This window comes from Cottoperca gobio, chromosome 18 (genome assembly GCF_900634415.1).
Source record: "Cottoperca gobio chromosome 18, fCotGob3.1, whole genome shotgun sequence".
NCBI classification, from domain to species: domain Eukaryota; kingdom Metazoa; phylum Chordata; class Actinopteri; order Perciformes; family Bovichtidae; genus Cottoperca; species Cottoperca gobio.
In genome coordinates, this window is record NC_041372.1 from 9,415,580 (window position 1) to 9,486,602 (window position 71,023).

Below are 71,023 nucleotides of genomic sequence, written 5' to 3' on the forward strand. Positions count from 1 at the left end.
GTATTCTCGCATCTTCCTCCTCTCTACAATTTTTTCTTTCATAAATGTCTGGGGTTATATATATTTATAAGAATAGTGTGACTTTATTTTTAGGAAATATACTTATTCGCTTTCTTGCCATGAGTTAGATTAGAAGATACCACTCTCATGAAGCTACAGCCAGGAGATGGTTAGCTTAGCAAAGCTTAGCATAAATACTCCAAGGAGGAGAGAAACCGCTAGCCAACCGCCAACCGCTAACCGCTAACCACTAACCGCTCTCTCCAAAAGGTCAAATGAAATGATGCATTACATTTATTAGTGAGCTTTAGAGGTTCTGGTAGGTGGATTTTTGAACGTTGGAGTAGAGTAGGCCTACAGAGAGGAGGTGAAGATGCTGCACAGCTGGTGTCAGGAAAATAACCTCTCTGTTAACGTCAGCAAGACTAAAGAGATGATCGTGGACTACAGGAGACAGAAGGGGGGTGGACACCTCTCCATCCATGTCGGTGATGCTGAGGTGGAAAGCGTCAGCAGCTTTAAGTTCCTCGGTGTGCACATCACTGAGGAACTCTCCACACGGACACAGTGAGCAAGAAAGCTCGACAGCGGCTCTGTTTCCTGAGAAGACTGAGGAGGTTGGGCGTGAACACCAGCATCCTCACTAACTTCTACAGAGGAACCATCGAGAGCTTGCTGACGGGCTGTATCACAGTCTGGTACGGGATACAGGAGCCTGGCTGCACCACCAGACTCAGGGACAGGTTTTACCACCAAGCCATCAGGCTTCTCAACCTCCACACCCACAGACTCACTCACTCGCTGTCTGCACTGAATAAATATAAGCAAATATTATTATTTATTGTTCTGCACAACCCCCCTTTTTTTCTTCTTCATATATGTACATATGTTTGTTTTGTAATTATTACTGTTTAACTCAATTGTATATAGTACTTATTTTAAAATATTTCATATATATAATTTAATTTAGCTGAGCTGACATGCCGTCTCTCTCGCACACATTTCATTGTACTGTTGACCCTGTGTTCACCTACATATGACAAATAAAACTAATTGTTTTAATGTTTAAAGTTTATATTCTGGCAGATGTCACACGTTGAACCTTTAAGCCTTTCCGTCAGTCTGTCTTCAGTGCCAGTTCTATTCCTGTAATTCATTCAAACACGGATGCATTAAGAAAGTGCGTCATTACATTATCACAGTTGTTAATAATGGACAAGTTAATGAAGTGAAGGGTGGACATTTAACATTTGCTTTTAATTATTTGCTGGTTCCTTTTATGTCTTTGAAGCTTAGAGCAAAAATAAATAAAGAGAAACTTAAATGTCTTCATCTTAAAAACAGACTAAAGCATCAGTAAACATTCCCGAGGGAAGAGCAGCAGGAGATACACAGTGTGAACCCATCATTACTGTCACACAATTATGGGCCCATTGTTTAAAGACTACCACGCGTCGGAAGCTCAGTGCTGCTTTTATTTAAAACGTCAATTTATTCGAACTGCGCTTGCTTTTAAAAATGTAAGTCTCTCATCTTTTATCCATTTTCTTTTCACTTCACACAAGCGAGGACGAGTGGGAGTCGTCACAGCATGCCACCGCAAATAAACAGATTTGAATGATGGACCTACGCAACTAGACGCCACCTCTAACACTGTGTAATGCACGCTCATGAATAACAATATATATTTTGATGCAGGATTTTACAAAGGGATATTGACATGGAATGCTAATAGAGGATCATGGGTGTTCACATACAGTAGGCTGTGTGATAATAAAAGAGGACGCCAGAGAGAAACCACAGTCATATTCCACATCGATTAGCTTTCACTGCTCCACGAGAGATATAGTAAATATGTCTTATGAAATACAAATGTAATGACTCCAGATTGTTATTGATTATGGCACAGTGACTCCACAACTAATGCCATTTCTAAAGGGCATCTTAAGCCGCCCACACATGATCAGCAGACACACACACGCTCTGCAATGGCTCTGTGCCATTGTTAAAAAAGAAAAGGTCTTACTAGCTTTTGTTAACGTACACCTGCGCTTGGCTTTGCCTCTACACTGTGCCCTACCACAAGCTACAATCAAGAGGCTCGATCAGACTCAGATACTTTGATTATTTGGTTTGATCACACTCTCCGGGGAAATACCCCGAGCTATGAAAAGAGCCTCGTCGAAGAAATATAAAAAAAATAAAAAAAAAGAAGAGAGCAAATGAAAAGGCAAAATCATTATAAAGCAATTACCAGACACAGCAGTGTAATTAAGACAACGGGCTTCCGGACCACGCAAGTCACACACTGCTCTGGGATCAACAACCCCCGGCTCCCATATGTGTGTGTGTTTGTGCATGTGTCCATGAATGTATGTTTACGAGGGGGGGGGGCAGCGTTGATTATGTTGCTTGTGCGACTGCCACGAGGGAAAACACTGATACAGAGACGACCTTATTATAATTGCAAAGTTTGGTGGCTGTTCTCCAACCTGCTTATAAAATGAGAAATCAGATAACCACAGGCTTCCTGGCTGTCCCGATAGAGGCTTGATAATGGATTGAAAAAGGGGGACAGAATCGATACGGCTGTCCCCACTCTGGGCCGGGAAACCATCACCGGAGAGCAGACTGTACTTTCGGTTTTCTACAAGGGATGACCTGGGTTGTACGGGCCTCTCAGTAACCTTAAGACTGACGGATTCAATCTGTAGAACAGCAATAGATGGAGCCATTTGCAACAGGGCAGCAATTATTTCCCCATTTCTGCAAAATGTTGAGATCAGTAGATGTATCGGTGAGCTGCACTCCTTTGTAACCGGAGACAAAAGTCCTCGAATAGATCCCCCCCCCTCATTGTTCTATATTGTATCATCTATTGCAAGCATCGTTTTATATATTCATATACAAGAACATTTTAATTGCTTTTTATATATATATATATATATATATATACATATACATATATATATATATATATATATATATATATATATATATATATATATATATATATACACATATACATATATATACACATATACATATATATATATATATATATATATATATATATATACATATACATAAGTATGATGATTTTTACTTTCTGCATGAAAGTTTATCAAACATTAAAAACTAAACATATAATATATTGGAGTTCAGAAAGCAAAATTTTATGTGCAGATCAAAATAATTTTACACGGAAATATTTCAATATAAACTCTTCATTTCATTTAATTGTGAAGTCAGAGTTCAATGTGTCGCTGTTTATCTTTCCACAATACTCATCAGTGAATACCTTCTCAAGAGTACAAGTTGTTCCCACTTTCCCCTGACTTTATCTGAACTCTGCTTGTTCCAGTACAGAAACACATAACTATTAATAAATAGCTATTTCATAATTATTGTTGTCATTCTTTGAGCCACTCAAGGCAAAAAGTTCAGAAGTTAAGAGAACGAGATGCAGCAAATTAACATCAGCGTGTCCCATCAATGAATCATATTCAGTTTGATTTTCAGGGTTGTTTACATTTAGCTTACTGGGTTAAAGCAATTTAGCAAGTTTAGCAATATTTCCTCCACAAATTTAAGAGGGAAGCGTGTATGATTACTGCCATGCCTATGATAATGATTTGGTTTGAGATGTGGAGGAAGTAGTTTTAGGGTTCACAGTTCATCAAAAATGGAAGCACAAATTCCACACGTTGTAACTTTACTTCATACTTCAACAAACTCCTAAGTAAGGTGAGAGATCATAGTAAAAAAAGAAAGAAAGAAAAGTAGATTTTGAAGTGGGAAAAACCATCAAAGACTAATTATAAAAAAGCCTTTGAATAAATTAGCAGGACTTTCGTGCTCGACGATTCCCTTGTGCGCAGCTTACAAATGATGTAGTTTGCTTGTCCTTTGGGTAGCAGGAAGTGATAACTGTGAAACAGCAGGAGAGCTTTCAAGGTGACAATCAGCATGGCAGTTTGGAGGAGGAGCGTCCGGGGACAGGCGCAGATGCAACTCTTCAAAGAGTGACCTTCGACCCTCTTTTAGCCCAACCCATCTCTCAAGCGTCCTCGAGGCAAAACATAAAAGCAGCAAGACATCGGGGAAAACACAGACTTAGGTTTTGGCTTTGAAGGATTTGGTTATGCTTTGGGATTATTGATGCTGAACTATAGTTGTAAATACATCCGGCAAAAACATTTCATGTTTTGAATCTTTAGAGAAAGATAGAGGCGACGTCATACAAAGCCACCAAAGAGCAGATGGACACTTGTCCCTTCCGCAAGAGAGTAAGAAAAGCTTTTGACTGTTGATCCTCAGGCTTAGTGTTGTGACTTGAGCTTTGTTTAGACATGGTTTAGCACTTAAAGTCTGACTGTTGTTTGTACCAGGGAGGGTTGGAAAAAATTGTGAAGGGAAATAGCACATGAACTTCAATCTATAGCTCTCAGAGGCTGAAGCAGCTGCAAGAAAACAAACAAAGTTTGAGGTATTGGGAGTTTTACTGAGTTTGATAGGGGAGAGCTGCTTGATGTTTCTTGCATTTTTGCTATGTATAAAATAAATTGCCGGATCAAATTCCTCACCAATGTTTCCCTAAGAGCTATCTTAATAACTCATATCAGCAGGCAACTCAATAACATCTTTGCTGCTGGAGCTTTATCCAGTTTCAGGCTAATTATCGTAAACTATCAGTCACCTTTGTGCAATGAACCCCGCCCCTTATTTGTTCAGGTTAAAGTTATTTTTCTTAAGAGTTTTTTATTACATCAAATCCCGCACCGGATCAAAATCGCCTCGATATGCACATGGTTGCTCACAGAAAATGATGAGAGCTGTATTAGTATACTGCTAATCTTAACTGATCTTCCTACTGCAGCTGCGTCACACTAACAGCCACAGGAAACACAATGTTTTTGTCACAGATGTTGTTGCCGACAGCGATGGTTCATCAAAACTGTGTACAAGTCAACTGTCACTTTGGACATTTCTTACGCTGATAGCAGATCAGTTCTGCAGCGATGCGCACTTCCATCTCTTCCGCAAAGTAACCGACAACACTGCCTGCTCTCCCTTGCATCGAGCATACCATGAATAAAAAGTGTAACACTTACAGACCTCGGGTCTCTAGAGACCCTATATTGAAACAAGTCATACAAACTACTTCTTGACTACTATAACTCATCCGTTAAGCTGCAGTCACCACCAGGGCTCACGACGGTCGCCAACTCAACCACTGCTGAAACTACTATACTACTATTCAGCCACGAGACAGTAGGGTAACTGGTTTATCTTCTTCACATGAGCAGAAACAGCTAGCAGATGTTTTTTGAGGTAAGACATGATAGTAAATTATTTAGGAGTTTAGAAGTTGTGCCAGCGTAATGTTATGACAGTAGCGGTAGAGAGTAGAGAGTAACAAAAACACAAACCTTTGCAAGTCCAGGTGTGAAAAGGCCCTACATTAAGTCGTCTTTGTGTCATGTGCTTGAGTGCTTAAGTGTATGCATGTATTTAGGGAAACATTTCCATTGGGAAATTGAAACACGTCGGCCGAGGTTATGTACAGTAGAAATTCTGAATTCACTTTGAAGGAACATTAGCTGACATTTCAAGGAGTCAAGTAGCGATCTTGATTCTGAGCCTGGCCTTCCATGGCTTGACATTTATCCGGCACTTGATTGGTTGAAGGATAGGAAGTAATCTAACCTCTTATGCCCTCCCCTACCTATCCCTTGTTCTCCTTGTCTCTTTCAATTAAGGACTCTGCCCTTAGGGCTGCCTGGAAAAAAAGCTCTGAGGCTTTAAAGCCTCTTGGTGGTCTCACAAAGGGCACACATTTAGAATTCATGGCATTTCTGCCCACATGAAAGGGCTTAAACACGCAATTACATGACGTTTGGGCAAATCAAACAGAGACGTGGACTCGCACAATGTCGTGCGCAACAGAAAGATAATGCAAAGAGAATCTTCAAACTTTTCAGGCTCATCACTGTGATGTTTAGTTTTAATTAAGAGAGAGAGAGAAGATGATTCGGTGCACAATGTGCCCTATGATTCATAACATAATCAACTAATAATCAACTGAGTGTGCCAGGCCTGGGGCATGTGGAATACATTTGTTATCAAGGAGTTTTCACAACAAGATGGAGTGAAAACCTCAAATGCAGCATTATTACCTTTAATGCCAGATGTGCTTTTAATTCTCTACACTGTAGATGTATTTATATCCTGAATTCAGGATATATAATTGGTTTGGCACTGAAGGTAAATGATGCTTTATGTCAAATCTAAAACTGTGAAATATCAAACAGATCATTGCTCTTGGAAGTACTTTTTTAACAAGCATATTTCTGATAGTACAGTGTAGCCTTGAGGGGGATGATGTTCACAAACATGACAAATCGCTTCATTTTCACTGAACACATATGATGATAAATATACCCACATAATGCTCATGTGACTCTCAATTTCAATGAGGGAACTATCAAATGACTTTAAAATCTCTCTCTCTACATCAGAACTAACCCAACCCCCTCTGCGCCTCTGCCATCATCCACATGAACCTCCTGCCTGGAGGAGATAAAGGCGTGGATGAAGCACTTCCTCCAATTAAACAGCTCTAAAACCGAAGCCCTTCTAGTTGGCACCCCACATCAAGTCCAGTCCTCCTCCATAACCTGCATCACCTTCTCCGGTCAGAACATTCCACTCTCATTAACAGTCACCAATCTGGGTGTTAAAATGGATCCTCACCTGACCTTTGAGGCCCACATCAAGCAAACATGCAAGAACTCCTTCTACCACCTCAAAGATATTGCTAAACTCCGCCCCACACTCTCTCTGTCAGATGCTGAAAAGCTTGTCCATGCCTTTGTCTCCTCCAGACTTGACTACTGCAACACACTTCTCATCGGGATTCCTAGCAAAAACATCCAGAAGCTGCAATACATCCAGAACAGCACTGCTAGGATCCTGATGAGAGTGCGAAAGTACGAACACATCACACCCATCCTCAAATCACTGCACTGGCTCCCGGTCTCACTCAGGATTGAATATAAAATCTCCCTTTACACCCATCAGTGCATTCACGGAAATGCTCCATCCTACCTCAGAGAACTACTAACCCCACAAACCTCCGCAAATAACCTCAGTTCTGGAAAGGCTAACCTCCTCCTTCCCCCCAGGATCAAGCTCAAAATCCTTTTCGGCTTTGGGTAATGTATTTTAGAATAGATTTTTTGTTGAAATACTCTTTAACATCCGGACAGCAATCAATAAACCAAATGACCAAGAAAAAGAAAATACATCTGGTATCTGTGGCTGTCGCAGGACTGTAGTAAGTCAGACTACCTACCTGCCGATCTACTTGCCGATCTACTTGCCGATCTACTTGCCGATCTACCTGCCGATCTACCTGCCGATCTACCTGCCGATCTACCTGCGATCTACCTGCCGATCTACCTGCGATCTACCTGCCGATCTACCTGCGTCTTCCACAAGCTGCTCGCTTTATAGCTATGAGTTATAACAATGGCTCTTGCTGGCTTCTCCAATGTTACCTACCAAAGCTGTAAGGGTTGGAAGACACAAAAACACCATCTCAATATACACCCAAGATTTTCAGTGACGCAAAAGTGCAATTAAATTCTAATTTAGTTCAAGGCTGCTGCAAAAGGATCAGGCGCCAGGCAACTGGGGAAAAGATCTATTAACCTTTGCTTACTGAGTGTTTTATTGTTATCAGAATCAGCTATTGTTGCGAGCGGAATTCCATTTATGGAATGAATCTAAGGTCTTTCAGGAATGGCGATGGGGAGCATGTCCGCCCTCAAATGCGTTATCCTGCTCATTGAAGTGATTCAAGCAAGCGGCTTACCGCGAGTGAACAGATCGAGTTGTGGAGACATCAGAGGAACAGCAGTGATTCATTATTTCATTTCCACACAGTGTCAGACATTATTTGCATAGATACTCAGATGATTCACTGATGTGTGGCTATGCTGAGCCGCTCGCAGCTCAATGAACTGATAAGTACTGTTATAAAGCTGTCAGCCTTGTTTGCATTACTCTCTGTTCCTGCCCACAGTGAAAGAATAATATCAGGGTATGACACTGACCACCCCGCCCCAAAAACTTCAATTATTTTATGGAAATTATCTTGTTTCTACAATGAAATGTAACTGTCCCTACAATAAGTTACTCACATGCTTTGAAGAAGAGCATTTGATGCTTTAAAGCAGGGGTCTTCAACGTTGATGGAGAGATGGAGCAGGGACCCCCCTACTATATATATTGTATAAAATTGTGTTTTATAGTAAACTGGGCCTAGTGCCATGTATAAACATAGCTACCCTGTTGTTGTGCATTCAATACTAAGCTATTCCATTAATACTGAATGTGTGCATCGCTGACTGAAAGATAACGTCTTCTGCCTCCATTTATCCGTTCGCTACAATATGATGGATTCATGTTAATGTGTATTCAAAGACATTTAATATGTAGAAATACAAATATTTTTCAAATACAAACAAAAATGTTGCGACCCCCCCTGCAGTAACTCCGCGAACCTCCTGTTGAAGCCCTCATTGGCATTTCTGTACGGTTCTCTGGGTTGGAATTCTTCAAATCTAAATGTATTTTCTAAGAAAACTTTATGAATATGATATAGAATATATATATATAGAACCTTGAACCTTGAACTGTGAGCAAAGAGTCATTAACCATCTTTCTGAAATCCTGTTTTTTTTGCAGACACAGAGCGACTTGCGAACTGCTGACAAAACTCATCCTCTGAAGTGTGTAGCAGAGTATTTCAAGCCAGCACAGTCAGCCCGTTAACATCGAAGAGTGCATTAATATTAATCTGGATCAGTTATCTGCTGTGGGCTGAGGGACGGCCCAGTGTACTCTCAGCACGTCTTCATCTTTATAGTGGATCTGCACTGCCACAATCTACCTTTGGACCCAATTAATTATAATGTAAGATGTGTGATTGCAGACAGAGCGGGACAGCGCTAACGTTAGCCTACACTCTGTTAGCATCCAGGAACGGCTTATAGTTAATTGTGTGTTTCTTGACCTCGAGTAACGTTCGGTTACTACTGGAGGTGCTAGTATCCGCACGTGGTAATGATTTGTAGCAGACAAACACACTGATAAGTCAATTCCTTATACAATTTTGGTCTTGTAAAAAAAGGCTGTTTGGGGAAGGGTTTAGCGAATGGTAAATTATGCTTAAAAATGACATAATGACTATAATTAATTGAGAAAACTGCTGATTTCAATCTCAAATTAAAAGGAACATTTTGATTTGGTGCTCAAACGATTACATGTTTGTGTCCACACCTAACAACTAAATGTTGACATGCATCTCCACCGTTGTCACCACTACCACCCATTGCTGTTATTCCGATCTCTGATGGTATTCAATGAGGCTGAACTGCACTCGCGCCATCTCAATCCCATCTTTCTGCTTTGCTTCACTCGTAGATAATCTGAGGAGGATAATAATACGATCTGATTTTAGATCCCATTTCATGCCCCATGGCTTGAAATGATGAAGCGCTCTGATGACGCTGAAGCTGTTCGGTTGATGTTAAAGTCTGCGGGTCTAAATTCATAGTGCGGCAACATAAACCAACAACTGTCAGACTTTAATTCAAATGTTGCTAAATCCCGAGCGGAACTTTTTGTGAGCATTATACATTTCACATTATAAGTCATGTGATCCATTGTTAATATAAAAAGTACATTAATTAGTGACATTAATTGTCAATTGTTGTTGATGTTAGTGTCTTGAAACTAGGTAGTAATAATAAAGAAACTATGCTACACACATTAATGACAAAAAGTTGTAGATTTCTTTGCATAGAGCTAAATTGATTTGAGGTTTTATTAATAAGTGAAATGACTTGCAGGCTGGATTTTCTTTCATCCTGAAGTGAATCCACGTTGCAATTCTCTTTAATTATTCTTTCACAGAGGGAGCTATTCGAGGAGCACTTGTATCTTCGGCTCTGCTCCCATGCTGAGCACAGCTTAAGATGAGTGACACGAACGTTTCAGAAGGTCGCGACGCCAAAGCAGACGTGGCATATGATAAGTGTCCTAAGATTAATTTTTTTTTATAATAATAATCTGCTTGATCAATTATTCATCCAGTTCTGCTCATTATTTCTTAGGAACATAAAAAAAAGTAGATATGAAAGCATAAGCTCCTTACTTTAGTTTACAGTTGCTTACATGCTGCTGTGTATGTGTATAATATTTGACAAATATTAAGTGGAATGCAATGCTTTGTGTATATATATATATATATATATATATATATATATATATATATATATATATATATATATATATATATATATATATATATATATATACTGTTATCTTCTACAGCTGGTTAAATGACAAAGCTTAATTTATGGCCACAAAATATAAAGATTCTTTTTTTAGAGGCTCGAAATGATAAGTTAAAACATTTATAACAATGTTTTTTTTAATGACCTACAAACTTAAAGGACAAATTATCAGCAACAACCTGAAAATGTATTTACAGTCACGCCATATGGTTAAAAAGAAGGAGAAAAACTAACCTCTAAAGTCCATCGTGTGTTCAGTGACAGAATCTATTGATCGGCCATGACATGTTTATGGATGATGTCATGGTTACAGTAATGCACACCGCCAGTTAGGTGCAAGGACAACTTGGAGATACTGATCTTGGTTGTGAAACGCGATCGAAGACCTCTCTTCTTTGCTTTAACATTTCAATATAAAAGGTTATAAAAGTTTAAAAACATCATAAATATTTAATAGAAGATTCGGATCTACGCTCCAGGTTTACATTTACACTTGTGGGACATGGATCTTCTTTTACATTCAATTATGGTTTAGGTCATCTTGTATTACTATGATGTAATTATCTTAGTCTTTTGGAAACTGTTGATAGATTAAAATAGAGTTCAAACAATTACTCAATTAATTAATCATTTGATTGACAGCTAAAATCAACTTTAAGAGTTATCAATCTTAAGAGACTTTGTGACCGACATTGTTTTAAAGAGCTGCAGTTAAAGGGCACTGATAGGCTGGCACTTTCCCGTGTCAATGAAAGATTACACTACTAATGACAAGAGAACTGCTCTTTTTGGTCATGGAGCTCTGGCAGAATCCCATGACGGTAACTTAGGAGCTTGAAAGGGATCTCAATGAAGCGGAGAGCCACTTGAAATGCCTTGAAAATGTGCATTAGTTATGCGAGTGATCAGGCATTACAGTTCCAAAAGGTATTCTCTGCAATATTTCTGCTGCGTTTGGACCCTCAACTTAGTGAAGAGCTTTATCCTGCTCCCTTACATGACCTCTCCATTATTATTGATCATACAGTACCTGCTGTACTACATTTACCAAACCCTGTCAGCTGTAGCTGCTCACAATCTTCCCCGAGTCATTTCTTACTCACATACAACTCTTCCTAAAATATCAAACAGAACCCTTTCTCAGCACATTCTCAAGCAGCTGTTTGAAGTTTAAAGCACTGGTGTTACCACTAACAAGTACTTTGTTTTCAATTAATCTGCAGAAAATTTCATACGGGGGCAACTTTGCGTTTTCACGTGCATTAGGAGCCATTTTTGAGGTTGAATGGATCGAACCTCCAAATCCTCTCTACCAACTGATAGACAGGTTTTCAATACGTTAGTTTTATGTTAATCTGATTTAACAACCTTGTTTGTGAATAGCACCATGTAACCATGTAATAATGCAGGACTTGAATTGGTTTATATTGTGCGTTTAGTAGGTGCCCATATTGGAAGCAGAGTTCTGAGAATGATAACAAAAGGAAAATATTGATTCTATAGACCAGGGGTAGCCAACACGGTGCAAGTGCGAGCACTTGGTCGCTCGCAGGGACTAGGTGAGTCGCCCGCAGAGCATGTTCTAAAAATAGCACTAGTCACCATGGAGCTCCGTCTAAAATGTCTATTGAATTGTTTTGCTGTTTTATTTTTTTAATCAATAACACTTGCATTATTTTTTGTTTTAAAATGACAATATTGAATATAGAATTTTAAGAACAAAAATGTTTTATGTAAATGTGAACTCTGACCCTCAAGTTCCATTTCCCTGGAGACAAGCTAGCGGGAGCAGCTACGGTGGGGCGCGAGGTGCGTTGTTTACGCTGAACATGGCAGAAAAGCGAAAGAAAACTACTATTCACAATGATTGGGAGGAAGAATTATTTTTTATAACAGTGAAAGAAAAGTGTGTATGTCTCAATTGCGGGGCGACGGCAAAGCGGCATCATTGTGGAGACACTTCGGTACGTGTCACAAAGCTACCATGCTAACTAACTAACTAACTAACTAACTAACTAACTACCAGCTGCAGCACTGCGGGCAGAACAAGTTGAGAGTTAAAGGCACCAGGCCGGTGAACAAGTCACAGAAAGCAACAGAAGCTTCACTTAGAGCTGCACATTATTTAATTAAGAACAAGAAAGCCTTTTCGGACGGAGAGGTCTTGAAAGGTGCAATGATGTTATTGAAAACACTGTTCTAAGACGAGAGGAAAGGTTCCGATGTGATCTCCACTCTCTGATGCAAAGTTAGTGTTTGTACAAACAGGATATGATGTGAAGATGTGACAGTTAATAATGATTTCATATAAATGTTACAGAAGTGATATTTTGTACTAAAATATAATTGCTGGGATTTTGAACAAAATGCTACAAATGTCCTCATTCATACAAAACTGTCAATAAAGATATTTACAAAGATATCAGAGATGTGATGACTTTCAAATGTTGAAATAGATTGAGAACATAAATAAATAATGTTGCATGTTTAAATATATCTGTTTCCTACCATAAATCATTGTTAATAATCATTGTGAGGAATAATTAACATTAATATGTGATCAGACAGTCTCCTCACATATATGAATATGAATTATTATTATTATTAATATTTTTATTATTAATGATGTTATCATTAAAGGTGAACCGTGCAACTATGTTATTCAGGAAGTTTGTATCAAACAAGTAGCCCTTCGTATTATTCAGTACCCTTGAAGTAGCTCTGTTTCAAAAAGGTTGGTGACATCTGATCTAATCAGTCTACAAAACAACCATAAACTGTGAAACATTCCCATCATTATATCTAAAACAACACTTAACCTGTCCAAAATGCAATAATAACCAATTTACTAAAATGTAAGACCAAGAAAAGCAGAACATTCTCACATTCATTTGAATCTTACAAAATCACAAAGGTCCTAAACGATATGGATCAACCAACTCTACCAACTGGTAGACAGGTTTTCAATACGTTAGTTTTATGTTAATCTAATTTAACAACCTTGTTTGGGAATAGCACCATGTAACCATGTAATAATTGGTTTATATTGTGCGTTATTAGTGCAAAACCACTACAAAGCTTAAAATGAATTAAATCAACAAAAAAACAATTGACACGCAGTGAACCTAAAGTGACTTGGAATCTTGGGCTTTCCAATTCTACAAAATCAATGTATGTGCTAGTGGTGTTACAAAAGTATTGCAATCACAGGAACTGGTTGTGTCATCTGTCCAAAAATATTGAAAAACGTTTTGAAAATAGACCTTTAAAAAGGTGTTAGCAAGCATATTGCAATGTCAAGTATGTCAAGTATTAACAAGGCTTAAGATACTCACAAGGTACGCTATTCATGAAGCAGGCACTATGAGTTGTTGTCATTACCGTACTGTAGATGTGGGTTATATTATAATATATAACCATATTCCTCCTACAGTAATAAGCTCAGTAGGCCATCCATGCATGTAAAGAAGTCGTCGGGTGGACGGCGGGGTCAACGAAACATTGCATTTTTACACAAGAGACTGCTGCTCGTTTAACGTTTTCATCCGACAATGTTTAACAGCATGACTCCATTTGTTCCATAACCTTAAACAAGCTGGCCACGATTATGTAACCCAAACCATGATCATTCCCCATTACTTTAAGCTTGACAAGATGCTTTTAGTAGGTGCAGCATGCCCCTATGGAAGCAGAGTTATGAGAGTGATAACAAAAGGATGATATTGATTCCATAGACTGATAACATTCGAAGAGGGTCATCTACATTTTCTCAACAATTAGGAAAACTCCATCTGCTGATGAAGACGGTGTGACATGATGAAAGCTCCTGAGCAGCCACTAAGTTGAACTCAGTATGTTGGTTTTTTTTGTCTTTGAACCTCAACATAAATAACCAGGTTAATATGTTTACAATTCATAATTATTCCCAAGACAATATTATAACAAGATAAACGGGTTCGGTGCACAGGAAGTACCGATAGCAAACAAAACAGGTCACGGAAGCAGGATCGAGGAAACCGGGAAGTCAAAGGCAGGAAACAGGAACAGGATACACACGGCACAACAGCTGGAACTCTACGACACGAAGGTGCGAAGACGAATGTGGCAACGAGGGGAACAAAACACGCAGACTATATACACCAGGAAGTGGGCGGGGTAACGAGACACAGGTGGCGACACTAACGAACAGATTGGGAACACCTGGGGGCAGGAAGTAGACACAACTGAAAAGTGACAAAATAAAACAGGAAGTACAAACAACAATAAACATTTGACGGACAGCAGGAACCCTTACTAGGAAGTAACGTAATCCTTAACACGAGCTGCTCGTGCTGATCGATGCGCTGGAAGACATAAGTACACATGCAGCTAAGCACTGTAACCGAAGGAAAATATGAAACATGGAAGTGCAGATGCAAAGCTAACAATCTGTCAGACTCAAATTCGTGTAATATTAATATAGTGGAGGATGCAGACACATTAACGTTATTAAAAAAAACAGTTTTCCTGACAACTGAAGATGTAACCTAAATAAATAATTCTATAAATAATGTCCAGGATGATCAGGCAACTAAAGGGTTCATGCGGAGCTTTCACTCAGACGGCTCTCCTCCTCACGGTTCCTTCTCGTTCCCCACAAGTGCTTTTTGTGCTCAGCTAACAATACGCCACTCACTCACTCACTCACTCCCTCGCTCCCTCGCTCCCCAGCAGCGCTCTGCAGGGAACGTTTGTTTACTCAGACTGGCCGCTCTGCACACGACTCTGCTGCCACTCTAATGTAAACCTCATCTTCTGTACAAAGGAGAAATGTCTACTTCTGTCCAACTCCATGCATGCTTTGCATTCAACAAGCGGCCTTCCAAACATCCAAACCAGCTCAACCTAACAGGCTGTATATGCACACAAACATTACACATGAGATCCAAGAAACAACAGGACTATACAGCAAGATCCTACTGGGGTGATACACACCGATAGTCAAGACCAGTAAGAGTAGAGTTCTTTAAACAGACATGAATCGTCTGTGATGGCTCACTGCACCTCCTGCACGCTTAACACATCTTAATCTTGTGTCGGTCGGAATATCACAAGAATATAGAATACATTGACAAGGGCTTTCAATCCATAATTAAATAGTTCACATGACAGAGCAAGTGTACGGAAGGGGAATTTAATTATATATTTTGTACTCATTTCAGTGAGTCAGTCTTGATTTGAAATATGAAGCAGCAACTTGCCTCAACCTTTATGGTAATGATACGATAATACGTAGCCTAATGAACCAAACCGCCAAACATCGTAATACTTCATGGTTTATCGTTTAACACTGGATTATTTCCCAAAGATATTAATCATTTTAATTAGTGTGAAAATGTATCCGCATCATCTTTCTCACATTACTGTACTAGAAGCTATAGAGCTAACCAAATGTACATTTCTGTTGGATTTTCAAGCATCCCATTTAATATATCATGTCTTCTCGAAGTCACCTCGTGAATAAACTTCAATAAAAACAAATGATCTTTGAATTACCTTGAAGAATCACTTCATCTTAGGTTTATTCAAAACACACTTTAAAGCACATGCACTTTGAACCTATAGTTAGAACTTAGTTTGTGTACATTTTTAGATGTTTAACCTCACGTTTTTTTATATATTGCGTTAAGCATGGATGCCATTTTGAACATGTTCTGTTATAAAACAGATGTGAAATGGAACAATCTGTACCATTAGGGAGAAGTTCTCAACATTTTTAGCTTGCGACTCTTCAGAACTAAAACAAAAAGGTGGCTACTTGACTTCCATCATGTTCAGAGCACTGGGCTCCACTCTTCTGCAGAGCGGAGAAGAGTACGATTATCAAACCACTCTTATTCCCATTTTATATGACAAAAAACAGGAAAAAAAGTGACATATTGCACAGCAGAATTTGTGGATTTCTGTCCATTTAAAATCAGCCTTTATAATATCAACAGCAGAGACCACGAACACTGACACATCAGCAGGCATCTTATTCCACCTGTTAAATCAATAAAGCACATTGCCAAGGTCACAGAATACACTTATACATAACTGTACACACATATGTGTGTGCCATATATATGCATATGTGCATTAGTGATGAAAAACAAGCGTATACTGGACATGTGGATGCTTTAAGGGGTTGTAAGAAGAGGCAGCCTGTTGAAAATGTTCTATACGCTCTTTACAGAGGAGTGTGTCTGAATGAGCAGCCTGGTGAGCTCAATGCCAGAATCCCATCAAGCCTCACACACATCTTCAACTTCCCTCAGCTCTCCCCATCACTACTCTTCCATTCCCTACACCTCAACACTGCTGCCAAAACAGACACAACTCCAACAATCTAATCACACATGTGTCTGGCAGGTGTTTGTTCACATATCTCTGTGTTTTACCTCTTTGCATGCGTTTCATTGTGTGAGCTGCAATACTGACCTCCTGTGAGTTGACGTTCTCCCTTAATTTGAGTCATTGCATTTGGAAATGTTTGAGGGTTACAAAATAATCTGGGATCAAATGCATTCTTGTCCGTTACTCTGTCATATAACAACAATATGAACATAACGCTCCGTGGCGGGGGCGGGGCGGTAGTGGGTGAGTTATGAGAAGCACACATGGGGCATCATTAGGAGCGAGAGCGCACCATGGTGAAGGAAGGAGAGCTGCGGCACTCAAGTCCTGACTATCAGGAGACGCGTGATAAGTCTATAAAAGGGGTGCAAAGAGGGGTTATTTTTTTGTATTGAAGTAAGTAATGTTGAGATATGGTCAACCGGCTGCACATAACCCCCAAAGACTACGTCAAGTTGGAATCTTTTCATGGGCGCGTGTCCATCTCCTCGGTAAATTGGCTGCGGAGCTGCGAGTTTTTTTTGATGGACTCCTCAGTCATTAACGGGCTGAATGTGAATTCATGCCAAGATCCAGCCACTCCAGGATATACATAAAGCGCGCAGAGTCGGGATGGATTCGTTTAACGCCAGCGGAATGGACGCGTTCACGGTGATCCATCTGAATTCCTCTTGGAGTCTGGACAGTGGATATTCTTTAGCAGCGATAGCCAGCATTGCCGCTCTTGTAAGTTTTCTCATTCTCTTTACCGTTGTTGGGAATATTCTGGTGGTTATTGCGGTGTTGACGAGCAGGGCGCTGAAAGCCCCACAGAACCTGTTTCTGGTGTCTCTGGCCACCGCGGACATCCTGGTCGCCACTTTGGTGATGCCGTTTTCTCTGGCGAATGAACTTATGGGCTACTGGTATTTTGGAAAAGTTTGGTGCGGCATTTATCTGGCTTTGGATGTTTTGTTCTGCACTTCGTCTATTGTTCATCTGTGCGCAATAAGCCTGGACCGCTACTGGTCCGTTACGCAGGCTGTAGAGTACAACCTGAAGCGGACTCCCAAACGCGTCAAGTGCATCATCTTAATTGTGTGGCTTATATCTGCTTTCATCTCATCTCCGCCGCTCATATCTATAGACAGCAACAAGGATATCAGCTCTCAGCCTCAGTGCGAGCTGAATGATGACACTTGGTACATCCTCTCCTCCAGCATGGCGTCCTTCTTCGCTCCGTGCTTAATCATGGTGCTGGTGTATATCAGAATATACCAGGTGGCCAAAACCAGAACCAGAACCATGTCGGGAAAGAATCTGAGGCCAGATGGTGCTACACAAACTGAGAATGGACTGAGCAAAGCCACCTCCCCTTTCCATGGCGAGAGAGAGAACGGCCACTGTCAGTGCCCACCTACGCCCAGCCAACGCACTGTCACTATCGGGCAACAGACTGAGGATGGTGACATAGAGGAGAGTTCCTCCTCAGAGGGCAAAGGTCACAAAGCCCAGCAGGAGGACTCCCTGAAAGCCAAGAGGGCCAGTCAAAAGAAAATCTCCCTCTCCAAACAGTCCACTCGCATCTCAAGAGTCAGTAACAAATCCATGGACCTCTTCGCCTCCAGGAGGAAACGTCGTCGGAGCTCCTTAGCCAGGAAAAAGGTCTCTCAAGCCAGGGAAAAGAGGTTTACATTTGTGTTGGCTGTGGTCATGGGGGTGTTTGTTGTGTGCTGGTTCCCCTTTTTCTTCAGCTACAGCCTATACGGTGTGTGCAGGGAGCCCTGTAAGATCCCAGAGCCGCTCTTTACATTCTTCTTCTGGATTGGCTATTGTAACAGCTCCCTCAACCCTGCCATCTACACCATCTTTAACAGGGACTTCAGACGCGCCTTCCAGAAGATCCTCTGCAAGTCGTGGGGAAAGTCCTTTTAAGTTGTGGAGCAGAACTGCTGCATAAACCGTGACAATCTTTAAGGAAATAGCAAAGTGAAAAAAAAAACCAAGCCTGTTTTGTCTATTACTGCCACTCGTTGCTCACTGTTAAGTCTCATTGTCCTGTTGTAATTCAGTCACGGTAGTGCACGCCACCAACCGCCTACTGGGTGTCTCCACAAGTTTTAACATGCAGTGTGTTTCCATTACAGGCTTTCCCAGTCTCATTAGTGAGCACCACCATTCCTTTCTTCCTACTGAAGTGTGCTGTAATGCTTTATAGTGTATCATTGACCAAGCTCTTTATACATCCACAAAAGATGCACACATGGCTGGATTTAACTGGCCCAGGGCGAAAATTAGCTTGAGAGCCCCCTTAACCGCACTTATTTGCTCCTATTTACTCTGTGGAATGTGTACAATTATTCATTTTTAACATTTTTGTGCTGGAATATTACTCGGCCACAGATTTGCTGTCTGGTTAAGAGAGGCCTAATAATTTGGGAATATGCAACGTACAGTACAGAAGCACACAAACTGAGATAATGAAGGTTTTAAAACGTCATTTTGTCACAAGGATCCTTTTCCTGACGAGGCCTTAACTGAATAGTTGACATTTTGGGGGGAAAAAAATGCTTATTTGTTTTATTGCCGCAAGCTAGGTGAGGAGATCGATACCAATGTCAAACTATTACCTTGTAGATTAGGTGATAGAACCAATCGAAAAGGCCCCTTATCGTGTCAATGTTGTGCTTCTCACACACACACACACACACACACACACACCTCTCTTTCACGCTTGTTTACATGTGACCTCTCCTCAGATGCTTAATATGTCTACGAGTCCTTAGCAGTTCAACCTAAGCGATTTTACTTTCTCTAATTATTTAATTTAAATATTGTTGACTTAAACTATCTAGTATTTTACAGAAAAAGGGAGAGAGAGAGAGAATCATTAAGTATACATGAATATATGACACCTTTGGGGGGTCTGACCGCTGACTGTGGATACAATTTAACCATGTACTTTCTTTTTTGTCTGTTTGCCATGATGATGTTGGCCATGTCAGCTTTTACATCTTTTGTTGAGTGTCTATGCTGTAAAAACTGAGTGAGAGCCTGGTAAATTAGCCGTGTTCTTCAAGTTCCCGGTGCTTCGAGTGCATCCGTGATTGACAGCACAGCTGACGAACGACAAAAGCACAAATTCAGTCTAAATCCCCACAAAGTCTGTGTTCTGATCTCTGACTGGACCTTGAAGATTTGAGAAGGGCTGACACTCCAGACGATAAGCTAATTATTTGTATGACGTTTATTTTCACAGTGGCCATAAACGACGGAGTATTAGGGAATAAAAATGCATTTATTCTTTCAAGAAACTACCTCTCTGTTTGTATAGTTTCTGTTGTTTGTTTTCAGGTTTACAGTTTTCAAAGTGCAGTGCACATCTTTCCTCTGCTTAAACTGTCTGCTGTCTTGCAAAAAAATAAAACATGAATGAGTCTTATGTGCACTTTTGGTGTGATGTTGCGATATTAAGCCCCTTTAATGCTCATGTGCATCTAATGCTTAGGTAGCAATCAGAGTTATATCATTTATTTTTGAATGGAAAGACAGTTAAAGAGACTAACAGGTTCTATTACAAAGAAATCTTTCTAATCTGGTAGTTTATGTCTATTGCAGTTTACTTTTGAGCTGGAAGATCCCTATTTATGCAAAACCAGTTAGATCCGACATTTGGGTTTAACTGTTGAGCAGTTAATTATCTTAATTTGGTGGGAAAAAGAAACAGTCACGAGCAAATTGTTAACAACTGCTCATTATCTCTAACAGGGGACACATTTGTAAGCCCCAACAATATCACATTTTTAGCAGTTTGGACTTGATGATGGGGTCGGGGGAAAAAAAGGGTTCAAACCCTCTAATGGACTGTGACTATTCCTGTTTTAGGGTGTCTGTGACCTTTCAGCATAACATGTTTGATGTTGGTTCTGGCTGCCTCATAATATTCCCCTGAGCCCATGTGAGCAGGACAGAGGTGAAACTGAATTCCCCACACAAAACTCTTATTTACCTCGTACTTTGTTTTGTTGCTGTGGCTGAGTGTGCACAGTTTTGTTTGATTGATGGAACACGTAGGTATAAAGTGACTGATGGAAAACAGCAGGCACATATCTCTGTCACCGGTCTGTGTATAAACTGCTCAATAAAGTGCCACTTTATGTTCAAATTGTGCTAAATCTTTGCACAAGTTTAAACCAAAAGCTAAATGGTTTCCCTCATAAGGTCAACAAAATGATGAAAGAGATGGAGCTTGCTGTTTTCCCAATGTTCTTTTGCAGATTTAACGATTTGGTAAGGATGGTGGCTTCTTCACTGGGGTAAATAAATGTAGCTGCTCATTAAACACAGCTGTTCACAGGAGTCAGAAGACAAAACAGTGGTTCAACAGAGTTTGTGATTTTGATTGGTGCATCTTTAATTGTACAATCAAAGGCATAAATGTGCATGTCTGCATTATTAGATCTTAAATATTTTATAGGGAACACACCCTAACAGTCTGAGTAATAGGCATATTAAGTGTTGTTTTAGTTGTTTTTCAGATACACTTGTTGAAAATTGCATGTCACTCAAAAGCAGATGAGGTTTTTCATGTCGTTAAACTTGACACATTTTGTGAAAGATGAAAGGCTTCAGAGTCTTGTGGCTTTTCTGCCAGACATCAGACCATGGCAGAGGGGAAATATGGGCCGGCTATCATGAGATTACAACAGCAATCCCATCCCAAAAGAGCCATTTGATAGCTGAGCCTTGAAAAAAAAAAAGGAAAAGAAAACTTGAATCCAAATGTATGTGTTTACCTCTAAAAGCACATTTCAAAGTTCCCCTCACATTTTTCACTCTCTCAACCATGAATGCAGAAAATCCCAAATGAACACTTGGTGAGTCGAGTTTCACAGCTATAAAGTCTCAAAATAATCCACGGAGCTTTAAAAAGCATCAAGTGGGAAAGAAGATACATTAAGGGCTGAGTCCTTCCACCTTCAAAACGTTAATAATGCATTAAACTCTAAATTAACTTTAGAACATTAGCTGATGCTTAGCTCATTACTCAACATTTGTTTAGTATTTGATGTAATGCGGTCGAGTTTTCTGAGCCATCATCAAGGCATTACCAGTGACACCTAAATCTACATTTCAGTGTGTGATGAATTATCCCATCTGTTGACTTCAGCCTAACATACATCATAGTGTAGCCGTCGCACATGATGATGGCGAGCACCTCAGTCGCTGTTTGCTAACTCTCTCACAGCTAAGCTCACGATTCTCTGTCTGAGCAGAAAGCCTGCTGGCCGTTCCTCCTCCCAAACAGCTTGGATACGAGAAAGTGTAAATGACTCGACTGGAAACAGACTGCCCCAGATTTTCTCCTCAATTTGACTTTTTGCAACTTTTTCCAAACAGGAGCTTCAATTAAAAACCCGTAGTTTTTATGTACCCATTATTTTGGAGATAGAAAACAGACAGGAGAAACGTGTCCCTAACCCTAACCACTATACATTACATACAACAGAAGGAAAGCAAGCTAACAAATAGTACTGTATCCATGCTATACACACAATATACATTTAACTAAGTATACCACTTTGTAGGCAAACATAGACTGTAATCTACATATTTTGTCAAACAGACTGGGAAGGGAGTAAATTGGGCAATTTCTGGGGACTATTTTCAACTGTGGAGTGATACACATTGTGTGTGTTAGAGCAGCAGGACGGAGTAGTAGCGACTGTTACACTGTTACATAACAGATTATCTGATCATCAATGCTAATTCATTTATATGTAAGTAGGATTTTGCTATTGTAGCTGCATGAGGGGGCTAATTTGAAATATTTGATATACTGTTGGGTAGTTTAATTTGTAACAGTGCTCCATATTTTATTGTAGAATCTTAAAAGTAGCCAGTAACTATAGCTGTTAGATGTATGTAGTGGGGTAAAGAGTGCAACACTTCCCTCTGAACTGAAGTGCAGAATAAATCCAAAGTGACATGTAAAGGAAAATAAATAAAAAATCAAGAAAAGTACAAATTAACAATGGTTTAGTTTTATGGAAGTGTTCAATTGACTGTAAAGTTGAAGCCGTAGACAACAACTTTAAACCAATAAGTTATTTATCGCTACATTAAGGCTGCACTTTTTTTATTATCTGGTGTTCACGGGGAACAACACTGAGATGCAGGAGAACAGGCAGGACCCTTAAACACCCCATAAGTCACTTTTATTGTTTTGTTTGTTCCAGTATGCTCATCCAGCCCGAGGGAAGACATGAAGGCGAACAGCATGGCCGAGGTTGACTCTTCCGCATCACAAATCTACTGCAAAACCAGTAACAGCTGTTCAAATCCAATCATATATAATGAGCTATTTTCCCAATGTTAACAGTGTCCAACAATGCGCCAAGGCCTTTTTGTCATATCTAAATTCACAATTATAATTATAGCCTGGAACTCAAAGCCTGAGGCACAGCGTGAATGTGTTGATAATTACTTGTGCAGGGCGTGAGAGGGCACAGAAAACAAGATGTCACTCATTATCACACAATGCCACTCATGTGTCAAAGTTAGCACTTTTACACTGGAGAATAACTGTTGATGCTGTAAATCCAACAAGAAATACTAAGTATATAAGCGTGTGTGTTGTGTGTTCGTGGTTAAACTACAGTTATCATTAACAGACCTTTAGTCCAAAAGCATCAACAATGCAACACAAATTCAAAGCCCATTGTAGGATATATGTTCGATTTAATACAAATCCCTTATTCCCTGTAGTACATACAACACATCCCTAGATAGTCAGTGTGTGTGTGTGTGTGTGTGTGTGTGTGTGTGTGTGTGTGTGTGTGTGTGTGTGTGTGTGTGTGTGTGTGTGTGTGTGTGTGCCAATAGTTCACATCTTTGGCTACTATTCCTCGTCTTTAGAGCTGCATGAGGTGCCTAAACCTAGCCTCGGCGTTATGTCATGTGACGCTACATCACTGTGAAACATGTTGCAAAGTAACGCACAAACCTTCTGCGTCGAGATGCTAAGCAGAAGCCGGGGGCTTCACTATAATGCAGCAAAATATGACGAGCAGGGATGAGATCACGTAAAGTGAAAATAAAAATGAAATGCCATTGAAGGCTTTGCAGTAGTGTTCATGTAAATAATGTGGTCAGAGAGTAACTTCCAATGAGATGAAAGGGGAAGGATGGATATCATTAGTTCCACCTGCACTGTTAGCTGCAGAATAGAAAGGCCAAAGCATCAAAGTAAACATCCCATAACCGCCCTAAGTCTCATGAGGCTTCTGTATCTGTTGAGAAGTCCCTAGCTGCTTAGTGTAGCCTACAGCAATGCATTAGAATGTGTCGCATGAAGGGTTTTACATGAGTTTCCTCACACGCACCACACAGTCTCTTAAAATGTGATGAAATGAGCACTGGACTCGTAATAACTTGATTATGTGAAGATGAGAATTTTGTGACGATAACTGCTGTACAGTTGTGGTGAGAGAATATATTATTGTCACATTTTATTCATATATAATTTCATATATGGGCTACTCCCCCATGTGGGACTTAAAGACTAGTATGAGGAAAAAACTTGGTTTTCTTTGGACATTCCTGCATATATTACCTTTAATAGGAAATAAAGGGAAGGCTGCACAGCAGTGCTTTGATCTAAATGCTAATGTCAGCATGCTAACATGCTCACAGTCACTGTTAACATGCTAATGCAGACATCATGTTTACCATCTTAAGTTAGCATGCTAACATACTCACAGTCACTGTTAACATGTTTACCATCTTAAGTTAGCATGCTAACATACTCAAGTCACTGTTAATCTAATACAGACATCATGTTAGCATCTTAAGTTAGCATGCTAACATGCTCACAGTCACTGTTAACATGCTAATTCAGACATCATGTTTAGCATCTTAAGTTAGCATGCTAACATGCTCACAGTCACTGTTAACATGCTAATGCAGACATCATGTTTAGCATCTTAAGTTAGCATGCTAACATGCTCACAGTCACTGTTAACATGCTAATTCAGACATCATGTTTAGCATCTTAAGTTAGCATGCTAACATGCTCACAGTCACTGTTAACATGCTAATGCAGACATCATGTTTAGCATCTTAAGTTAGCATGCTAACATGCTCACAGTCACTGTTAACATGCTAATGCAGACATCATGTTTACCATCTTAAGTTAGCATGCTAACATTTGCTAAACGGGATTTTCACTCACCGAAAATGTCAACCTCATGGTATAACCTCAAAGTCAGTACAGAGGACATAAAATCACCTGAAGAGATTTCCAGCAACGCTACAATGAAGTTAGAAGGAAATATTTAATGTTTCAACAAATGTTAAACGTCAAGCGGTTAGTATCAGTCCTTAAAAAATAAAAGCGCAAGGTTGTCTCTCTAGACCGGACTGACGAACAGTGAACAATTACAGAGGAATTACACTGTAAATACACAAGAGGAAAAATCCATTAGATAAGAGACACAGATATCAATGTTTCTAGTCTATCCTCAATACACTGGAGTACAATGCAGCCACAAGTAAGGAATTCAACAGTTGAATCGCTCTTGGGACTGAAGATCGCTCATAACGTTGTAAGATAAGAATATCAGGAAAGGATTTCAACTTACACATTAATCAGAATTATAGTGACTCTCATTTTCTATTTTCCTGCTCTTTAATCTAAATGTGACTGCAGTGTGTGTGTGTGTGTGTGTGTGTGTGTGTGTGTGTGTGTGTGTGTGTGTGTGTGTGTGTGTGTGTGTGTTCTGAAAGGCACTTCAAAAAACTAGGCTACATCACATTATGGGGGGATCCCCTGTGCATTCTCTTTCTTGTAAGGGGTCCTTGGCTGAAAAACACTTGAGAACTTCTAGTAAAGAAAATAAAAAATAAAAAAAGGGTTTGGAAAGGAAACAAAGTGCCACAGGATCCATTACGTTTGCAGCAAAACACAACTTTGTCCGAATGATGACTAGGGTTATAAGTAACTAAAGCTAAATTCAACCTGCAGCCCTTAAAATGGTTTACAAAGTCAGATAATAAAGTCTTTATTGCAAGCTGAGTTTAGTTTCAAACTATGCATAATTTTAAGTAACTGAAAATAAGTCTATAGCATCTGTAGTATCAGTGAAGTTATAGGTCAGTGAAATGATTATCTCCCACCTCAGACATCCTCCACTGAATTAGAGTTGTACTCCTGTGTCATAGCAAGAACCATTTAAGAGACAATCTCTTGAGAGTTTAGGGATGCTCAACATTCTCGCATTTTCTCCCAAGGACACAGAATACGTCAAAAAAGAAAGAAGAGTAATGAGATCAGTCATTAGGCTAAGAAGATATCCCCAAACAAGCTAAGCAAGACAAGACTCAAAATGAACTTCAAATAGTTGATGGCAACACATTACAGAGATACTTAGACAAAGCAGTGATTTAAGCTAAATGCTAATGTTAGCATGCTTGCATAATAACAATGACAATACTGATGATGCTGATGTGAAGTAAGTGTAATGTTAACCATGCTCACATGTTAGTTTAGTGCGTTAGCATGCTAACATTAGCTAATTAGCATTAGGCTGGTTCTGTGTAAATATCTGTTTTCAGGCAAAACACTAAAGTTCTATTTAAAAAAAACATGTTACAATTAATTTTTGGTCCAAATACAAAAACTCACGGTTATGAGTAGCCCAAGTGTGGTGGTGAAAGACTTGTGCAATCTCAAGTGGAGGATGAGAGGACAAGATTACAGTATTTAACAATGGACTTTAATGTCGGCTTTTCAATGTAGCTCCTTTTCAACAGCTTTATAACAGCATTACAAGACTGTGACATGACATATTTTGCATGTGAACAAAAGCGCATAGAGATGAGCCTCCATCAGAGACGTCATCTCTGCACAAACTATTTCAACAGTGATTATGTGCTTCCCACTGTTGTTCCTGTCGGGCCTCTTTCTCTCCGTCTCCCACACAGAGAGTGAAGTCTCATCCTGCTACAGCTGACTAAGTCTAACTGTGGCTGGCACACACAGTGTTTGCCGTTTGATCACTGGATTTTTTTTTCCAGCCCCTGCTGGCCCACCATTCTGGCTTTGGTGTTCCACTTATTGCCAGTAGGATGATAGCAAGTACAAGAAACAAAAAAACACAAGGACTCTCAAATTGTTTTGTAGATTTCAGTCAAATTAAAATGAGCCTGAAACGTTGCGATTGTTAAAACGCATGAATATATCGTCGTATTAGATTCCTTGTTTGATTTTTTATAACATCCGTTGCCTTCTGTGTGCTTTCTCAACATGTCAAGTCGAAGAAAACAAGTGTTGACAAGAGCCTTTGCTTTTAATATTCTCACATCATCCTTCAGATAGCAGCAAAATAAACAGCAAATGAGTTTAGATGGCGAGGTCTGAAGTCAGCTGTGACTACAGAGGAATTGTTGATATAGCAATTTTTCCATTCATTGCTTTGTGCATCAATGAGAACTCAGTTTGGGGCAGGTCTGGAATGTTCAGTTAATGGATCGGCTCATTTCTATTTTTAATGCATCCTTTATTTAGCCAGGAAGGTGCCATTGAGATACAAGATCTCTTCTTCCATCAGAATGAGAATCCAGCACCACACAGGTGTGAGTGTTCATCTTCCATTAAAATATATTACTGCTGAAACAACTTCATCTTCATCACAAATTGAATATCGGCCATCGGGGAAATCAGCAGAGCCTCCCATGATATTACTAGTTGAAATTACGACAAACCCACTTATCTTAGTCTACGTCCAGATGCTTGGTTTTTATTCATTAGCGATTGTTTTAATTACATTTTTTGCTGCTCCCTCAGATTCTGGGTTTCTGAAGCTGAAATTTACAACACTGATGTCAATGGGGGACGATACCCCACGCTTTAACCGGTATCAATCCCAGCTATGGTCAACATCCACGAGGTCATATTTACCATTCACCTGCCATCATTTGTGATTTAACACTGATTCTTATTCATGTTTCCACAATTTACGCCTTGCTATGCGTGGGCAAGCGATTGTAAACCGCTCAATATATTTTGCTAAATGTCACTTTCACCATCATCCTTCACAGGATTATCCACCTTTATAAGATTACAAATTTGATCCATCTACGAGATAGAAAGCAATCTTTATGTATGGCAGTGTGCAGATTTTACAGATTCCTATTTGTTTTTAAAATAAAGACATATATACAACCTAACAAGTAGGTTGCATTATATGTAAATATTGAGCATTTCTGTAGCACCATAATCACACCCAGTGCATCCTTCACACCCTCAACCCCTGAGCCCCCTAAGTGCCAACTTCCCTGATTGGCACAGTGTGATTACTGAAATCACAGTAGTCTCCTTTTTTGAACAAGACACCACTGCTGCAGAGCTCCGGCTCATGTTTTGCAAAGAATGAGTATTAAATAATGTTGGTAAAATGTGCAGTATTCCGTCGGATATATACAATGAGTAAAAGTGATTTTTTTCATAGTGGGAATAACTTCTAGATTTTTCTCCAACAAGGACGTTCTCAAGCATGTCGCACCATGAATACCTCTGCTGCTAAAATGTTCACCTCTATCCTTTAGAATGCTTTATGTGTATTTTAACACATTTGTATTTCATTTGGATTGGACCGTAAGAAAAGGACAGAATAATAATGGGATCCAATCAATTTCTCAGTTTGAAAATATCCTTGAGTTCCCATAAAATTGGACACTCCGAAGTGCTCGCTCGACAGTTGTAATGTCTTCAGTGGAATACTTTCAACCTCTTACTGTTGCCAGTATTCAGTCGTTTATGCTGCTTGTTTCTCGGTGAACTAAAGGGTATGTACAGGAACTAAAGAAGGTGAAGACTTTCCTGCACAAGTCTTACTGATGCTGAGATGCTCTTTTAAAATCTGCAGCTATCTGCCTTCATTAAAGGTTGGGTCGCTTTGTGGTTAAAAATAGTCGTAAAAGCACATGTCACGTCATTAATGATACTTGTAGTCATATTATATTCGTATTTCATGTAATTCAAATAACCCCTAGGGATTAATTAAATCTGACCTAACCTCACCCCTTAAGGCCCTGTCACACATATCCGTATGGCAGAAACGTATGCCGGCGTATACGAAATATCGGCAATACGTTGATATAAATTAAGGGTAAGTTGTGATCGTTCGAAGGACGCAGGCGATACGCCGAACCCGCCAGACACACGTATGCCGGCGTATATGAAAAGTAGCTCAAAATTATAAGCCAATAAACTCCCAAAACGCTAGCTGAACGCTAGCTGTACTGTAGAAACACGTTTAATAAATTACTCCGCCGTCAGGGATAAGCTTAACATAGGTTACGAATAGGTTATCCACTCGTTATCAATAAGTTGGCTGTAGGGTTCACCGTCAGCCGACGTAGCCTATATCTAAGGTACCTCTAACGTAGTCACGTAGGTATTTACATACTATATTTACGTAGATAAGTATTCACCTACGTATTCCGTATTCACGTACGTATTCACGTATGTCTAACGTCACGTAACGTCTGAATATCTTATGAAGCACACGTCGGGTACGTCCGGTAATTTTGAACATGTTCAAAACATCAGCGTTCAACAACGCACCCCAGCGTAACACTGCATGCTCTTAATGAATACTACTTATACCTTACCTTATATCAACGTACACCAGCGTATTGCCGATATTTTGTATACGCCATATTTTTGTATAAGTTATGCATTGGTTGGGCATTCGTCAAATTTTGTATTAGTAAGTGATGCGCTATCAATAGGTTAGACATACGCATCTGTATACGTTCACTTTTCCGATCCGATCAAAGGTTGGACGTATTTGGACTCTGACAAATGTTCATATACACCAGCATCCGTTTCCGCCTTTGCATACGGGACTAGCGTGTGCATGGAGGCATTCTTAAATTTCAATTGCATATATAAGAGAAATGCAGCCTCTCCTTAGAAGACTCTGTATCTGTTGTAATTCCATGTGCAGCATTTCCTCATTTCTCACACGCTGAGATACCAATTGCATTTCTGAATCTCTTGAAAACAAAAAGAACGTCCGTTTTATGTAAAAGTTTTCGAGAACTTCGGATCAGTGGTCAGAAGGTTTCTGCTGCGTCTTTTTCCTTGCATACCTATCGAGCTTTTGTGGTCGCAAATTCTAGGCACGTCCTGCAGCCTTGTGAGTTCTTGTGTATTCACACTGCGGGCTCCACCTGCACACTGTGATGAATCATTGAATGAATAGCCAAATTTCCGTGTTTGTAACATCTGTGTTTATTGCAGGAGGCTTTTGATGTCTGAGACCCAATTTTGATACTAATTCTGCCAAAGCCGAGGTGACAGAAATGGGATTTCGACTGAAAGGTAATGAGATAAGAAATGACTGTGCCTTGATATTCCTTGATAAAATCGGATTAGACCTGAATAATACATTCTGTATTCAATAACGTCTTCATCCATCTTGCATTTGTATGACGGAGGTGATATATATACCTCTAAGATGCAGGTTATCACAAGCCATTATTTTGCGAGAAAGGAAACTACATAAAAGGTAAAAAATCATTTACATTCCCCTTCCTTAAATAAATCTCAAGAATAATTACAACATCAATTGCAATTTATCTGAAGACTCCTGTGAAGAAAGAAACAAATCCCAAGCTTGAGCATACATCTGGAAGGCATTGGCCATGTTGCTAATGGATGCATGAAAGTAAGAGCGAAAACCCCCGAGGCCATCCAGCATTCGGTGTTCCACAGCTCTTTAATTACTTAGGAAGGCTGAAATTTAGCAGACGGAGTAGGCGAGACAAATAGGTCCCTTAATCATGACCTACAAAGCTCTGTGTATTGGCAGGAGTTCGTTGTAGAAGCGTCATGTGATGTTTGGAAGCAGAGCCATTAAAGAATAAGGTAACATTAGAGTTCAGCATATTCGGGTCTACTTTTAGACTTAGGGGTCATTTCCTGGGATGAAATTGTTCCGACTCCTATCTCTATCAACGTTTCCGAGAGCTTCAGAGGCGTCTTAACATATTAACAGCTACGAGGAGATAGCAGCCAGGAAGTCTGTGGGAGACGTTTTTGGAAAAGCAACAATTCTGGCAGGAATAAATCAAACAATAAAGCTCCTCACATAGTTCACAGATTCATTCATTTCTTTACCCCTCAGTGTAAGATCCTGGGGGAAGAAATGGCTACCAATGTGACCTTCACCCAAGAGACTGTGCAACCAAAGCGCAATGTGGAGTTATGTTAAGTTAATGTAACTTATTCTACTCCTAACCACCCTAAACCAAGTGTTTTTAAGTTCACAACGTTAACCACTGGGTACTGCGAACGTAGTAGAGTCATAGTTTGATGGGTAGGGATAACCAGCGCATTAGAAATTGACACCAAAGGGTCCTGACCAAGCGTCCATAGGTGACCAGTTGGGAATGAGAACAGGGTTGCAGCGTAAAGGACTGACTTGGCTAATTTAACATGTATGTACAATACATGTATTTCTTTTATGCCACTGTTAACTTACAGCCTACTATGCAAATGGCATCTTGGTAAATATCATTATGAGACTTAAGATACGGATTGATTAGCGTAGCGGCCCCCAACCTTTTTTTGTGCCACGGACCGGTTTCATGCAAGACAATATTTTCATGGACCGGCCTTCAAGTGGGGGGATAAATATGACGAAATAAAATGATACGACCGGCATAAAAACAAATATAAAGTGCATAAAAAACTCATCATTATGCTGAATTAGTAGTCTCTCCTAGAAGTTCACGGCAAATGTCCTTAGCGGCGGGCAGGATCAATTCTTCACCAATAGTAAAAAGGTTTCTTCGACTTTAGCAATACCGTTAGCCACTAAGTATGATGCCCTCCGCGGGCTTGGCGCATGAGAATCACCTGTAGTCTTTTAAGTAGGACTCTTGATATGGTCTTCTAAATGCAGCTTTCTTTTTCTTGGATGTCATAGGCTGTTCTTCTTCTTCTGTCTCCTCATTGGGTCTTTTGCCCTTTCCAAAAATGCTCTTTAAGACGTTTGTTTTCCACTCATTTTTGCCTTCTGGACCTAAGAAAAGTATCACGTGACTGAGAAGAGCGTCTTGCCCTATGGTCTTGACATTGATAATCAATAAAATATTATTTTATTCATTCTTTCTGTGTGGCCCGGTACCAAATGACCCACGGACCCACTGGATTAGGGCATCATATTTTTGCATTTGCTACCAACTTAGTTGACAGAAACACCAGGTCACACATAAAGCGATGCTACTTCAAACTATCAGATAAACTACAAATCGTAACCGTAGCGTAATCACAATTGCTACTATGTGGCTTCCTAAGATCGGTCACGCTTTCTTCTACGAGGGATCCTTCTATTTGCTGAAAGTGTACTTAGGATGCTTCAAAAATATTTGAACGTCTTTGAGGTAAAAGTGTTTTAAACCTACATTTCCAATACAACTCCAGGGCATTTTGAGATGCTTGATAAAACACAGGTCCAGGTGCTGGACGGAACATGACCATTAACTACGATAGAGTCTGAACACTGCCGAACCACAAATTACATTTTAAGCACACTGTTTCACATCAGGCATTGTGCCGAAGTATAGAAAATGGCTAAACTTCCAGAACACACCGTTAACCTCATCTACTCTCCCTAAACACTCCGGGAACTGCAAAAATGGGGTATTTCTGGAAAGCTGAGGCCCTTGTGGATTGCCCAATTGCATTAATGTGCGATGATGTTAGTCGCCATTGTAGCCACCCTGTAGAGACCATTGTTTTGAAACTTGACCCGTTGTGACCTCTAGGATAATCACATCTTAATGACACTTTTAAACCACTAACTACATAACTAGGTCATTGAAATGATGTATGGCCTAGGTATATTGACATGAAGTAGATTGATGAACAATTTTCAGATCAGAAATGTTTGTTTCATATACTGTTGTACTGCTATCTCCCCGTATAGATCCCCTGTCATCGTCGTCGTCCCCTAAAGAAAATACAAAAATGAGTGTATGGTAAATAGGGCGAGGTAGTGGAAGAGGTCACTCTGCACAGTGTATGTAATCACAGTATTTGAGTAATCAGAATAACCACAATATCTATTCAATTCAATGTCATAATTAAATAAATAGAAGTCATATTATTTAGAGTTCAGGTCACGGGGCAAATTAATCTGGCTGCCAGTGAATTTAAGAGGATTCCTTTAAGACCAGAAGAAAACTGAAAGCCTGGTACAGGACAAATTGACAACAGCTGAAATTGAATTCCCTCCTTTCAAAACCTCTGCGACTGCAACTACAGTAAACTAGAAACCATTAGAACAGAACGATTCACATAACAACTGACGAGAGCCGTAAACAGATGATGAAACAACCAAATGACACGCTCAATAGCGGGACACGAAATGGAAATTCCCCGCTGAAGTGTTGAACAATCAAAGACATCCTGTTGCTCAGCAGCTTTGACTTTGATGAGACAGTCACTCCTTGTTAAATATATATCACACGTTTCACCATATTTTCCTCGGGACTGAGAGGAGAGCCTGATTCAGCAAGTGCTCACGCTTACTGCCGAGTCCTCCGATTGATCACTCGCTCTCAGCTGTCTTCATTAGACCGATCAATGCGGCTGTTCAGCGGCAACATTGTGTGTGGCCATTATCGTCAATGTCATCAGGTGATTTCTCTTCTTCCGGAGTCAATAAAGTGAATGTTGGTTTGCTCTGGCTGCAAGGTAACATAAAAAAGGGAAGGTTCGTCTCGCTGCCGATGATTAACCGCTTGTCATTACAGCAGAGTTAAGAGGCGAGATGCCACGGCTACACTGTAACTGTTCAGAATGATGAATTAAAGAGATCAACTTGTCAATCAGCAGCAGACTTCAATTTCCCATTTCAGAGCTTTGTTGCCGTTCAGTGCAGGAAAGCTCATTGTCAGGGATCTTATATAGCTCATCTCTGGAGAGCTGCTATTATTGCCACAGCTGCGGCTGTTATCGCTCTCCTCGCCAAGTGCTTTTGGCAAACTTCAATTAAAACAAGATGGGGTTAGGGGTTAAAAGAAGAAGAAGAAAGATGGTTGATAAAAGTATAGATTTTTTCATTTGACATGACTGAACTCTTCTTGATGCCAACAGATCTGGATTTGCATTCGACTTTGGTCCCATTTTATCCACAATGTCATCGTTTCCCCTGCAACTCCATGTACTTCTTTACCTCATGCATAATATAATGCCCACACTCACCCAGCCAGTGTCGGGATGAGAGGGCACTGGTAAATAATTCAGCAGCATGGAGAAGAATAAGTCAATGTCTAGGTGGGGATGTACTGACTGAATGGTTCCCGGCTGCTAAAAAAAACCAGTTTGAAAGTTTACTATTATGCATTAAATGGAACTATCAGAACTAAACAATACATTTTAAAAAGGGTAGGTAGATTTGCTGTAGATTGAAATGTCAAATGTGACCCTAATGTCATCTATAAAGTACTAGTAGAGAATATAAAAGCTTCACTAAAGCAGACACGATGTGAGATGTCTTTATGAGCCTTAATGTAGTTACTTGTTGTTCCACTTGGATAAGCACAGTATGTCGGGAGCGTGGATTAAAGAAAACAGCAGGGACCACTCAATAACTCCCCCTTGACGCTACATTTGTGGTCAGTCATTACAAACTCATGCAGTGCAGCCAAACATTGTTCAGAAACACACAGAACTTTATTTCTTATTCTAGTAAAGAGCTGACATTTTCAGAAGACACCAAATATTTTGGGCTGAAATTTAGGGGAAAGTGTCTCAAATGACACCCAAGACATCCATGGATACTTACACTTGGCTAAATAAAAGCAGCCATAAAAAAAATAAAGCGAGACAAAGTTCCTGCTCTGTGTGTGTGTGTGTGTGTGTGTGTGTGTGTGTGTGTGTGTGTGTGTGTGTGTGTGTGTGTGTGTCAGCCTCTTGCCAGAGACAGAATGGAGAAACACTGCAACCACCTAAAAACTCAGAGCGATGTAACGATTTGTATCATACAGAAGCAAGAAGGTGCACAGTGTACAGAGATGCACCGAGGGGCCTGACAAAGATGACCTGGTAATGAGAACGGTATGTGATAGGTGTGATAACTGCACACCCTGCTTATTGACTGGGGGTTACTCCCCCATGTGGGACTTAAAGGCTTTTTGTTGATGCCCAGAAAGTTCCCGGACACAACAAAATCAGAAGAAAAGAGAAAATACAGGCAGACACATACACCACAACACACTTCTAGAGTCGTAAGTGAGGATTGAGAGGGATTATTATTGTATGAGTATATTGTTTTTAGGACATTTCTGCACTTTTAATAGAAAAGAAAAGGAAAAACTAACAGTCTGCAGCCAGCAGCTCTGTGAGGCTGCACAGCAGTGCTTCAAACTAAATGCTAACGTCAGCATGCTAACATGCTCACAGTCACTGCTAACATGCAGACATCATGTTTAGCATCTTATGTTAGCCGTTTAGCATGCTAACATTTGCAAGTTATTACGGTTCGTCCTGAGGCGGGACATGAATATATGAACCTGATGTCAAGACATTTCACTCGCCAAAATATGTCAACCTCATGGTATAACCTCAAAGTCAGTACAGAGGACATACAATCACCTTAAGACATTTCCAGCAACGCTACGATGAAGTTAGCAGGAAATATTCAATGTTTCAACAAATGGTCCTTAAAAATAAAAGCGCAAGGTTGTCTCTCTAGACCGGACTGACGAACAGTGAACAATTACAGAGGAATTAAGTGTGTGTGTGTGTGTGTGTGTGTGTGTGTGTGTGTGTGTGTGTGTGTGTGTGTGTGTGTGTGTGTGTGTGTGTGTGTGTGTGTGTGTGTGTGTGTGTGTGGAAACAGAATACTTTTGTTATATTAGTGAGCGCCTGTGATTAAGTTTTGGGGACAGGTACGCTGGCCACCTGCGGCCAGAGCCACAGCACCATCTGGGAGGCTGATAAGGAGGTAGAGAGTGCAGTGAAATTGTAAAGGCTGTGATGTATCGGGACAAGTCTCCAATTTACCTGCACAGGATACAAATAATGCACAAGGAGGAGCGATGGATGCTGGAGTATGTGAGCTTTATACACGTGTGTAAATAAATTATAAGATAACTTTTATGTAAGTGTACACATACTGTTAGGATCTCCTGGTACTTTTTGAGTAAATGTGTGTTTGCAGCACATAGTTAAATCAAGTGGTTCTAAATGTAACCTTTTTAGGTTTTATATCTTGTTACATTACATGTCACAGTGCAGGTCACCCCTAAATAATTCAATATGAACATTTTTACAAAAAGCCCCCTCCAGATGTACCATCCCTCACTGCCTCTCTCTTTATGTCTGTCCCGTACATGAGTATACACGCCCCCTGTTGCTGATTGGCTGAAATAGGTTACATTTAAAACCACTTTGTGTGTTTCACATTTATAAACGGAAATTAAGGATTCCAAATCAATGTTTTATCGTCACACATTTGCACCTCTGCTTTTAACTCATCCTAGGGTTAACGTTAGCATCCGGTGCCTTGCTCAATGGGCACCTCGGCAGTGCCCAGGAGGCAGACTGACCCCTCTCAAAGTACAAGTTCACACTCCAATACTTTGATCCGTTCGGGGACTTGAAGCGGTGACACTCCGGTTCCCTAAGTGCTGAGCTACTTGGTACACTCCTCACTTTTAATTTAACACCGAGCAACAGACTGTTGGTAAACAGCAGCAGTGACGTGACGAGTAACCCAAATGTTATTCCTCATCGAAATGCGCGTCGTGCATTCAGAAAGGTGATCCGTGCGCACGAACTCTGCAGAGCCTGCTTTGTTCCTGTGTCTTGTTGAATAAGACGTGTTGCATTGAATAATTAAAGACTTTTCTAATACATAGAGATATTGAAGAAGACAGACAGCTGGAGGCAATGCAAATGACCACGCTAACTAGACTCCCAGGATCTGCGACCTGGCAGAGCCAATCCCCCCCGAACACTGATTTTGAAAATCCTATTGATATGAAAGCCCAGTAACACCAATTTGCATTATGATAGGAGTGGGTTTTTTTCTAAGAGAGATAGGCGATATTCTCTGTCTAAGCTTCTCTGAAGGACTAATTTGATTTGATAGGATATGGAGAGAGGAAGGGCATGCGAAGGAGCCCTCTGTCTCCTTGTAATGAATTAAGCTGTAGGTTACGCACAGAGGTCTAGACACAGCCTTAGCCTCGGATGCGCACTTGCCGTGTCTCAAGTCGTGCATAATTGCAAGAGACTAGTGCTCGTCTTCATTTTCAACCCAGGTGCAGGTGTTAATTCCACTAAGCAAAATGCAATAACCAATCTGTCTTCAGATTTCAGTGACAGCTCAGACACCGGCTGCTCTCCTGTTCATCCTATCACGGTGCTGCTGGTGTAATGTGCAACTCTGAACAGGTCCAACTCAGAGTGGACAACTTTGACCTCACGCGATGAATGACTCAGAAACTCTCAAATCTGAAAATTCAAAAGCAATCATTCCTTTGACACACTTCAAAGATTATTAACATGGCTGAACTGTTCAATGAGGACATTTAATATTCCAATCAAGCATATTCGTGTAGAAATCGTTATTTTTCTGCAACTTCTCATCTGCATATCACGGTCTTCATCAAGCAGGGGACTTTGCTTAGTTGTCATGGACGGGTACATTTCACACTTAGGTCACGTGACGACAATGGAGCAAACTCAATCTGATGAAGACGGTGAGATGTTGCTGAAAAGCTCCGGAAAATGCAACAATAATCCGTTTCATTTTCGCTGCAACTGTGTAAGGCACTATTTTATAAAAAGGTATTGATGATATTTTTGTCTACAGCTAAAATAATAAGGTGTTTTTTGTGATTTTTGTGCATCGGCTAGACAACATGCAGCAGTTTAAACACCTTATACCATCATTTATTACAGTTTCAAAGCACTGAGAATGGAATTGGCTATTTTTGAGTAGTTTGTGGTGCTTTGAAACTGGAATAAGCTATAATATAAAGTGTTTAAGCTACAGCATGTTGTCCAACTGTAAAAAAAATAAAATAAGTAAAGTGTTTTTTTTAGTTATTTTGTCCACCAGGAGACTAAATGTGTCTGTAAACATAACTTCTGTGTTCAAGTTTGACCTACCGTGCAATGCAGAAGTTGTGAGTGCACACAGTTATAAGTTATAATAATGTATTAATCAAAAATGAAGATAAAGATGTGTTCGGAAGCGTCTATCCTCTCTAATGCAATATATCTCTGACTTTATGAGGATAGGATGACATCTTCTATCAGAGACATGATAATCTCAGGTAATGTCATTTTATTTTGTAGCAGGCGCACGCAATCTTCTTGATGGATGAGTCTTTCCCATTTTCCTCCACTAAATTATCTATTAATGAGCTTCCCAATGATTGTCTTTTGGCCTGCGCTTGGGCTTTATAGCCTGTGTGGGGAATAAATGCGCCGTTTTACACTTTACAACGCTAAACATGGGGGAGTAGGTAAGAAAAGAAAGAATGCATATTACTCTTTCATCCTTTTTTACATTCAAAAGGACATTTCAAATGTGTGTATGATGGCTGTACTTACAATTTATGTGGCAGACTATTATTCTACTTATTATTAGACTACCTAAATGCTTAAATAATTTAACATTCTGGATTTTTATATTCTGTGAGTGAATTGCTGCGCTTGTTGTACTACAATACAGAGAAGGCAGTAGCTATGGGTGGGATTGCGGGGCCCAACAGCAAATGCTTGCCCAAGGGCCCCTAAAACAAAGTGAATCCGGCCATGTTGCTGAGTCGACATGTGGCTTGTTTTACATCACAGAATATGAGGCTTGGTAATAATGTTACCAATGACAACAGATTAGTGATACTGAAATATTCTAATCGTTGTGATGACAAGCTACCATTTAGCGGGCCACTAGTGAGGGATTATGTTGATATACATTGTTGTGATGACGTATCAAATTAGGTGACCTTTAGTACATTTTTAACAGAAACAGTATACAGGGTCACTACATATTATATTATGTATTATATTGTCAGTTGGTAAAGAAAATATATAAGCACAAATCCTGGAATATCTGGCATTTTATATGTTAGGACATAATGACTTCATTAAAACGTGGAGTTGCTTACAACTTGCAGAAAAGAAAAAACTTTTTTCTTACAATAAAGCTTTTTTTTTTTTTTAATTGCTATCAATCTACAGTAATTGAAATGATGATGATGTGATGTTTTTTTTATGTTTCCTGTCTCTCCCCCTTCATTGGGTGATTCTGATTGAGCTGTTACTGGCTCACACAGCAGCAACAGTGATTGAGACATTTACACTGTGACTGACTAAAGTATAACGCTGCCCCCTAGTGGCAAGAGTGTGGTATTACAGCTGTACGTTTTTACAGCCCACTGTCATGTAAATGTCTCTAAAATATATTATAAACTAATAAAGAAATTAAATATTAATGCTGTAAACTGAAGTATTTTGTATTCAGTTACTTACTTTAATAAAAAAAAGTCTCATTTAAATCTTTACAAGAGATGTTTTTGATTGATGCATTAAAGAAGAAATTAAATAAAGAGATTATATTATGGATCTTAGATAAATTAATAATAACCATTCCATTAATGTCAGTGACTCTCCCTATAATCAAATATCAAACACAACTACTACTATGCTCTATTAATACACTTATTGATGTGTATAAACTGAGCTCTGCTGCCCTCAGCTGGCAGACTGTGGGCGTAACATCCTGTGTTACTGTTATAGACAATACGCTTTGATTTATGGATATTGTTTCTAAACTTGGATATTAGAAGTGTGCATATGGTGTTTGTGAACCTCCTTTGAACTCACTTGTGTTTGTTTTAATGATTTTCAGCTGTATATCATAACTATGCAGGCAAAAGTAAAAACTTACTTCAACTTTCAAACTAATCAAACCCTGACACTGTGTGATAGCTTTCTCAGTCTGGATATTTCTGTTTGTCTGTTTTCATTAAGTGATACAAAGCAGCGTAACATTAATCACGAACAGGCAGCAGATGAAAGTGCCCTTTCCTGTGTTTCCACACACTGAACTTAAACAGAAAATTACAATATGTTAAGTTTTAGGCCCTGAAAAACAGCTCCAGGCACTATAGTGACCTCCCTCACTGACTCCCTCTGAAACAACTTCAAATTAGCCCGTTTCTTTCATGTCACAAAATGCGAAATTATTAGCACACATAGCAGTGGGACTTTTTAAAACGAAAGGTGTGTGTTGGCCGTATCAAGACAATGTCTCTCGTTTATTTGTGGTCTATGGTCCGTTTGGTTCTAAGCAGAAACACATGGGTGTTGGACCAAGTCATCATTCATCACATTCACAGGATACAACAATGTTCTGTTTACTGTATGTTGGACACATTCTGATTATATATTTTTTAATATATTAAATGAACACGTGCCAAAAAATAGTGGGCCTAGTTTGCCAGGATTTGATATCATTATATTCTGCGTCAAAAAGGGTGAGCATTTAAACAGAAATGTAACTCATATGTTGAGAGAATGATTAACTACAGAGTTTTATATATATATATATATTTTTTTTTTTTTTTTTTGTTAGGGTTTTATTTTTTTCATCAAACAGCAATCGTTTTAAAATAATTTTCAAAATAAAATACAACAAAACTAACTGAATAAATCCCTAAAAAAAAAAGTACAACAGAAATTATGTGACAAAAAAATGTGTTTAAACTGCGTAAAGACAGAATCAAACGTTATCTCGATTGTGTCTAGTATCCGGTGTGTGGTTGGAATATTTTTTTTACCAACAGTGTAAATCTCAGAGCTTTTTCTAAGGGTTTTTTAAGTTGTGGTTTTGTTTCTGTAAAGTTTTAAAAAAGGTAATCAGTTTGTGTTTTACAGCTATTTTAACAGGATTCCTCTCCGACAGTGTGAACCGAGCAGTCAGTGTAACCTTTTACACTACTTTATTAAAAGTTTGGAAAGAATCAATACAAACAAATAAAGTATGAGTATAGGCCCAACTGTACTTCACTAAGTGAAATATTCAAATGAGAGCAACTCAAGTAGAAATACTGACGTCTTCAGTAAACTGTAGTATTATACTGGGCTGCTGTAATGGAGGCTATAAACCTCTGACTTCCGCTTCACTTCACTTTTAAATTGAGGTTTGAGTTTGAAACAGAATTACTTTATAGCCTATAGCCTAATAATATAAAATAAAACATAAATAAAATAAAATACTTTTTAAGGCCGGGATCTAAGTTTCAATCATAAATAGATTTGAGCAGCTTTGGTCTTATAATAATAATAATAATAATAATACATTTAAAAAACCTTACACAACAGGCTAACATCATCGTTTAAATCTGCTCGTAGTTTGTTGAAGCTTCTTTTACACCAACCAACTGACCATAACTGCATCTACAGACTATATTTAGTCATCTAAATATTCCATTAATCATAAATATGTCATAGCATGTTGTCTTTCACCATTTTACAATTAAAGTTTTGTACATTTTAGGCCCTTAACAAAACTGCAAGTGTTTTTTTTTTTTTTGTAAAGATGCTTTTACGGACCAAAAACGTGATACATTACAAACGTCCCGTGCACCTCGTCAGATCGGGGTTGCGGGTTGGACTCGCAGCAGAAGGAACACGTAAGCGGAGGACTTGCGTGACAAGAGGAGATAAAAACACACAACTGTGGTAATCTGTCCTGCAGGCAAACATTAAAGTGGACTCTTTCGTCCGTCCTGCCGCTTCTGGGTTTTCTTGCCCTGCCCCTTTGCATGTATGTTTAATCATATCAGATGGCCCTCAGACTCCGCGGGGACTTTCCATAAATCGACCCTAATTCTAATGAACGAGGAAAAAGTGGACATATGTCCCAGGAAAGAGAGAGAGAGGGGGGGGGGGGGGGGTTCTGACCTATTTGTTCAGGAATATTATCAATTGATTTTTTATTTGATTTTTTAAATCAAAACACTTATATGCAAAACATGCAATCTATTTCAGTAGATTTATACTTTTGTAAAACATGCATTGCATTGAGGACATCATTTTAAAAGGTGAAAATAGAAGTTTTTAGAAGTTGAACTGCTTTTTTAAAACTGGATATGATCAGAATTAGACAGTTTAACATTCCCCATGAAGTGTAATTCAGCGGTAGGAGGAAGCCCACAGTCCGGCCTCACTGCAGCTCTAATAGCCCGTGTGCTCCCAGCTATCCTTCAGAGGCATAATTTATTGAAAAATATGGACCCTATGTATAAGCTAATATGACAGAAGTGCTTTGACCTCGGGGGGGCAGTGCACTCTCCCTGGCAGTCAGCTGCTACCTTGAGAGTACTTCTTTCTCACGCGATTCCCCTATTTGAGCGTCTTCGGCTGGATGTCCACCTTTATGCTATGTTTGCATGAAAAAAAAACACGATCTGAAGCTCGGGGTCAGATAGAGTGTGCTCAGGACAACATTTAGTAGAAGGAAGACATCCAGGGATAAAGAAAACTCTATTATTAGTCATCTTAAAAGCCTTTAAAGTTTAAGCATTATCAATGCGCTTTCTTTCAATTATCATTTAGCTGAATCTATCCCAAGAATCAAGTGCGACGTTAACATTTGACCCTGGTTCCTGGCACAGCTAAAGACATTAGTAGGTATTAGAGGGAAGCTGATGTTTTCTCATTGATCTGATGTCCCAAAAGCCCTGGTATAGGCCTGTAATCCATCAGAAGTGCTCCTTCGTTCCCACCCCACACCCACAGGGATAAAACATGTTTCCTGTGGAAGTTTATTGTACCTGCTAGCGGCTGCACTTATCTCTTGTGATTAACCTTGATCACTTTAACACACATGGGAAAGAGCCAGTTCAATCCTATCAACATACTTTCCACCTGACAATAAAAAGGAAACAAGACATTAAATAAGTGTTGGTTATGGTTGGTATTTGTGGGGTTTGAGCTGGTTTAAAGGAGAACAAAAATGTTTTTGCTTTACTCTTTCAGACACAAAGAAAGGGGTGGGGATGTGTGGCATTAGGCCGTAATGTGGTTAAAATATCAAGCCTTTTGCTCCTTTGTGCTGAACTGACAAGGTGGCTCTAACAGGGGTTAATTTGCCGTTCAAGGGTTAAACAAACAGGCATTAATAGTTTATTCCAGCCAAGACTCTGGTGTGTTTTCTTTCCAAGAGATAGAGATAACATTTGAACCAAAAAAAACAACAAAAAAAATAACACGGTTATTATTTTTGTCAACAGGCTTTTGTGCAAAGTCTGCAGAGGCTTTTGCAATAAACCAAACAGCTCCCAGAATGCCTTTTGGTGTGTCCCAATGAATTGGGCTCGGAGTGCAGTAAAGTGAAGGCTAATGGGGATTAAGCAGGAGAAGTATGTGTCAGTTTCGATGCTTGTAATCTGGAGTGTTCTTTTTGGAGTTTGTGAGCAGGTATAAAACGCAGATTAAGAAGTAGTTCTGATAAGTGACAAGTGGGAGCCTGGAGGTCTGTTTTCACGCAGGGTCCAATGTTGACCCATTTGACACAAACTGTCAAGGAAACAGCTTGTTTTAAAATCTCATCTGATGGGAACGAGTTCAGCATTTGGAGTAGGAAAAATAACAAAAAAAGAGACTGCTAGTGAAATAAAATAAAAAGATGGTGAGCAGGAGGAGAGCTGAAAATCAGACAGATTTGTCAATAGCTCCACGCTTGATGTGGCATAAAGGGGCCTTCTGGTTGACTGCCTCTGTTTAGGCCGACCTAAGATGTCTGGCCCTCGCTGACCTCATATACACTATTGCATTGTAGGCCGTGGCTTTAACCTCAACAGCTTGCATCGCCACAGTGGCCCATTATAGTGCCAGTAATGATTTGGAGGATTCCCCCTAGCAGCGGACTATTAATGCAATGATTCTCATCCTGCAGGAGGACAAACATATACACTGTTAATGATACTTCATTAGAATCCCATATGCATTAGATTCATGATGCTTTCGTTTCCGATGAGCTGTCGTCAGGAAATCAAAGTAATCCGCAAGAAGGACCGAGATGGCATTTCCTGTCCCGGAGGACTGTGGGGCTTGTTGACTGTTTAATTAAAGCTAATGTTTAATTTACCATTTTATCTTGTTCAAAAAGTTAAAAGAAAAAAGTCAAATAGTCAGTTGTGGAAAGACAAAAAGTACACGTTTGAGGTACTTGTACTCACATTATACTTTTACTTTTATTGTTTACATGCAAAGCATAACGTTAGCTATATGATGCCTTTTTATTAACCACCCAATAGTATGTAACATATGCTGCCACTCAACCAGCTACATTAAAACGCTGCTTACACGTTAATGCATCAGTAACGGTAATAAATAAAGACTTTTGTACTTTTATTGGAATAAGATGTAAATGAAGGACTTGTTATGGAGTATTTTATATACTTTTTTGCCACTTTTACTCAAGTAAAGGATCTACTTTCTTCCCCCATCACTTCAACACACATGAACATTTTATAACCAAATGCATATTCTCTCCGCTTGTCCTTCCTCCTCCGTGAATTGAGTTTCTATTTAAATGAGAAGAATTAGAATTATGACCATATTTCTAAACAATAAGCATTTTCCATCCTGAGTGTTCATGCATGTAGGAAATGTTTGAGGTTAAGTTCTTCATTGCATCGTCTCTACCTTGTGAAGCAGCAGTGCCATCCTTAATTAAGAGACCCTGAACATGCCTCTGTGCAATGCTTCACAACGAGGCTGGACAAGACAGGAAGTGTTAGGTTATTGTGGCATGAGATCGTTTCTAGCTCGCTTCAAAAACACACAAAAACATGTCCGCCCGAATTATTGTCGGGGGGGGGGGGAAGATTGTTGGGACAAAAAACAGCAGAAAGCAAAAATTTCCCATCATTCTGCATCTTTTTAATTACCTCATCTGCTTGCAAGCGTCTGTAAAATACGGCCCTCCGCAATTTATAGCCTGGAAAATAGTTCCAGATGAATAGGATGAGGCAATTTGAAGCAATTGTTGCCTTTGATAAAAATTACTCTGCCATGTCTCCATATGACTTTATGAACCGCTGACCAATAAGTGTGTAATGACACGATATACTTCCACTGATAGAAAGACCACAGTTAAATTACTGGGCACAAGAAGACAACGACTGAAAACAATCCAGCTCCAGAAAGAAAGGCACAAAGTCAGCAAAAAATATCAAATCAAATAAAAAGAAGTCGTGACCTTCATCGGAGATCAGATATCAAATCATTTTTGGATACTGAATAAAGAAGGAATCAACATCTGGACAATCTCAAGTGGTTCCCAACCTGTGGGTCGGATTCCCCCAGGAGGGTCATAACGTACATCGAAAGGAGGTCAAAAGAAGAAGTTGTATTTCTGTTTGTACACAGAAGTATTTAGTTAGCGGCTTTTTATTCTAATCCTTCTAAAATATTGTGCAGTTCTTCAAACCTCTAAAATAATGATCAAAATGAAAAACATTCTGAGAAGAAATAACAACTGCACATGTACAACCTGTGACCTAGGGGTCGCAAAAGGTCAGGAATTTGTCTCCCCCCCCCCCCCCCCTGAAGCAGCATCTTACTATGAGTGATGGTTCCTACACAAACACACACTTTGAAGCTAAAGTAAGAACAGTTTGTTTCACGTGACAGATTAACACTTTTATTTTTCTCTTTGTGCTCACTGTTTTGAAGTGGGCGGGGCTACATTTGGGAATAATGTGATGTCACATACTTCCATGCACCAATCGGGATTCGGCAACATTTGAATCAGAATCTCAGAGACAGTTGAAGGCTGTTTGCTCACTGTCAATCAAATCTAATAAAGTGCACCCCCACAGTCCTAATGAAACAGATCAGCTGATTTTTGATTAATTAATACTAAAGATGTTGTTTTTTTCTTTAATTGTTACTCCAAACTACCAAAACATTGTTTTAAACTTTGTTTTTATTATAAAGATAGTATTTCTTTAATCTTGTGAGTACATTTATTTAAATAAAGTTTTTTTTTTTTTACTAAATGAGGTGTTTAGGAACATTAGATTAGGATACAATTAAAACTTTATGCAAGTTTTGCCATTTAAAACATTTCCACAATTATCTACTCTTAACGCTTCTTATGAATTACAAATATAACTATGCACCATATTTCATGTATACGGCAGGCTACAGTGACAAATATACATAAAAAGTGTTGAATAATCACTTTTACAAATTCTTCCCTAATTTGGGAACTGGTGTATAATGTCTGTGGAGGTGTTACACACCAACCAGAATCCAGAGTATTAGGTTGATCGGCTATTACTTGCAAAAGAGGCTTAAAATAAAGTCAATTTAGTGGCACAATGGGGAACAATTGTGCCACTAACTCCTCTGAGAAAACAAGCGGTTTGTTGTTCTCTGCCTTTCTTCACTTACGGCTGGTCAGCTGTGCAAAAGGTTTCACACACTTGACAGATTACAACTCTGTTCACTTTAATCTTTGATGTTTTTTTACTTATAATATATATGTTTCCCTTTGCAAAAAAAAAGAAGTAGAAAAAGAGTTGAATTAATTAAAAGGTTGATCAACATCTGAAAACCTGCAGCGTGGAATGTTCTGAGCATTTGTTCAAGGCTACTTACAGATGAAAGTAAGCTTTTCATAGTGTTTAAATCCTATTACAACTCCAAACGGGGTGGTGTTTTACTCCACCGTTCACAGCTTCGAAGCTGACTAAACATTCTCCACCTTTGGCATTAATTAACTCGTGTTAAGCTGGAACACGCTGTCAGTCCATCTACGGACATTTAAGGTGGCAGAAGTTCTTTCCAAGAAGAAGGAGGGGGAAAAGAAAGAAGATATTTATTCTTTGTGGACTACACTTCAGTGTCCATATTAGGCTAAATAAAGATGGTGAAAAGCCTCTGTTTTAGCCTGTCAATCAGTGTGAAAGTGAGACAGTATTTCGAGGCCAGTGGTGGGGCTACACTTCACTGGTTGGTCCTTTAATCCTGCTGCAGGGGAGATTAACGTGTTCCCAGCTCCAAAAGCAACATGGTGTTAACAGTGTTGATGCCTGAGGATAATGTGGTTCATTTGGAAACACATGTTTGCAAACAACTCACACATGAGCATAACTTGATTTGTGAACTATAGTAGTATATTTAAGTGATGAACCATGTTGAACCCCAACCACCCCCTCCCTCCACTTAAAACTTTCGCTTATTGTGACGTCACTTTGAGGTGTGTCCTTCACTGTGCGGAGTTTGAAACTAACTTTCACATTCTTCTGCTGGAGGGGAAGGTTTCTCTGCTCACCTTAAATATGAATGTAACTTGTGACACCACTAATAGTTTTTTAAGCCAATAATGTTCCAGTAAACAACTCAATAAGTGTGATTTGGACCTTTAAAGTCTCCAGTACACGGAGAATGAACGTGTTAGTGAAGTAGGAAACAGCATATTCACAGATTCTGGAGTTTTCCATAAGCAAAAGGGAGTAGATGTAATAAAATGTATTTATATATTATATATTTAAATGTTTATATATTTTATATATTTTATTTGTGTGGGGAAAAAAACTAAATAACAAACAAGGATAACATTATAATACAAATATTATATTATTATAATAATTATTATTATTATTATTAATAATAACATTACCTCCATAATAAAATGTAATAATAAATAAAATGTGTTAGATGATCCTTAACCAACAAAACAAAACAAAAACAAATGGAAGGCAAAATACAGATAGACCACATGCTAACCTTTATAGACCTTTAGAGAAACAACTTTGGCATATATAATTATTATTATTATACAGCTGTTAAATAAGAAACATGATTCGTCAGCTTTAAATAGATAAATAAATAAATAAATGAAATGCGTTCATCGTGCACAGTTGCTCTTTCTTACTCTTTTTAGTCCAAATAACACAAATAAAACACATTTTAATTTTCTGCAATTTTTCATGCAATAATAATATTAATATTATTATTAATAATAATAATGTGTTGTTCTAATGTTATTATTTTATTTCCATGCTTTAATACTTATTTTAAAAATATTTTCTGAGGGCCTCCAGCTCTTTCACACTATTGTTGTGCTCGCCTTTCATTGAGCGGATGAAATAAAGAATAAAAGTTTATTTTTCCTCCCCTCGTTTTTGCTATATTCTCAATACGATTGAAAAACCTTGTGTTTCCTGGAAAATCTTTTTTTTATTATATTTACAATCAAGAATAAAATAATGATTAATCAAGCAAGTGCCGTTTTATGATTGTTTTATTTGATTGTATTTGTGTGGCTTCCGATGGCGCTAGAAATAAAAGTAAGACTCGAGCGATTAAGAGATTTACAGTGTGCATAGTAGATCTAAAGTGTGCATGCACACATGTAACCAATAGGCGGTACTGTGCCATTCTCCATGAAGCTTTCTCCTTCTCCAGCCCTGAGGACAACATTGTATCTCTGCTTTGAGTTGCTCCCTAATTGACCTAAATACAGCATCTCTACGGTCCCTCAAGGCAGACTATCACACAGCCTTACACGGGAGGCTCCAAAGAACGAGACAGTCTCGTGTTTTTTTTTCTTCTGGAGTAATTCCTTGTCTCTTAAAGACGGGATTTCTGTCTGGATCTCTTTACAGCGGAGGCTTGAGCTCTCATGGATTGCGTCGGGATGGTTTACGCGGAGCAGAAGACACTCCTGGCTGGAAACTAGACACATTCCCGGGGAGTGTTTTGATTTATTTATTTATTTTAAGGGAAAGCTGCCTGGGGAAAGACAAACAAGTAAGCATGCTTGACAATAAAGCGCCGGGATCGAAGCTGGGTCCTCCGTCGAGAGCTTCGTCGTTTTACATAGAGAATTTGCTGAGGACTGTACACAGGAGGGCTTCATCCGAGGAGCGGGTGGACACCCCGAGCTTCGAAGTTACCGACCGCAGCCCGGTGATCTGTCCGGGACTGGAAACAAAACGTCGGGAGGACAGTGAAGAGCTGGACTGGAGCGGGACATCTCCAAACACAGCGTACGGCACCTCAAGAAGTGAGTGCATGCGTTAATATTTGCATTTGTCTGTGCTGATGTGTTAGTAAAAAATGACGGCAATCACAAATGTTATGCAAAGAGACTAACCTGCTTTACATGGTTGAATCGTGATTAAATACAATCGTGACAACAATAACTTTCAATGTACCAATCAGGAACAAATTGCAATGTATATAATAATACATTACAGGGAAATCCTCTGCAATACAAGTCAACAATTACCACCTGGACCAGAATGCGGCTACAGAGGTGCCAAGCATTTATTACTTTCCAAAAAAACATCCCACTCCGATTCTTCAACAGGCCACAAGAGGACGTGACACTTGGGCTGAAGCACGTTTTACTGTATCGTCCTCTGTGCGTAAAACACCCCCAAACTCCCCAAGCGAGCTCGAGCCAACAATGTTTGGCATCCGCACAACGATGTCACTCTGATGCTCTAAAATAGATCAGCAGTGGAGATGTAATGCTTATTTATAATCTTGGGAAAGGACAAGCCTCGCGAATGCGCACATTTGCGTACAAAACGTGAAAGATGTCAGATCATGTTAACGCTATTGGACATGACCAATGAGTAGGATTTTTTAAAATGATGTTTCCATGTTACTCCTAGGTCCACCGTACAAGAAAGAACACAGAGACGTTGTGCCAACCATTGACCGGGATTCCCCAACGCTAACAGCGCGGGAGGAGAGCGATGAGCCGGAGGAGAAGGGGGATGATAGTTTGACGGATGACAGAGAGGAGGACGATGCACCCTCGTCCTGCTTCTCGAAAGAAGACAGCTGTGATACAGGTGAGGCAAAAGTACACATGCTACATCCTATACCTTAAAACATCAAGTCTACCTTGAAAGGCATTAGTCACCACCACGCATGCGCTCTTCTCTTGAAACGCTTTACTAGGATATAGTTTGTCAAATCCAAAATGTAAGATTTAGGTGTTGGTGTTTCCAACATGTTGGTGCAGTTTGATTATTTTTGCTTGACAAGGGGTATCAGCAACAAAAGGTCGAAAGGTTTTATATCAAGTTGCAGGGGTGTAGCTAAGAGTTCCTGGGTTCAGTGAGTCATTGTGGGTAAAACATTTTAGCACCTTGATTCCCTGAATAGGCCAAAATCAGATCTGTCTCTTGACTTTCCAGAAATGTTAAAGTTGAAACTTTATCACAATATACTGATATTGATATAACAAACTCTGGCAATGGATTTGTATCCATATCACCTATACTATCCATTAAAGCTGCACTGTTAGAGTTGTATCCAGTTCCATTTAGTAAACTCTCTCCCGCTTCGTCCTCTCAGGTGACATGAAAGTGGCGCGAAAGAAGAAGACCCGCACCGTGTTCAGCCGGAGTCAGGTGTTCCAGCTGGAGTCCACTTTCGACCTGAAGCGTTACCTGAGCAGCTCGGAACGAGCCGGGCTAGCCGCCTCGCTGCAGCTCACCGAGACCCAGGTGAAGATCTGGTTTCAAAACCGCAGGAACAAGTGGAAGAGGCAGATCGCTGCAGACATGGAGGCGAGCAGCGCCACACTCCCCTATGCCACCCAGAGGGTCGTCAGAGTTCCCGTGTTGTATCGCGAGAACATGACGGGATCACATGTGACCTGTCTGCCTCAAGTGACGCCACAGGTGGTGGGCTTCTCTAATTCTATCAACTATCCATTGACTTCCCACTTCACCCATCCGGTATCGTTCATGACGCCACAGATGACCGGGATGGTGTGACCGAGCATACTTGTGACTCTTTTGAGACCAATGAATCAAATAAAGAGGCTGCAAAAAATATTCTTTTTAGTTCCGTTTCTGATCCTGTAAAGTATAAAGTCATTTGATCCTGTTTTGTTCGGTGGTTTAATCATCTGGTGGGCCATCATGATCCTTGAATGGCTGCTTTAAATCCCTTAAAGACAAGCCTTTTTCTCCCCGATGTGGTTTTCCAATTGATTCTAAACCCAACAAGTCATTTTGAGATTCAGTGCCAGTAGTGACCATGATGGTAAGTGCCAACAATCCTGTCCTGCACGTCACACAGGTTTCAAGGATAGCTCTATTTTGTGATTATTTTTTCACAAAACCTGTATGGATAACCCACATGTACAGGGGTCAAATAAAGGTCAATAAGATTTGAGTTTGTGAAACAAACCTGTGACATGCTAACCTTCAAGTTACAAGTATTTCCTCCCTGCTTTTAAAAGCCAAAATCAGATACTTTCTGTTTTTAATCTGCACTCCACGGTCTCATGCAGTGTTCTGTCAGAGGTTTAGAAAGAGCAATATACAACGAGATGTTTTAATAAGCTCTGAATCTGTTGGACTCTTTTGGGAATATTGTCCTCGCACTGATCTACAAACACTTTTTAAAGACTTGATCATTTATGAAAAAGGGGTTTGTAAACTGTGAGCATGGGCACATTACTAGCAATATTCTTTGACACATTTTTATTTAAGAGGATTTTAATACAGACTTTTGTACACCGATATGTTCACGTGAATAAAATGTATGCAAAACAATAGTTTGGTGGTTTCTTACTGGCAGGACAACTTTGTCACGTTAGAAGTGTTTTCTGTTCTTACTTGTAAAGAACTTTAGCGAGTATAAAAATCAACCATGTGGACTAAAATAAGATAGGGTTATGGATAACTCAGATGTTGGATTAAAGAGACAAAATGTACAGGATACACACGGTCAAAACAGTCACAATAAATACATAAGCATTAGAGAAGTTGGACTGTCTTGCTGTTGAGGAAGTGTAACAATGTTTTAAAGCTTTAACCCATATGGAGGTCCTATAATCCTCAAGACCCCAGTAGTTAAAGAGTTGTCAAACTGTCATCTAAAAGCATACTTAAAATTAAAAATATCAAACAACCCCATAGTGATAGTGACTCTTAGTCAAAGGGAGTTCGCAAGGAACACTGCAAGTGTGCGTTTGAGTCAGTATTATGGTGCATGAATCCAGGAGGTATGAGTCTCGACGACGGGGAAGTGTTTTAAAGCTACAGTATGGCAAGCAGGCGTAAATCTGCATCCCGCCCTCATCAGCCCCACAACCTCACCAATCAAAAGCTGTTAAACCGCAGTCTTCCGGGTCGCTGAAGAACGTCGCACCTCGCTCCTCTGCGCGCGCTAGTCGCAGCCGAGGAGCAATGGTGCTCGGAGCGTCCGGAGACGTCGGTGTTTCGGGAATCGCGGAGGAGCAGATGAAATGCCGGGGAACATGAGCAAAGAGGATGCCCCGAGTCGGAGCGCTTCTTTGACGTTCACCATTGACAACATCCTGAACCTGAAGCAGCGGGACAGAGGCGACTCGGACAGATCGAAAGAGCAGAGGGACAGTGGATGTAAGGAGGATTTACAAGCACGGTATGATAAGGTGTGGGACGTCCGGAGGAGGCATGACAGCGGATCCGACGAGACAGGTAACTCAGAATGTAATAAGTACAGCAGTAAAGAGACTGAGAAAGTGTTTCTTTAGTATTTTATTTACAACGATTAACACATTTTATAAGGAAGTTATAAGGAATAGACACAGTTTAGGCTGATGGAGCCGTTAAAAGGAAGAATGGTGCGTAAAGAAGGATCAACATATAACAAGACTGGTGGTATTTATTAAAAATATTTGATATAGCGCGGACCAGAGGTCGTTGTTTGTTTGTATTTATTAATCATGCCACAGCAATTATTGTGCAGATTATTCGCATGGGTATGCACGCAGAAAACTAGTGTGTACGTTTGCCTTTACTGCTGCATCAAAGCACGTTTTGTCGCTTTATTCACAGCGCAAACGAAGCCCAGAGTCCACCGTGCAGACCGCGGGGAAATCACACCGCCGCTGACCGCCGGCTCCAGTCCCGGGGCGCAAAGTGCGCACACCGCCGAGGACGCGTCCGAGCAGCAGGAGCAGCAGCAGGCCAGCGCGGACTCTAAAGCCATGGTGAAGAAGAAAACTCGCACCATCTTCTCCAAGAGACAGATATTTCAGCTGGAGGCGACTTTTGACATGAAGAGGTATCTGAGCAGCTCGGAGAGAGCGTGTCTCGCCAGCTCTCTGCAGCTCACCGAGACTCAGGTTAAAATCTGGTTTCAGAACCGCCGCAACAAGCTGAAGAGACAGTTATCCACGGACATGGAGGGGCCGCTGGCCGCCGAACACCTCTCAGAGGTGGGGAAAAATGTGCAATTACCAACTTTTTACAAAGACAGCAGCCTGCTAGGCGGATGTTTGTTACCCATGCCTTTCCCCATCATGTACCCGACTGCAACCGCTGCGCCTTACATCTACTTCTCCAACACTGGCAAATACTTTGGCCTGTTTGATGCAGATTGATGGTTTTCTCTGTTTGGGATCAGATGGCAGTGTGTGTGGACAGTGGGACATACAGTCTCTCCTGGTTTGTCTTTAGGCCTGTCACTTTTTTTATTTTATTTTTTAACTTCATACAAATCCTCCCAACTCTCTCAACATATCAACTAATCCAAGACATGCATGTGCCACTTTTTGTCCTTCTCCAAATAAATGGTGTATTATTATTATTATTATTATTATTATTATTATTATTATTATTATTATTATATTTTTTCAATACTTAGGATATTTCTGAATAGAAAGTTTATAGTCAGAAAAATGTGCATGCAAGTTCCTCTAACCAGTTTTTTCGCACAGTAATGTCATCTCAATGAATGTACGTTAATGTTGCATCATCTTCATTAATCTGCAATAATAGTCTTCTTTTTTTTCCAACTCCTGTGCTGAATTAAAAAAAAAAAAAGAGTTTCCGTGGAGCAAAACTTCATTTGTATTTATATGGCCTTATTTTTATTATTATTAATTAATAAAACACTCTTATAGTTTGTTTTCACGTGACCTTTCATGACAGACTGTTACACTGTGAATACAGTTCGTATATCATAATGAATTTTGCAATAAAAAGTGTAATATTTGAAATTTTACCAGAGTGTTGACTCAAGCTGAATTATATTCGGGGGGGAAGAAATCAATCAAATCAAATCGTTCTAACAAATCAACTTCCTTATTTGATTATTCATTGTGTTTCATTATATTCTTTATCGTGAAAGTTAAAAAAACAAACATTTTCTCATCATTGGCAACAACAAAGTTAAAGTTCCAAAGTTAGAGGTAATGGTTCCTTAAAACTTTATGTTGTTTATATCTGTTGTATGTGCCGTAAACTGGACCGAGGTGCAGCAGAAAAATAGCTCCGGGTTACCTTATCTGTTTCATAACGAACGAACAGAACTGCGTCGTGAAATGTTCCGGAAGTTTAGTTTAGCACAAAAAAAATATTTACAGCAATAGTTCACTTCCCTACGTATTATTTATTCTTTAACTTGTAATTGCATTATATACTACTGCTTCATCTGAGGTGAACGAAGATCTTTAACTGAAGTAAAAGTAATACTACAGTGTAGAAATACTCTGTTACAAGTAAAAGTCCTGCATTCAAAATCTTACCAATGCAATAAAATATCAAATATATTTAAAGTATATAAATAAATATATTTTATATCACTGGATTGTAATTATTGATGCATTAATTTGTCACTTTCATGTTGCAGCTGTTGAATGTAGGGCTAATTTTAACTACTCTTTAAACTGCAGGGTAGTTTAACCTTTCATAATTTAGTATAAAGTACAATATTTGCCTCTGAAATGTAGTATAGTAGAAGTATAAAGTAGCATAAAATAGAAATACTCAAGTAAATTACAAGTACTTCAAATGTGTACTTAAGTACATTTTGCCTACTTAGTTACATTCTACTACTGTGCCTCGGCATACTTCCATAATCAGAGAACGTTTTAAAATATTTTTTTGTTTTTCTTCATCACCAAAGTGTTTCACTTTTGATTAAACGCAAATGGCTCCTTTTCCTGCCTTTCCTGCACTCATCTTAACACTGTTAAAAACATTTTTGCTTCAGTGACTTTGTTCAGACTGCTTTAGTGGAGTTGGAGAGAGCATGTTTTATTCGGACTTTAAATTTCATTAGGGTTATTAGAAAGGTTTAAAAATAATTCTTAAATAATACACAAAATCACATATTTAGTTTGGATAGTTATGAAAATTGCAGCAGCTGGTATGAGGTAAAAATAAATCACGTTTTCACTTTATGCAAAAGGACAAAAGATTTTGACATCTATACGCACTATAATGTTTACCACTGATGGCATTTTACTAAAAACAGAAAAAGCCTCATTTCAGTGTTTCATATAGTAGATTTGTTCCCTTTTTTTTATGAAAGGCAACCTTATAGAAGACCTACTCTATGTTATTCTTTAGCACATTAAAGAAAACTCTGGAAGAGAAAGAAACGTGGCAGAAAAGCTACATGTATACGTTGCAGTCACAGGAAGTTACTGCTTTTAACAGTGTATTTAAACATATGCACAACAAATTGATATAAAAACACTAGAAGTTTATCATTTGAACTTTACTACTAGCTATCATTACATAAAATTAAAATCAGGCTATTTAGGGACTGGGAGCCTCTTGGTGAGTCTTTTATATTAACTAACAAAACAAAGTTTAATTGACTTGAATCATTATTTAAAAGCTTTAAAAAATGCTGCTTTATGGAAGTAGAAACAGAAACATTTGTGTGGACTGAACTTCTGTCCTTGAGCAACAAGATGCTCTTACACGTTTTAAAGAAAAGGTCTCCTCACCCACTTGCTAAAAGTCTGCTCAAATCAAAGAATCATTGCACGTTGTTTTGTTACAGGTCTTGTAGGTGATGAACACAGTCAGAGGTTACCCCACTATCTGTTTTTCTTTGCCGTTAGAACGCATGAGCATGCACGAGTGTAGCTGAGTAATGCATCTCTGCAGAGAGGGCGAGAGAAATAAGAGAAATGTGTATTTAGGTGGACTTGCATCAGTGCTTCTGGAGAGATTTTTCCTAAAGGGCCCAGCAAGCTGCACTTACACACCGTTTCCGGGTCACTTCCCCCTTCAGTGCTGGAGCCTCTCACTGCTTTCTCCCTGTCACAGCCATTCAAGGCCCCGTCGCTGTTAACCTGTTCACTCAACCACTTAGTCTGCCCAGAAAATCTGTTGTTTTCTCTACTAAATTCCTGTCCACCTTTGCAGTGCATGTTGAGTTCTACTGTATAATTATTCCACAAAAAGGAAAAGAGTTTAATATGTTGTGTCTAAAAATGAAAAAAAAAGAATGTGGAAAGAAAGTAATAACTCTTTAAACACCACGTTTGATCCTTACGCATTGATATGCTACTGATCTCGTTGGAGATCTAAAAATATGAAATATATAAAAGAATAGTTGTCATTCTTTTCTAATTTAAAAACTAATATAAAAAAGGAAAATAGTATACAGTATAATAGTAACATGCAATTATTTTCTTTTCTTTTTGCACCATTGTAAAAGCACAAGTGATTCTTTAAACTGAATTGTTCCCTTTTATTTAACTGAGAGCAACCTTTTAATAGCATGGTACCAACTGTAAACTATTACAATTGAAATTAGAGTGCATTCAAAGAAGTGAACATGGGAGTAGAATACACTGTCAATTCACATTCATAGAATGTATCATGATTGTTGACTTGGTAACAATATAATACAATATAAGAATAATATATCACACCACATAGAGACGGCACTGTAAGCTCTGAATACATGTGGTGTATATTCATCATGTTGTAGAGACAAAAACCTGTTTGCACCGTTGCATCTGGGACAAAAAATCTGTCAAAATTCCCTGTTTGTGCTTGAAAATAGAGGTTTTTTTGTACCGGTAATTAATTTTTCTGAGCTTGCACAATTGAATTTATGTGTGTGTGTGTGTGTGTGTACAAACGATCTAAAAAACATTTCAAAACTATTTTCAAGCACACTACTAATAATGACACACTAGTACATAACTTTAGTGTTAACATTTGGTTTTAGGGTTAAACAGCTGATCTGTAATTTTCTGCACCATATACATTTATGTATATTCACCTAAACAATTAAACAGTTTGAGTCACTGGTGGGAAATAACCATTTTGTGCATCGCTCATCTGATAGTAATTCAAAATAAAGGTTACAAACATTAGTAATGTAACACAGAGGTTACATTTTCTGTGTTTTCTTTGGTGGTGGGGTGACACCGTTTACATTTAGATCACATATTGTGCCTTTAATAATTATGGTTAATGTAGATTAGGGTTAAAGGTCGGGGTTTTTTCATCGAGCAGTTATGGTTAAAATGAGTCTGAAGAGGAAGAATGCAAGTCAATACGAATGTCCTCACAAGTGGAGTAGTGCAGGTTTGTGTGCAGGAGTGCCCGGCTTGGCGTGTCTTGGAGTGCGTCTGAGATGAGTGTGGGGGTGGGGTCGGGTGGGGTTTACAGTCGCCAGACTTCCTGACTCTCCCGCTGTCGGACACTTGTGAGCGCAGCGTTGGCTCTTTGTGTCTCAGCACTCTGCTCTGCGACCACAAGGTTCAAGTGACCCCACCGGCTGCCTGCAGTCTGCACCCCCCCCCCCCCAGCCTCGTCTGTCAGAGGTGAAAGAAGTCCATTAAAATATCAGCCTGATCAAAAAGACGCCCAAAGCCAAGATACCATATGCACTCTTTTAGGGCTATTGATGACTGGTGAGCATTGTGCGGTAGCTTAATACATGCCTTACTGCCAACAGAGGCAACAAAGACTGTTTTTCTACAATTCTACAAAGAAATAGAGCTATGAGTTTGTCGGTTATTCTGGGCAGATGTGCACCTCAAGGACATTCAGCGCTGTCAGCACGTTCCTCCAGTTTGGCCACTAGTAAACCACACGGCACATGGTTTCCATTCCATGTTAAATAGATGAATGCCGATCGCTATTGTTTGAAATCATTGATCCTAGAATTGCAAGTGATGACGTGGTCTCGCTGAATGATTCTAGAAAGACTTTCTCTCATGCCATTAGCATGGAAATATGGAGCTGTGACTCGACGGCTTGGGCTTCGTTTTACCCTCAGAACTATGTTTAGACGTCCCAGTGAAGTCATTTTAGATCACGTCCAAAGTACAGAGAAAGTGAATGGAGACATTGTACACACTGCAGTAATATTAGTACTGCTTCGGATTGCGCGTACTACACTTGTACACGTGTGTGTTAGCGAAAGGATCATCATCTTGTCTTCGTCTCAAAGAGGTCGACATCGTGTCACATCTCATTTCATCTCCCAAACACCGAGTGACAACTTTGATTGGGTTTTCCATATCAAATCATTCACCACTGGCCTTGTTCGTAACTAGACCCGAACGTCTGAATAGTTGTGTAAAGAGCCATTAAATCTATGTTCACAACCTACTTGGCGCTCTATGCTGAAAAACTGGCTCGTTTTTGGCCTTGAGCTTTCTTTGTGCATTCTCAGATGGGATTTATAATTACTACCAATTACCGTTGGAGCTGCCTCGAGGGTAGGTTGGTTCTGGAGCAGCCACTAACTGTAGAGACTGAGATTAATTTCCTTAACATGCTGCTGCTGCTTAGCTGCTGTACAATACTACAACTGGTTTTCTTTTTTGGCAGAGAAGTAGTAAACAGTGGAGAGTTGGCAAGAAACGTTAGCCAGTGAATCAGTATTTCCAAAGCTGCCAGATATACAGCAGACAATTTAAAAAACATGTATGATAGTGTCATGATCTAGAGGTGTATGAGCAAACACATCTTTGACACAGAATCTCCAAACTGAATGTACTGAGTGAGTAAGCTTTGGTATCGCAGCTCCCCTCACTGGTGGCTGACAGCATCATTGTCTTAAGAAAAGGTCTGGAAACAAAAACAATGAGCTGAAAGATGCTAAAAAAAAAGCTCAGTAGAGCTGAGGTTAACTACAGAGTTTGGTGGTAACCCATTGTTCATCTACAGACTTTGACTGGAGCAGCTTTAAGTAAGTTAATTTTCCAGGTGTAGTTAAAACCAGCATCACACATTCAGAAACAAACCGTTCGTGGTGTTTAGATTCAGTTTCACTTGCTCCCACTGATCCACCAGGAAACCCTGAAATAGCCGGATTTCTATCTTCAATGTTATTGTCACCAAAAGCAAAATGTTCCATTGTTGTGACACACTTCTTTGGTAAAATTAAATAAAAAAATGGCCTTTGAACAATTCGGCTGGAATCAGGAAACGATGAGCAATAAGAGCCGAACAAAGAGTGACTTGCTGCAAACCAATAGCTGTGCTTTCCCACCAACACAAGCCTCAACAGAAAGTGAAATAATTGGGAAAGATGAAAAACTGGAGCTGAAAAAAGTTAAAAAGCTCAGTCACCCAGAGGGATTTGTTGTTCTGCTGCCACAATGTGAAAATAAAGCTCTATTTTTATGGTTATCTTTCATCTTTGTGGAACCACTTTGTAGAATGGTAAATAAATGGTTTATTAAAAATGTAAATACTGTTTTTATTAATGCTCATAAAAAAGGTTCTAATGATATATACTGATATATATATATATCTATATATCTATATATATATCTATATATATATATCAGTATATATATATATATATCAGTATATATATATATATATCAGTATATATATATATATATATCAGTATATATATATATATATATCAGTATATATATATATATATATCAGTATATATATATATATATATATATATATAATATATATATATATATATATATATATATATATATATATATATATATATATATATATATATATATATATATATATTATATATATATATATATATATCTATATATATATATATATATATATCTATATATATATCTATATCTCTATATATATATCTATCTATCTATATATATATCTATATATATATAGATAGGTCAGTTAAGAGCCATTAGTAACATTTGGGTTGCTAGGTTGTAAAAGAAAAAATGAAATCCCTATATTGGTATTTATCCCCATAAATGTTGGTGATCATACAGTAAATATATGCTTGTGGGTTCTTCTGATTAAATTGCTTACTAACTGATCTATTAACCATAAATAAAACGTTACAACTTTTTGGGTGCATTATCCACAACCGTTTCCACATTTCCATTTTACAGTTTCCTCGTCACATCTCTGAAAACATTCTGCAGTGGTGTATTAAGCTCTGGCTAAGAGGCTGGTTTGTTCAAAGGACTGGGTGACGCTGCACTTTACAACATAAACAACACCCCATTCATTATGACTCGTAACTTGATCGTGACCAGAGGGATCTGGACCCTCCCGCCAGGCTTTCAGAGGGCTTATTGATCCATTCATTTCGTCGACTTTAGCGGTCTGCAGTGACAGAGTGCCACTGTAAATTGAATGGGGGCTGAGGGATTACAATGACCGTATCTGATGAAAAGGTCCTGCATGAGTGGCGACGACATAAATAAAGCCAAAGGTCAGCCATCTTCCTCTCTCAGGAGCCGCTCCACTGCGTCAAGGGGCATCTCATCTCTGAATGCCCCCTAGTGGCAAATATGCCGCAGCAGCGAAGAGCGGCCAAATGTCAGCATATGCTCTTCACACTTGGAAATGCACAGTGGGGAGGAAGCAGTGGAAGGACCAAGGGGGGCTTATTTCTGCTTTTATGTTTGTATTTCTTGCACTAATTTAGGGTTAATGTTTGTTAACATCTGTTCACTGTGATTAGTACTAATTGAACCAGGCTATTTCCCCGATAAATGGTCACTCCCAGTTCCTGAGCCAGAGGTACCACTGAGGTCACATCCGAGTTTTTGCAACTTCTGTGTAACTTTCAGGTTTTGGTCGAAGATTGGGTGTGCAAGTTGTCTGCCAGGATTATTAAAAATAAATGTGTTTTGTGGGGGCAGTTCTTTTCCCTTCAATGCATGCATTTGATGTGACATTTACATAAAAAATAAATGATTACATACTTATATCCATAGACTACTGGTCAGCAACACTTTTTAATCCACTAATGTTTCATATATATTAATATATATTTATATTATGTATACTACACACATTAAATACCCATCCTAACTTTAGTATGACCCTTAAAGAGCCACAACCTCACTGCACTAAAGAGCAACATACATGCTCATAGTTGTAAAGCTATTTGCACAATGAACACATCATATGACTTCCTATTTTGTTTTATTTATTTATTCATACGATTCATTTCAAATTGTTCCTTTTCTCTACCTTAAAGGTGTTTCTTGTGCTGCTGTATCACATTAATCTCTTCTTCATTTTAGACTCATATCACACCAGCATGACATATTCAGTAACAGATGTAGACGAGTGTTAGAAACATGAAGTCTCCAGGGATATAAGAGCATATTGTGCCCTGTGTTTGCTGTAATATCCCCCTGTGTATGGCAACAACAGGTCATTTCATTGTGACCTCCGAGATGAAAAGCCCTGACCTACGAGGGCACCGGTCTAGCCATCTTCAAACTACACGTAATCAGATCCAGGATCAGATGATGAGTCACACAACTACACAGTGGTAAGGCGATTATAATCAGCAATGAGATTAGCAGTGGCATTCAGAGTGACAGAAGTTATGAAAGTCATTTATTAAGTAGAATATGGAGGCGCTTCGATGCACAGAATGACTCTACCCAGCCCATCATGCTGTCCTCGTCTTTAAGATCAGTATACATGCTCTGTTACAAAAGACACACCGAAATCAATAGAACAAGTTGGAGGAAACAGATACTTGAGACTAATGGACACTGGGAATTGCGGTTGATGGGCGCAAAGGGCTGAAAATCATATTGATACGGACATCACAGGCCGGTGGGCTCCAAGAGGGCGAGAGGAGGTCACAGGTTGCTTTGACAGCCTACCCCCTCTTAATGGAAGCCTATCGACTGAATTGGCAAGAAGCTAGTGTGACTAACTGGGAGGCACAGAGTCTGCGTGTGCCTGCCCTAGAATAAATGTGTCTGTATTGGCGCTTGAACATGTGCACCTTTTATGTGTGTGAACGCAGGCATATCAGTTTCTCAACAATCCTGAGGGACTCTCACTCCGATCAATAGCATGTTATTAGTCGCTCAATAATACCTTTTTTTCTACTCAGGACCAGGAGGGTGGTGTCCATGTTGAAATATGAAAATGACAACCTTGCTGTTCATTTGTGCTCCAATATGACATTTGGAAATACTGTTTAATGCCATTTAATGTTTCTTAGCATGAGCTGCGGTACAGTTAATGTCATAAGGGAAGCTGTCGAATTTGGCAAACTCGCCCATTGTCTCAACATTTAAACATGTTGCACAACTTCTCTCCTTTTGATTATGGTTTATTCACCAAACGTTTGAGTTCAAAAATTAAATTATTGGTGAAATATTGATAGCACGATAGTGCCTGCGAGTCCTCGTTTGTGTGCCCCACTGATACCGCCGTCCCTACCGACTGCGTTGTCGCAGAAGCGTAGTGGCCACTCTCGTCGGCCGTCTCCATGTTTGGAGCCGCGTGGAGGCAATCCCATAGATTACAAAACAAAATCTTGAACTTGAAAGTACATTCTTTGACCTTGGAAAGAAAGTTTTTTGTGAAACTACTACTCGTGTCGAGCATCTAAAGTGAAAATCAACCAATGGGCCGACTGCCCGGCCTCTGGTGTCGCTGCTCGAAGCTTTCTTGAAAACTGCTCATCCAAACAACTCCGCACTCGACACTGTGCTTCCTTGGGTCCTGAGCAATAACCTGCCATGACATCCCAGCATATCCCCTAGCAACGCTAGAGTATACAAGTTACTTGGGTGCAAAAGCTCACGCCAACGTTGACGGAGAGCAAAAAAAAAGTGAATACACGACTACACAGTGTGTACATAACGCACTACTAATAAATATGTCCCATAGATCTTAATAGCTCACACTCAACACTGCACTTCCTTGTGTCCTCAGCACCAAGTGTGAAGGTGATCATGTGAACGGTTGTCGAGAAAAAAGGACAGAGATACAGACAGACAGAGGCTCCTTCCGTTTTAGTTAGAGGATTCCACAGGTTCGAAATAAATGTTATGATACGACAACCCAAACCTTTGCCAGGCTGTGGACCTTTTCAGTGGTGCCCCTTAAAATGAAGCAGTAAGGCAGGTTGCATGCATCTATGAGTTGTAAGCAAGTAAAGAGTGATTGCCCCCATAAGTTTAAAGGATAACTTAAAAACAGAAATGTGTTGGGGGTTTTTCTGACCCATCAGATATATCTCGTCACTGCTGGGAACCATTCTTTTAAGAGTACTTCTGAAATACTACTGCGTTTGACTGAAGTTAAGTTAATGGAGAAACACACTGAGCGAGGAACTATTATGCACATTATGTGCTGACTCAATATGAGACAGTTAATTGACAGCTGGTGTATTTCCTCCTGATTTACCCTCCTCTTCCAGGCAATTGGCGACAGGACGGTAACCTGACCCACATCTCTCACCGCAAAAAATGTCATAATCTGCGCCGTAACCATTTTGCTTCCTTCTTAATTAGCGGAATGTGCCCCCGAGCTCGTCGCTCCCCGAAGGCTGAGCAGCTGCGCATCGCTCAGCTCATCCAGTGTGAAAGCTGAAATCACAAGTGCAACAGCCCAGTCATGGGAATTTATCATCGGTAAACACACATATCACTGAGCAATCAGCGGCTGAGTGGAACACAAGTGGAGCTGTGGTTGATGCAGTGAAAAGGACAACTACTCACTAAATAGGGATCATTGGATTGTGAGCTAATGGCCTGAGTGGCATCCTGCCAGGTAGATGCACCTGCGGCTCTTAAACAAACTGTGTCATCACTATTACATATGCTCAGAGTACCAAGAGGACCATTAACTCACAGCTGCTGAGAAACAGCCTTTACACTCAATAGCACAAAAGCAGCCTGCATGAAACAACAGCTTAATCTAATATGTGATCCATGCAAACAAATTGTGTGATAAACAAACTGAAGCTTCTTTGATTGTTGTGTGAATGGAATGCATTTAATATAACGCTTTTCCAATCTTTGCGATGACTCAAAGCACTTTACAACACATGTCATTCACACACATTCATACAGAGTCAGTGGCTACCATACAAGGTGCAGCTCTTCAGTAGGGACAAACATTCACACACATTAACACACACCATTGGCCATCGGGAGCAATTTGGGGTTCAGTATCTTGCCCAAGGACACTTTGACATGCTGACTGCAGGACTGGGGTCGAACAGGCCACTGGACCACTCTACATGAGCCACAGCTGTGTATGTGTGTTGTTTTATATGCCAGTGCCAAAGACACATTTCCATATTATGCAAATCTAATGGACAATAAAGTAATCTGGAAATTCACCCATAGATTTTAACAACATAGTTTTAGATTTACCAGTCTCTGCAATCTTTGCAAAAAAAAAAAAACTAGCCTGAGAATCTCATTTGAACTAGTAATTCATCTAACTAATTTCTTATGAAGATATTTTACAGCTATCAAACAACAAAGTGTTGAAATGACACCAGTTTCTAAAAGTAAAGAAGAATAAAATGTGAAAAAAGAACAAAGAGGATATGCAGGGACAAATTAAAAAAAGGTATGCTGTTGTGCAAAGTAGAAATACACTATAATTAACATAGTCAAGTTAATTTAATTTATATAGCTCAATATTTACACATTTGCCTCAGGGGGCCTTAACAATCTGTACAACACAATATGTCCTTTTCAACCCTCGCTTCAGATAATCATAAGGTCAACACTTTGCACACAATTTGTACAAAAAGGGTTCGGATTTGTGCTAAATCACATTATTCTTTAGTATCTACGATGAAATGTGTAGGATATGACCAGAAATTTTGTTTAAAACATTCCAAAAATGAACTAACATTATCAACAGAATGTGAAGAGGTGACAGTATGTAAAGACTCCTCTGTATTGTGTTGCTGAGACCCCGACCCCTCCCGTCTTGTAACACCATTTGAGAGGCGACAGTCAATCAAAGTGGTGAGCAGACGAAGAAGAAGAGCTGTTTGTCAATACAGGGTCCATGTACATTTCGATAGTTTGTTTATTGGACTAAATTCAAATTGGGAGAAACAAGAAAAAACACTTTTTGTTGTGTTTTTTTCCCCCCTCCAATTAGCAGTTAGCTCGAATTCAGCCAGCGGTGCAAACCACAGCACGGCGGTCTGATCCCGGGTGACTGCTGGATCAGATTTCACGGATAAAAGAAAAGAAGGAGTTTGGTCATTGTGGTCGATGCAAAACCACTTAATATTAAGAATTTCAGTGTGTGTTCTTACATCTTGACTGACAATTATTAAAGTTTAGTAGCTTTTATCTCAACTGTGTGACACAAAAAGCCAGCGATGTCAATCGTTCATATTGAATGACTACCTGTTTACCCACTGAGATTCACTCAGCTGAATACCCTCAATCAAACACGAGTGTGTCGCACAGTTTGATAATAATTGAGACGATTGCTGCAACACGATTGTTTTCAGAGTAAAGAATTAAATCAACAGTTTACCGCTCCACTTGCACTCTAAAAAGGGAGAGTCTCTGAAGCAGCACTGGTCACATTAGAGCAAAACCGTGATGCAGCTCTACGACCAGCCACTTGGCGCATGCTGGAATCCCAAGTGAAACACAATTTGTAACAGTTCAGCTATTTCAGTTTGAACCGCTCATCCGAAACAAACCCAGTGGCTCTGGGTGATATGCAGATACAGATGGTGCAACACGACTAACTGTTCTGTTAATTACCGCACAAGGAGAAATCAGCCATGCCGTGTGCAGAAAACAACCATCTATATTGTGAAAAATGCCAAGAAGTCAACAAAAGTAATTAAGGACTATGATATCTGCTCAAACTTATGAGGAAGTCTGGAAGATCCTCTCCACAGCACGTCTCAGCCGACAAGTGGATCCAACACGACAGCAGCCTGAGGTTGAACTCTCGTCATGATCCGACGCTCAAAAAGACACTTACAAAAGCTGTCATCTGCGATCCAAGCCACTATTAACGCGGTTGTCGACATTACTCATCAGCTGAGATGAATGATGTGCAGCAAAGGCCACAGTTCACAGCCACTTTAGACTGTCAACAAATGTCTGAGTCAATTCAGCTGGATGTCAAAAAACACTATGTTCTTTAAAACATTTCCCATTAGACCTGTAAATCTATTACAAACAAATACTGAAGCTGTTTTTTTTTGTTTTATCAGAGATTATTTTCCCATAATTTTAAAAGTTAAGAAACTAACAATGCAGGCTTTTGAAATATCACAGAATATATCTTTCTAGGCACAGAAATGTTTGCCACTGAAAACAGTTTTAAAGATGAATATTCATTTTTTAAAAGAACTGATATCGTATTGATAAAAAAAATAAGATATTGTGGCTAGAGGTTTAGTTGTGCCTTTAAAACATCAACAACTAACGGAATTATAAAGTAAGTATTACACTTCCATCATCTGCCCGATGTTAAAAGTAAGGGGACTACATTTCCCATAATGCAATTTATAGCGTCTTTTTGTTAGACCATCCGTGTCTGGCAAACGTCCATGTAATTCAAACATTAGGCGTGCGATATGTTACGCAGTGATTCTGTTAAAAATGTGTCTTTAAGCCTAATCGTTTGTGCTCAAATAAATGTATCAAGCCCTAAAAAAAATAACGTGGCGTCACATTTCACAGGTTGTAAACATTGTACGAGACTGCCACAATTTGTAGCTTGGTAGTGTAACATGTTCTAAATACATTGATAAAGACGCACTAGAATAATAAATTCTCCATCTGCTCAGACCTGACACCACTATGACATCATTAGCGTCAACAGAGATTCTCCAGTCTCAAGAAGACACTGTTTTCACACACTTTCAACATCACACACAAACTGACCTTAATGTGTAAAAACACGGTACTGTACCTTTAATGGTTAAGAATTTAGTTCAAATACTGGAAGTAGGGGGACAGGAAGTGGGATGGAGGCCATTGGCCCCACATTTTACGCCCTTGGCCCGATTTTGCGTCGCAGCTGCTGTGATCCCATCACAATATATTCCCTAGTTTTAACGTCTGTCTAAATTTTGCTCTTAGGCTTTTCTCTTTCACAGTATAGTAAAATCACTATAACTATAACATTAGTGGGTCATTAAAAGACCAAATGAGTTAGAAACTACAAAGCCAAAAGGTAACTTCCTGGGTTATTTTGTCTAAAGTGCTTTTCAATTCAGGCAAGTGGTGAAGCCACTTTATAGCAGCGTTTTATTCTGAAATCAAACAACACCACATACATATCTGTGCTTACTTGAATTCAGATTCCCTGCTGTCCAGAAGAGGCAACTCAGAGAGACAGATGCTTTCATCCATGCATTATTCACCACTTTAATTCCACAACCCTACAAGAGAGAAAAACAGAAAGAGTTTGTATTTATTTTATTCTCTTATATCCACAAATAGATAGCTGCAAAATGTTCTTTGTTAAAGATTTATGAGCAGGCATCAAATAGGGAAATAGTTGCTTGTGTTGCTCTCAAAAGGGTTTAACCAATATCTGTGGGTTTTCATCAGAATTCCAATGTAGAGAAAAGAAACTAAAACTAAGGACTTTTTATTGTTCATATATGTACTTTTTCAGGGGGAAAGGAAAAAATCCTAAGTATCCATTGTAATTTTATTCTGTATCAATATATCTAATAATAGTTTCATCTAAGGTTCAAAGCATATTTTTCTTTTGGAGACACTTTTATAGTGTATATCACTATAGATATGAACAAATGATACAATGAACCACCAATTTCTAGACATACAAACTTTAAAAATGACAATTCATGGATCTATATCATCCTTACTGACCGCCAAAGGCAGTGCTTAACACTGAATACGTTCCGTTTCGCGCATGCACAGGTCGAATATTTATATCGACAAAGTCACGTGTGACCCCGGATGACCCCGATCATGTATAAGATCCAGTGTCATCGACGAGATCAGTCCTTAATTTCTTCTCGCTAAGACGCAGGTCAGTACTCTGAGCATTAGCTTGAGCTAATCAGGAGATATACTATTACTTAAAAGTTTGTCGCTGTAGCCTCGCGACCGCGTTTGTCGGAGCTGCGGGTTACTCGCCCTCCAGAGGCTGCGACGGGCTGTCCATCTCCAACAGGGAACTGTGTGTCACCGATTTTGGACCTTCGTACTGGCGGAGCCGGTCAAGTTCATCGGTGGTGAGATCGTTAAGTTTTGCAACGAGCTAAAAATGTATGTTTGCCAATTGGAGCGTGTCGCTCAGTGTTGGCCAACGCTCGTGATTCTAGCTGCTAATATGTGGTGTAAACATTACTGTTGCCGCTGTTTTTTCACTTCAGTTAGTGGAGTGCTCTAGAAGAAGCGCTCAAATCTGACTGGTGGACTGCTAGCAGGAGCTTGCCGTCATTTAAACTGTGGGCGTACAGTATCTCCTACGCTGGGTTTCTATAAGTTAGCAGTGTGATTGGAGTGGCTCACGCTAACCTATAAACAGCATCAGTGAAGGGAGTACTCTCCTCCCCTCTCACTGCATATGGTGCTCCCTGGCCTGGTGTTTCTACAAGTTAGCAGTGTGCGCTAACCTACAAACGGCATCAGGGAAGGGAGCGCTCTCTCCTCCCCTCTCACTGCACATACTGCCCCCTGGCTGGTGTTTCTACAAGTTAGCAGTGTGCGCTAGCTCACGCTAACCTACAAACAGCATCAGTGAAGGGAGCGCTCTCCTCCCCTCTCACTGCAGATACTGCTCCCTGGCCTGGTTCTCTACAAGGAGTACCCTCGCAGCAGCCCTCAGCAACTGGTGAGTTTTTTTCTACTGCGTGGTCGCCACGGCTGTAACACCTGTATGGCTCCTCTTCAAACCAGAGGATGGCCATGACCTTTGCCCCTCTTGCCTTGGCCTCGAGCATCTGAGGGAGGGCCTCTTGGAGGATCCGTGCAACTTAAATCCAGAGGTGGATATTGTCTCGATGGCAGCTTCAGCCACTCAATTTAATGAGTGCGACGAAAAGAAGCCCTCCTGTGCTTAGCCAGAATCGGGCCTGGCTCCTGTTACTCGGCTTGTTGCTCCTTGGAGGAGGCAGAGAACAACTCCATGTGGGCTGTCATTCGCATGGCGCTGGCTTGCCTGCAGCTGGATGTACGGAAGTCAGAATCGACGTCTGCTAGTGCTTTCTTCAGGTGCACTCTGGCACCCACCACCTTCGGCCAAACAGGATACGGGAAGATTTGGCCTTTACTACATACCAGCTGTTGAGCATACCATCGCTTCCCTCATAGTTTCCCCTGATGAAGCTGAGGCAGAATGCCAGGTGCCCTCGACCCCAATGTCAGGTCACTGATGATCTACTCTATAGGGCTTATGATACAGCGGCGTGTATGGGCCGTATCAGCAACACCCTCTCTCATCTCATTCTCACCCTCCCTGCAGCAGGATGCTCCCGGCGCTTCCTACACCAGCGTCAGTGATGCTTCACTACAAGCATTTGCCTTAGTGTCAGGAGAACTTGGATGCCTGATGTCCACTTTGGTTCAGACTCGCCACCAAGTGTGGCTGGCGATATCACCTTTGTCTGAGGCCCCTCCTGACAGGCCTAGGGGTTCCAAATAGCTGCCCCCCGAGGCCGTCCCCAGCCACCAGTCCACTCCAGTAGGCACCAGGGCCTCAGAAGGCCGGCCCACTACCATAGCGGCTATGCTCACGCCCCCACTGGGCAGCCGCGGTGGGTTGGGATCTAACCGTCGTCGTCGCCCCCCGGGGCCGGGGGGGGCTGGGATTGGGGCCTCGGAGCCAGCTGTCGGTTTTTTTCCCCAGCAGCAGCTCAGCTACTTGGAAGCTCAAGCTTCAGACCCATGGGTGGTTTCCACCTTAGCCCAGGGGTACAAGCTTCAGTTCCGACGCTGGCCCCCTGCCTTCTGCCGGGTCAAAGTGACCATTCCCTATTGTGCCTCACAGGCAGTTTCTTTGTTTTGCCTTCCAAGGCCGTCATTTGCAGTTCAGGGTGCTTCCATTTGGACTCTGCCTCTCCCCACGGGTGTTCACCAGGTGTGTCGCAGCAACCCTCTTGCCCCTGCAGTCTCGGGGCATAAAGATTCTGCCGTACCTAGACGACTGGTTGATTTGTACTCCATCCTGGTTTCAGTTGACCCGGGACACGGCTCTCCTTCTCTCTCACGTGGCCCAGCTGGGTCTCAAGGTGAACTTGAAGAGTTTTTTTTTTTTATCCCTCTCAGAGCCTGACCTTCATTGGTGTCGCTCTGGACACAGCCACTATGAGGGCCTGTCCATCAACTCAACGCATGGACGACATCCTTAAACTTCTGCCCCTCTTCCGAGGAGGTCAGTCTTTGCCCTACTTTGTTTCCCCGCTTTGGGTTCTGTTCCTTCCCGCAGAGAAACTGTTACCACAGATGGCAGCCTCTCTGGATGGGGAGAGGTGTGACAGAACAGGACGGCTCGGGGACAGTGGTCTGCCCAAGACATCCTGATCCCTGCCACCTTCAGCTGTGGGTTTGTCCACTGGACCTGAAACCACTGCTGTGTAAATGCATAGAGCCTGTCAAAATTACTATTCTGAATGTTAGAGCACTGTCTACTCGTCGGCGGTACGAGGATAGATGGAAGCTGTGTTCTGACTGGTGTACAGATCGAAACAGGGACCCAGTACTTTGCTCTGTGCCTACTATCGTTGAGTTTCTGCAGTCCCTCCTACATGGTGGCCGGTCTCCTGCTACCATTGGGGTGTATGTGGCTGCTATTTTCTTGCAATATACTAAGGTTGACAATAACATAGTGGGGAGCCACAGGCTGGTATCCCTCTTCTTAAGGGAGCTCTGAGGGCCCCAAGGGCTCCTACATGGGACGATTCATAGAACCATAGTTACATACGTAACTTTCGTTTTACACGCTGTAAATACATCTCAAACAACTAGCCTGTTAATCAGTTTCATTCATTCAGCCCAACATTGACTTCGTGTTACAGATTTCTTATTGGGAGGGGGTGTTTTTTATTTGACGCAAATTACTAAACTACTTACATCATTTTCAAATGGTGCATGTGCGGTTGCGATGAGCTATTAACTTAAACATTTTTCTCATTTAACAATTAAATATCTATTTTTTTTGATGAGTCAACTTGTAACATCCTGTACAGATGTGCAGTTTTATTTATTTTATTTTTACCATACTTGTAATTTTTTCTCTTTATTGATTAGGTAGCTAGC

The 71,023-nt window shown here is 39.9% G+C and overlaps 3 protein-coding genes across 3 annotated transcripts; all 3 read left to right on the plus strand.

Annotated features, from left to right (window-relative positions):
- The first annotated feature begins 17,060 nt into the window (after positions 1-17,060).
- Positions 17,061-20,169, plus strand: LOC115023722 (alpha-2 adrenergic receptor). The gene has a single exon (XM_029454936.1). The coding sequence runs from the start codon at positions 17,355-17,357 to the stop codon at positions 18,654-18,656; it is 1,302 nt and encodes a 433-aa protein (XP_029310796.1). The 5' UTR covers positions 17,061-17,354; the 3' UTR covers positions 18,657-20,169.
- Positions 20,170-48,583: 28,414 nt separating this feature from the next.
- LOC115023723 (homeobox protein HMX1-like) lies at positions 48,584-50,600 on the plus strand. Its single transcript, XM_029454937.1, has 3 exons — positions 48,584-48,847; positions 49,464-49,646; positions 50,155-50,600. The coding sequence occupies exons 1-3, from the start codon at positions 48,598-48,600 to the stop codon at positions 50,577-50,579; spliced, it is 858 nt and encodes a 285-aa protein (XP_029310797.1). The 5' UTR covers positions 48,584-48,597; the 3' UTR covers positions 50,580-50,600.
- A 244-nt stretch (positions 50,601-50,844) lies between these two features.
- On the plus strand, positions 50,845-53,344 carry LOC115023991 (homeobox protein HMX3-like). The gene is made up of 3 exons (XM_029455362.1): positions 50,845-50,850; positions 51,986-52,274; positions 52,635-53,344. Exons 1-3 carry the CDS (start codon positions 50,845-50,847, stop codon positions 53,180-53,182), a joined length of 843 nt encoding a protein of 280 aa, XP_029311222.1. The 3' UTR covers positions 53,183-53,344.
- The last annotated feature ends 17,679 nt before the right edge of the window (positions 53,345-71,023 follow it).

Bases quoted from the DNA above. Each gene is read 5' to 3' on its own strand.
- LOC115023722 (XM_029454936.1), top strand. From the start codon at position 17,355: ATGGATTCGTTTAACGCCAGCGGAATGGACGCGTTCACGGTGATCCAT.
- LOC115023723 (XM_029454937.1), top strand. From the start codon at position 48,598: ATGCTTGACAATAAAGCGCCGGGATCGAAGCTGGGTCCTCCGTCGAGA. The intron at 48,848-49,463 runs GTGAGTGCATGC...TGTTACTCCTAG, and splicing joins AGCGTACGGCACCTCAAGAA to GTCCACCGTACAAGAAAGAA. The intron at 49,647-50,154 runs GTGAGGCAAAAG...TCGTCCTCTCAG, and splicing joins AGAAGACAGCTGTGATACAG to GTGACATGAAAGTGGCGCGA.
- LOC115023991 (XM_029455362.1), top strand. The intron at 52,275-52,634 runs GTAACTCAGAAT...CTTTATTCACAG, and splicing joins CAGCGGATCCGACGAGACAG to CGCAAACGAAGCCCAGAGTC.